The 62,962-nt window shown below is 37.3% G+C and overlaps 1 protein-coding gene and 1 pseudogene across 2 annotated transcripts; one reads left to right on the top strand and one right to left on the bottom strand.

Moving 5' to 3' along the window:
- The first annotated feature begins 2,551 nt into the window (after positions 1-2,551).
- SMC3 (structural maintenance of chromosomes 3) lies at positions 2,552-36,655 on the top strand. 2 transcript variants are annotated; one of them, XM_008569192.1, is made up of 29 exons: positions 2,552-2,687; positions 3,703-3,778; positions 5,823-5,861; positions 7,401-7,468; positions 8,776-8,847; positions 9,394-9,473; positions 9,735-9,813; positions 12,024-12,141; positions 13,145-13,320; positions 13,850-13,930; positions 14,171-14,335; positions 14,638-14,759; positions 16,176-16,389; positions 23,200-23,303; positions 23,473-23,572; positions 24,092-24,252; positions 24,623-24,764; positions 26,322-26,472; positions 27,527-27,679; positions 29,110-29,261; positions 30,039-30,197; positions 32,150-32,257; positions 32,778-32,886; positions 33,422-33,669; positions 33,755-33,967; positions 34,268-34,459; positions 34,619-34,796; positions 35,497-35,603; positions 36,249-36,655. In XM_008569192.1, exons 1-29 carry the CDS (start codon positions 2,673-2,675, stop codon positions 36,318-36,320), a joined length of 3,654 nt encoding a protein of 1,217 aa, XP_008567414.1. In that variant the 5' UTR covers positions 2,552-2,672; the 3' UTR covers positions 36,321-36,655. The 2 variants fall into 2 exon arrangements, with proteins under 2 accessions (XP_008567414.1, XP_008567415.1); XM_008569193.1 differs by lacking the exons at positions 2,552-2,687; positions 3,703-3,778 and adding an exon at positions 4,803-4,823.
- On the bottom strand, positions 30,876-31,686 carry LOC103587672 (annotated as a pseudogene).
- Positions 36,656-62,962: the final 26,307 nt, after the last annotated feature.

Below are 62,962 nucleotides of genomic sequence, written 5' to 3'. Positions count from 1 at the left end.
TTTTTTTTTTTTTTTTTTTTTTTTTTTTTTGTCTTTTGTCTTTTTTCCGTGCCCGGCAACGGATCGCAACCCTCAGTGTTGCCCCCGTACCGGACCAGGGACCGGCAACGGGATCGCAACCCTCGGCGTTGCTCCCGCGCCTCGCTCAGCCAGTGAGCGGGAACCGGTCTGTATGTGGGATCCAAACCCTCGGGCGGGAGCGCTGCCGTGCTTCCCAAGCGGCGCACTTATCCAGTGCGCCACCAGGCCGGCCCACGAGATTCTGTTCTTAAGGAGACTTTTTATTAGTGCCTCTCCCCCTGCCCTCACCGCCAGTGTGTCTGAGGATCATGTTGAATCAACCTGAGGTGGGATTGGGAGAGAAGTAAAAACATTGATGGAGGTGATGCTATGTGTTGTTAATAGGATGTTTTGATGTAAAAGGGCTGCAGCAGTTCTAGTTGGCTCGGCTATGAGCAAGTAAGCATTGTGTGATTGGTCTTCTGCTTTATGGTGGCAATTTCATTTGGGAATGTTATTTTGCCCACATATAGTTCATAGGTTTGATCACTAGTCATCCCTGCTAAAGAAGTTCAATGTGTTCTACCCCTACATGCTTCCCAGAACAGAATGATCCGCCCAAGGGGAATGGAAGGTTGGTGGGATGGAGCCATGGGGAGCCTTTTAATACCAATAGCTAGCACATATGAGCCAGGGACTGTGGTAAATACTTGCTTCCGTCCATTTTTCACTCGTAAGTATTTATTGAGTACTATCTGTAAACTAGTTACTAAGGAAACAGCAAGAACAAAATTAAGTCCCTTCTCTCTTGGATTTATGAGGGTACTTCAAAAAGTTCATGGAAAAATAGAATTAAAAGATAATATGAATCTTTCCTTGAATTTTTGAAGACCCCTCACATATTCTAGCAGACAGACAAACTCATAAGTATAAATAAGACAATCGCAGTAAATTCTCAAAATCTCCTTTTTTTAGGTTTTCACTGATCTTTAGTTTTCCTTCCTATATAAATTATTATTTTTGTCAGTGCCTATATAAATTACATATGCTAATTGTTTATGATTCATTTAATGTGGAAAAAGCTAAGAAAGAAAGTAAAAGTTCAATTACTGTGAAAACCATCACAAAAGTTTTCATGACCATCCTTTCACATACATGTATGTACATAATCGTAGGTAAATAGGATTATCTTATATATCCTGTTTTTAATTTTAAATATTAAGTGCTTTTATCATCCTCATTTTATAGGCTATTAATTGGAGACTTAAAACTTTAAGTATTGGGCCGGCCCGTGGCTCACTCGGGAGAGTGCAGTGCTGATAACACCAAGGCCCCGGGTTCGGATCCCATATAGGGATGGCCGGTTCGCTCACTGGCTGAGCGTGGTGCTGACAACACCCAGTCAAGGGTTAAGATCCCCTTATCGGTCATCTTTAAAAAAACAAAACAAAACAAAACAAAAAAAACCTTTAAGTATTAATAATATGCCTAAAATCCCACAAATTGATAGGATATAGATGCTAATCCCCAAATGAAATGTTAAAGAGTTTTCTTTAAGCCAAAGTCTGGATAGGATTTGATTGAGGTTTCAGACAAAGGACTCCAAGGGAGATAACATACCCTAACAGAAACCGGAATTAGGAGTCTACTAAAAATAGTTCAATCTAGAAATGACTAGGGCGATGGGCGGGCAGCGAGAACCGACTTGGGTAGTTATTTTGTTCTCTTCCCATAAGGTAATTTTAGAGCGGCCCAGGATCCAGTTTCTAAACAAATGTTTTTCTACCAAGACTGATACGGACCAGGTATACCTAGGGTTGCTACTAGAACTTAAAACGCTTCAGGCTGTTAAAAAAGAAAAAGTAGCTTTTAACCTCATCTGCATACCTTTTTGTTGCAATTGTACAGATCTGCCTAGATTTATAGCACATGGCGGAACAGTGACAGCTCCCGGGGTATTAATTATCACTCTATTAAAACAAATTTTCGAGCGTCGACAAGTCCCTTCGGAGATGTCCAGCGGTGGGCGGTTCGGACCCAGTGGGGGGCGTTCAAAGATTGTAAATGTTGCTAGGGAGAGACAAAATATGGAGGAGCAGGGGTTCTAAACACCTAATTCGAACCATACCAGAGTTCCGTGGGTTCGAGGACAGGGTGGTCCGCACAGGGTCCGCTTTTTTAAAACAGCCTCTGACCACGTGGCTGCCGGCCAGCTCGGCTACTGGCTCTCAGACTCTCACGCTTGGCTTTGGCGCCGAACCTTTCCCCCCGTGTGGACGTGACCATTGGCTCTGCGTTCGGAGGGAGTATGGCCAACCTCACGGTCAAGCCTTCTCCGAATGAAGCTTCCTACTAAGTATAAGAAGAGGGTCAACTAAAAACTTTCAGAGTCAAATAAAATCCATTTAAGGACCCCGCAGAAGGCTGGTTTTGCTAAAAAAAAGAAAAAAAGAGCAGGCCTGAAGCTGACTCCCCCTACACTCTGCGAGGGCTGCGAGAGTGGTTGCCTCCAAGGCGCGGACTCCGCCTCCACGGGCGCCGCCATTTTGTTTGGGTGGAGGGGAAAGAGCCGCGCTTTGGGGGAGGCGTCTCGTGGACACCTCACCTGGTCCTGGGGCCGCGCTGTGGGTGCTCCGGGGAGAGGGCTTCTCTCCGGCTAGGGGCGCAGGACCATGTACATAAAACAGGTGAGGCCTGCGCGTCCCTGTCACCCCTCACGGGCAGGTGAGGACCGCTTTTTGAGGCGGGGGTGTCGCGGCGCTCCCCGAGGCCTCACCTCTGCCTGCCCGGACCAAGGCTCGCGGGGACGGGTTGGGGAAGGGCGAGACCCCTGCTCTGCGAGCGCCCGGGCTGCGGGGACCGCCGAGAATTGGGGCGCCCTTCTGTGGCGCGGGTCTCCCCGCGGAGTGCTTGTCTGAGGGAGGCAGGACCTCCGAGAGGTTTGGAGGGGCCGGGCCTTCCCGGGCGGCCGAGAGCTGAATGGGGGCGGCAGCGGGCGGGCCCTTGCGTGAGATGTATGGGAAGGCGGCCTCCCCTGCCCGGGGGTGCCTCTCGGAGCTCAGGCTGGGTTGTCAGCTGCAACCGGGGGCCTTTCCTCTCCCGGGATTACCGGAGAAGTAAAGGGGCTCCTTCTTCTTGCAGGAGGTGTATCGCCTTTTCATTCAGTTGTTTACTTCTCTATATAGTCTTCCCGCGCAAGAGTCCACTATAAAGATGAGCCCATTCACAGTTTTGGAAACATTTTTCTATTGGATACGTCGGACTCTAAGAACTCACTTTCTTGAAACGTTGTGACTTTTTGGCGGGTTTGTCTTACTGAAAGGAGAGCTCCCGGGTCTCGGAATCAGGAAAGCTGAGGCCAGTCTGCTTGCTTGATGTCCTTTTACTATAGGATTGCAGTGCTTAGTGTTCCGGTTAATGTATGCGGTGTTCTTGATTTTGAAAGTCCCATAACAGGTTACTAACTGTAACTCCTAGGGGGAAAAAATTTGCAGTAGCAAAAGTTACTGAAAAAAGGACTGTTTTTAGCAGATTTTTAATCACTTTTCAAAATGAGTTTTTTTTTTTTATATGAAACTGAAAGTTTTCCATCAGGCATTAAATGCTGTAAACAAGAAAGGAAAGAAATGCAAAAGAAAAATGTTAATTTAGAAGTTCTTTCCTTTTGTGTGTGCTCTCAAAAATAATCTTATTTTTTATCAGGTGATTATCCAGGGTTTTCGAAGTTACAGAGATCAAACAATTGTAGATCCCTTCAGTTCCAAACATAATGTTATTGGTAAGTGTTCCTGGTTTACTAGATCATATTTATAATCTATACAGATCTATAAATTCTGTCTGTATATAGGCTTAAGGAATTGTCCTTGAATATTAAGTAAGTTTATGTATATTTTCCTCAATGAAATAACTTCTATATATTTTATTGTACTGATGAATTGCTTATTTTATGAACTTAAAATATTTGTACAAGACAATATTAAGTTACTGATTTTTATTTGGGTGGCCTTATGTGTGTCAAGAGTGTAACTTAATAGGTTTAAGTTTATAGTGAATGACACTAAATTTAATGTTTTAGCGATGCTGTTCTTCATAGATCCTGTTCTAGTTCAAATGCCCACCATTGCCTTGCTTCAAAGATGGTCATTCTTTATTCACAAATTAGATTTTTCTCAGATTTTTTTTTCTTGTCAGTGTCTAAGGATATACCATGTACCTTGGTTGGAAGAACATAAATTTTGGAGCATAATAGAATGGGGTTCAAATCCCAGTTCTGGCACGTATTCTTTTTCTTTGAGAAGCTTCAGTTTTCTAATTTGTAAATTGGAGAGAAGATACCTGTCTCTTAAGGCTGTTGGGAGGATTAAATGAGAAAGCATATGCAAGTGCAGCGATAAAGGGCTAATGGTGATTGCCATTAACAATGTTTAGTCGTGAGAGATTCTTCAGATTATAATGTTTATTTTGTTGATATGGCTAACAAAAATGTTTTCTGACATTCTGCTGAATTTTTAAAGGATAGATGAAACAAGGCCTTGTAGACACCAGAAAAAGACTGTGCTGTTGATACAGTTCTTCTCTACAGTGTCTTCATTACAGGGAATATTAGTTGGCTGGGGCAAGTCATAACAAAATACCATAGACTGAGGGCTTAAACAACAGTGATTTATTTTCTCACAGTTCTGGAAGCTAGAAGTCCATGATCAGGATATCTCATCTAACCCTGATTACCTCTCAGTAGCCCCCGTCTCCAAATACTATCACATTGGGATTTAGGGTGTCAACATGTGAATTTCAGGAGGACACAGTCCGGTTCATAGCACAGGGTAAGATTCATATAGAAAATCAGTAAAGGTGAAACTGAATGCTAATGTTCCTAGAAGACCCTTTTTATTTTGTATAAAATAATAAATGCTTACCTGTTTATTTATCTTTTTATTATTGGTATGGACTCATGGATTATTCCCCTCACCAATAATTCATAATTCATTTGATTTTTTTTGGTGCTCACGTTGCCCTAGATTTAGCCCCCTTCAAGTTGGCTCCTTTGTCTGTTATACTCCTTTTTTTAAAATGCACTTTCTTACTTTCTGGCATAACACAAATGATCTCTTCAGGATTTACTTTGCATTAAAGGTGATAACTTAAGGCTAATTTGCTCAGGATGTTTTTTGGTCAAGATTGTGAGAGATTGGCATAGTTATTCATGGCTCTTAATCCCAAAATTTCACTGAACAAACTCATTAAATCAAAAGCTTTTCATATCCTTTTATGTGTAGAATTGCTTATATCTGAGTTTGGATAGTAAAAAGTGCCTTAAATTGTTTATACTTTTGTGGTTCTGTGAGACTATACATGATATATAGGGTTGATCAGAAACAGTTTAACATGAGAACAGTTTGGGCAATTTTAAATGATTAAGTATTTTAGAATGTTAGCGATATGTGAATCTTTAAATTGTTAAAAATAGTGTATACAATTACAGTAGAATTGTATATCCATTTTAATGGTTATAAATTATGAAAGTCAGGTAGTATATTTTGTTATTTCTATTAATTTTGAACTATTGGGAAACAGCATAAATATCAACAATGAAATATCTTTTTGAAAAGACTATCTGAAGTCTATATAAGAATTGCACTTATTTGGTGATTAAAGCTGTTTTGTTTATTGGTTTCTTTTTGTTCACTTTTCTGTTGTATTTGATTTCAGATATTAAGATGTTATATTAGAAAATTGGATTTAAAAATTTTGAGTACTTTTAGTGAACAGTTTTAATTTTATTGGTTTTTATATAAAATAACATACTTTTAAAAATTTTATAGTTGGCAGAAATGGATCCGGAAAAAGTAACTTTTTTTATGGTAGGTATTGCTTTTTGAGTTCTAAACATTTCAAGACCTAGGTATCTTAATGTAGTTTATTAAAGTCATTGAATATCAGAGATTATGTCTGCATGAAACTCAAGAAATACTTTATATAGGGTTGCAGTTCAGTGTAGAGCGTAAGGATCTGAGTTCTACTCTATATCCAGTGACTAATCAGCTATGTGAGACTGGACAAAACACTTGCTCTCAAATTATTTTCACTTTAAAAATGGAGATGTTTGCTCTATCTACCTTAGATGGGTTGTGAGAATCAAATGAGATAATACATATGAAAGTGCTTTTTAAACTTGAATGTAGTATAGAAACGTTATAAATGCATAAATAAAAAAATATATAAATGCAGTAAAGGATGGAGGGATATAAAAAACTTAAGACTTTACAAAGACTATTGCCAGTTTGAAGATAGTAAATAGAGCTTTGAAAATTCTGTCTAAAGATAAAATGCATTTAAGTATAATAATGTTTCTGTTAACTCCTTTGGGGAGGAAGGAAAAAACATTTTAACAGAATTAGGCTGATAAGGAGTAGGTTGAAAAATTTGAACTCCTTAGTTGGGCAGTGCTTGAGGAAAATGGGGATTTAGAAGACTGATTTAGTAAGAGCAAAGCTTTTGTCCCTTCTGTGTACACAAATCTGAAGGGTACTCTATACTCTGTATACCCTATAGTGATTGTAATTTGGTGGTGGTGAGAGAGTGGACTAGAGTGAAAGTATATATTTCAGAATCTCTGGGGAGCAGGGTGCTGGTGAGGGCAGTTTGAATCTATCCTTTCCCCTCTCTCTTGATTATAACCAGTCTGCACCCCCAGCACGCAGATCATTGTGCTCATGAATGAGCTTTCTGTCTGTCTCTCTCACACAGAATATCAAAGGTCTCTTTTGGGTGGACTGGGACCAGGATAGCTGAGTGTTTCATATCTTGGGCAAGGTGGTACTGTTAGGTACTCTATATGGAAGCAGGAGTTGCTCCTTACAGAAGATAAGGTCAGTATAAGCAGTGCAGTAGAAATTGGGAATCTGAAACATTTTCCTGTATTTCCTTAACTTAATTTCTTTTGACAAAGTATCCAATTAAGCATATTGTCAGAATACATTCTATTTTGTTAAAAATTTTAATTTATATCATTTATGTCTGGTAGAGTAAAAAGCAAATATAGTATTAACCTAACCAGTCAGTGTATATTGTATTTTGGGAGGCAAGAATTCTACCACTGAGCCGTCAGTGCAATACTTTATTTTGATCAGTAGGTAGATTCTGTATGTCTTTTTTCTTGTACCTCAGTGTTTTCTTTTTATTTTCTTGCCTGAAATGTTTTAGTGAAAACTTCTTAATATTTTTCTTATATTATTTCCTACCAAATTAGTCCTGGTATGTAGGCAGATTTTCTGCATTCCTTTTGTCTGTATGAAACAGGTAACTCTATCTGCATTATTACTTGACACGCTATTCTATTAAGGGATAAGTCATAAATCCTTTTTTAGACTATACTAATAGTTGTCTTTTTGTATTTCTAGCAATTCAGTTTGTCCTTAGTGATGAGTTTAGTCATCTTCGTCCAGAACAGCGATTGGCTTTGTTGCATGTGAGTGAAACTGCTTTAAGACATTATTGATATTATATATTTCAAAAAATACATTTGTTCAAGCTTCAGATCCTTTGTGAACATGACACAGGGTATCTCTTAAGTGTGCTATTCTGCTATGAAATTTAGCCTACTATATTAATGCTGGATAAAGACCTAAATTTTACAGTACGTTTAGAAGAAAATTGGAAGATTTGCCTATAGATGGGTATGTCTTTTGTATAAATTTCTGTAAGGATGTGATCTGGTCAGGTTTAAAGTAAGTTTGCTACAGAGAAAGTTTGAGATTGGGGATTAGGAACTTAAAGACGCAGAACCAGAGGTTAATTGGGGGCATAGAGAAATAATCATTGCACACTAAACAACATACAAGTTATCTGTTGTTATTTTTACCATATTTGTACTTAGATAGTAACATCATTTTCCAATATGAAAAACAGTACAGTGTATTTATAGTAATGCAAGTTAGAGTTTTTCATTAATTTTGAATAATTAACTAAAGTAATTTTAGGATAAAAAATTACAAAAGGCTATCATAAAATGATATATTTTATCTTTTTTCTGGTATATCTTAACAGTCTCTCTCACACTTGTATCTTTTTGCTTAATTATTATCTTTTTTCCTTTCTTCTTCAGTTCTAATTTGTAGCCCAGTAATCAGGACTGATTCTTTGTAGAAAAATGTTTTAGGTTTCTCATATTGGTATTAAAAGAATTAATAGCCTCTTTAGGTATTATTCTTCATTGTATTGAACCACTACCTAATAACAGTTTCCTAATAACTAGGTATCTAGGCTTGGTACCTAGTTGTTGTGTCATAGGTTGGTGATATGTCAAAGGTGTGTATTTTCATAACAGATTTAAAACTATATAGAATATCTCAAATGTTTAAAAAAACAGATTTTCAGTAATTAGCACATGATTTCTAGGGTTTCTTTTCAGCATTAAGATAAGAATATGAAAAAAGCCTCAAGGTGTATTAGATATTAGCAAATAGGTAGAATTAGGTGGCTGTGAGGTCTTGTGGTCTAATAAAGGGGTCTGCAGAATAAAACCTAAGTATGTCTAACTTTGACATCTCTTGCACAGTTCTTATTTTTTATTCAGAATCAAGAGCTCTTTGGTTGAGAAGTTTGTTATCCTGTCCAATGTTTCTGCTCTTTTGGCAAGAGAGATACATACTGGTCTGGAAGAAAATTTTCTCCTTTCAATCAGGCTTCTTACTATGCACTAGACTTTAAGAAATGTTTAGACAATATGAAAATACCACTTAAATGGCATATTTCCCCATTTTTCTCATGTTTTAGGAGGGTACTGGTCCTCGTGTTATTTCTGCTTTTGTGGAGATTATTTTTGATAATTCAGATAACCGGTTACCAGTAAGTAACTTTTTTTTTCTTTTTAGTAATAATGTTGAGAATTTTGTTGGTTTAGCTAATATTTTTCATACCTTAAAACATTTATACTTCTATTTAAGCTTTTATAATTTAGCTTATGCTGAAAATAATTATAGTTTATGTGCAGATTTGGTCTTTAAATTATAGTGAACATTCTTTTTTTTTTTAAAGATGACTGGTAAGTGGATCTGGTGTTGTCAGCACCATGCTCACCCATTGAGCTAACCAGCCATCCCTATATGGGATCGAACCCATGGCCTTGGAGTTATCAGCACCACACTCTCCCGAGTGAGCCACTGGCCGGCCCTAAATTATAGTGAACATTCTGATAAGCAACAAATGAATGTGTGCAAGCTGTTGTGGAAAAATGTCTTTGTCATGAGTATTGAGTGTAGCATTGTCTTTAGTGAGATAATTGAAATTTTAAAATAAATAGTTATGGTCAAGGATTTTAAATGACCTTATTTAACTAAGAAGTTTTCTGTTTTACTGTTAAATTAACTTTGGGCTTTTACATTTTTTCTTTAGATTGATAAAGAAGAAGTTTCGCTTCGAAGAGTTATTGGTGCCAAAAAGGATCAGTATTTCTTAGACAAGAAGATGGTCACGTAAGCATTTTTATTTACATGTACAATTTCTTTAAAAACGGTAAAAGTTTTTTTACTAGCCTCATATTCAACAAATCAGTATTTAAAGCATAAACATAAGAATCAGAAGTTTCTCTGAGGCTGGTACAACAAATGGTTTAATGACTGCTCTCTACTCTCTAATGTGAGTTAACCCAGGAACTAGTGTACTCACACTTTTGCTGATTGTTTGGTACTTTAAAATTATTTATCTGAAAAAATAATTTCAGTGTTTATCAACAGGAAAAATGATGTGATGAACCTTCTTGAAAGTGCTGGTTTTTCTCGAAGCAATCCTTATTATATTGTTAAACAAGGAAAGGTAAAAAAAAAAAAGTATATCTTTCTTTTTATTGAATTTGTTTTCTGAGTATATTCTTCACTTGAATGATGATTTTGGTTTGTTCTAGTAGTTAATTTGGAATGAAAATCGACCTTACTGTCTTTTGTTTTCATTGATTTATTTTTTGCTGAAGTTAATGTTATCTTTTACATGCTCAGAAAGTACTAAATCATTGCATATTGGGATAGAAGTATTACAGCAGATTGTGCAAATGGGTCATGTTTTCTTAGTAACTTGAATTACTTTCTGTACTGGAAGATATTATTGGCTTGTGGAAGTTAGTGATCATATTTAAGACTACTGTAGAAATTCTATAAAAATTACATGTGAAAAAATTACTTTCTAAAGTTAATATTTTATATTACTCAGTTTATCATAGAATTAATATACTGAAAAGCTTACATAACCAGAAATTACTATAATGCTACATATTATTTTCCCTTATAGAGATTATATTTTTTGTAATTTTTAGCAGTTAAGCTTTAAACGTTAGCTGATTGTTCTGCTGCCTCCTCATAAAATTTCAACTATATCTAAGATAATTTCTTTTTCTCAGAGCTTAGAGTGCAATGTCCTAATCATTTCATGTAGTATTATTTTGGACTAGGGGAAAATTCTTGAAAAATGTCCACTTCTTATTTCATACTGGAGGCTTTTTTAGATATAGGTTGGAAAGTTAGCATTCAGAAGTGATTAGGAAGAGTGTGGAGTTTCAGTTTTGGGAAATATGGTACTGGAAGGAAAGTTTTTGAAAAGACTGTGTTTACTCTTTATGGGAGAGAAATTTTTTTTAAAAGGAGGATGATAGGCTGATTTGAAAGAGCAATTATTTTAGTCTTCCTCCCCGCCCCAACTCAACATAGGCCCTTTTATGTCATTTCAGTTCTGTCCGTATGTTATATCAGATAAGCCATTCATGAATACCTCATCTAAAAACATTGCCTTCTCCCCAACCTTATATGCTTTATTTCCTTCATCTGTTTTATTTTTCTTCGTAACACTTAAATTATACTCTTATGATATGCTTACTTCCTATTTTTCCACACTAAGCTCCAAGAGGGCAGGACCTTTTCTGCTTTATTCTTTGCTATTTTCCTAGTGTCCAGCAAAGTAACACATATGTTGTAGGCATTTGATAATTTTTAAGTAAGTAAATTGAATGAATAAACATGTTTAATTGGGGCCCCCAATGATGAGGATCTAAAGGATGATTCTTTGGGGGAGCGTGTGTGTGTGTTTTGTTTGTGTGTGTTTGTGTTTTGCAGCTGGTCAGTACAGGGATCGAACTCTGGACCTTGGTGTTGTCAGCACCATGCTCTAACCAATTGAGCTAACTGGCCAGCCCATGATGTATATGTTTTTGATAAACCATTTTTTTTTAGTTCAGAGCTGGGGTTTGTTTTTTTTTTTTTTTCCTTTTGTCTTTTTTACTGACCGGTAACGGGATCGCAACCCTCGGTGTCGCGCCCGTACCGGGGACCAGCAATGGGATCGCAACCCTCGGTGTTGCGCCCGCACCATGCTCAGCCAGTGAGCGGGAACCGGTCTCCACATGGGATCCGAACCCTCGGCGGGAGCGCCGCTGCGCTCCCAAGCGGCGCACTCTCCACTGCGCCACCGGGCCAGCCCAGAGCTGGGGTTTTTTAAATGTAAAAGTGATAGAGTAACTATCACTTAAATTTTTTGGTGCAGTAGTAACATTTTTGACTTTTAGTGATGCTTATTAAAGTTGCTTAGCACTTAGGTTGTACCACTCTTTATGTTTAAAGCATACCATTTTTATTATGCTTTTAATATTATTGTAGCTTTTAAAAAATGTGTGGTTAATATGATGTCCCCTTGTAAAAATACTTCGTTCTTTGAGAATGGAGCTTATCTTTATCGTTATCATATTGACTAAGAAAAAATGATGGTGTGGGATACTCCTTCATTTGTAAGTTAGTCTTATTCATTAAGGAGACCTATGAATGTATCACTTCTATTTGGATTTTATTTGGTAAATTTCATTTAAGTAAAGCAGATATAAATACGTGGGTGTGTGTACTATACAAATTGCTAATTATGATTAGCCAAATTATAATTAAAACTTAGCATGTGAATATATATATTAAAAATCCTTTCAAGGTAGAGTTCTTGTTCTTAAAGAGCAGTCTATAGCTCTGTGATGATTATTTTTCTAAAATTTTTAGATCAACCAGATGGCAACAGCACCAGATTCTCAGAGGCTAAAGCTATTAAGAGAAGTAGCTGGTACTAGAGTATATGATGAACGAAAAGAAGAAAGCATCTCCTTAATGAAAGAAACAGGTAAAATAAATGTAATTCTGCTTATTTCTTTTTGTTGCAAATTACTTTGTCATTGTATTAGAACAGTTAAAAAGTTATGTCTCTTCTCAGGAATATATTTTATGATAATTTGCCTATGTACTAAATGGAGAGAAAATTAGTTTGAGGCAGTTTAGGGTTTGAGATTTCTAATAGTTCATCTTTTTGAATAAAGAGGTGCTACTGTTAGATAATAGGGACTTTGTAGGTGACCTACTTTTGCCTCTAGCTTCTCCATCATTGTTAGTGAGGACAAAAAATGTGGGTGCATTCCTCAAAAAAATACTGTAGTATATGTTAGCACTAGGTTTAAGTCGTTCAGGTACAATTAAATGTAAAACTTTGAACTTAGAATCTTCATTGGTACATTAATTGTGGAAACCCTTCTCTGCTTTTCAAGTGCTATGTCATATCATGGCTTAGAGTTAGATAGTCCTGGGTGTAAAATCTGACTAACAAGTAACTGACATTATGACTTTAGTCTTGATCTTTGGACTAAAGTTTCCCCATCTATAAAGTCATGTTTTGTAGATTGTGGTGGTGAGTAGAGGATCAGAGTAGCACTATGATGGTAATATAGTAGTATTCCAATATATGGCAGCTATAGATTATGCTATTAATAAAAACTGAGAATTGGTAAAACCAATGATGCTAGTAGTTTTGTGGGGTATTTTGTTTTGTTTTGTTTTTTAACGTTGTGGGAAGGCACACTGACTTTTACAAAGAAAGCTTAAACTGAGATCCTTACCACATGTAATATAAGAATCATTGTCACCATGTGTAAATTTGTTCTTTGATGCTTTTCTTAATAAAGCATCTTAATTGCCATTTTAGTATCTTACATTTGATTACTATTTAATATCAAAGAAATAATGCTGTAGTTCTTAAGAGTAAATTTAATTTGTGGTATGTTTTAGAAATGATGTTATAATCATAAACATTTTATTCAACTCCTCCCCCCTCTCCCCATGTTTTTTTTTTTAAGAGGGCAAACGAGAAAAAATCAATGAGTTGTTAAAATACATTGAAGAGAGATTACATACTTTAGAGGAAGAAAAGGAAGAACTAGCTCAGTATCAGAAATGGGATAAAATGAGACGAGCCCTGGAATATACCATTTACAATCAGGAACTTAACGAAACTCGTGCTAAACTTGATGAGGTAAAATATTTACCTTTGACACTTAAAATCAGATTAATTTTATTTTTATGAATATGTTAAACTCATCCTGTATTCACACTTTTCAGTGATTTTAATTAGAAACTTAAAAATTAAAAAACCCCTCCATGAATTCATTAGTCAGCAGATTTTTTTACTTGACGTTTACTGGAAAATGCCTAGACCCATGTGGTTCTTGCTATGGTTGTATCTGAAGTATAATCAGATGATGGTGTCAGGCAGACCAGATGAGAAGAGAATTGCCTTTAGCTTTGTGGATTTTTTTCCCCCTTGGCTTTTAAGAATGAATTTTATAATTAGTATCGCTGACAATTTGTACAAAAATTTGTTTTTGGTAATTCTTGAATTTTCTATTTAAATAAAACTTTAAAAAATTTATTTGTAAATGTCTTTTAAGTGAATGGTTACTTTTAGGTTATTTTAGCAGACATAAAAAGATTTTATTAGGTATTATTAAATATTAAACAAACATAAAACGAGTTAGAAATGGTAGCCTTTTTTTTCCCCCCAGCTTTCTGCTAAGCGAGAGACTAGTGGAGAAAAATCCAGACAATTGAGAGATGCCCAGCAGGATGCAAGAGATAAAATGGAGGTAAGATTATAAACAAAGTTCAGGTTAGTTTATATTTTTTGACCATAGTAAGCCCTTTTGTACCAGAATTATGATAAGGTAACCACAAGGGGGAGTCACATTGATTATTGGAAAGACAGAGTAGTACTGAAAGTGTAAGTGAAAGAAAAAGAAGGGACAAAATTAATGGTGTCTCAATTCTGCTGTTGTTTATCTAATTGCCTGACTTAATTCATTTTCTCTTCAATACTTTTTGAATAGGATATTGAGCGCCAGGTTAGAGAACTGAAAACAAAAATTTCAGCTATGAAAGAAGAAAAAGAACAGCTCAGTGCTGAAAGACAAGAACAAATTAAACAGAGGACTAAGTTGGAGCTCAAAGCCAAGGATTTACAAGATGAGTTGGCAGGCAATAGTGAACAAAGGGTGAGTTAAAATGCTAATAACAAAACATAAATGTTGAGGTGAGTAGGAACTGCAGCAGTCCTCTGTCACAGGGTGCCTGCTTGCATTTTTCTGTAAAAGCTTTGCCACATTAATATAATTTGCACTAAAGTAGCAACTTAGTACTAGCTTCTGTGTTTTACATTTTAAAAAATTAATTTTATTCTGCAGGATCAGTTTTCTCATGAGTTTTTTTATGAGAAAATATTTTATGCTAGATTTATAAATTAAGCAAAAAATTTTAAGCAGATTACATTTTTACTTACCTAATGCTTTATTTACAGAAACGTTTATTAAAAGAGAGGCAGAAGCTGCTTGAAAAAATAGAAGAAAAGCAGAAAGAACTTGCAGAAACAGAACCTAAATTCAACAGTGTAAAAGAAAAAGAAGAGCGAGGAATTGCTAGGTCTGGGAACTTTTACCAACACTTTAACTTTCTATATTGTTCCTTTATAGAACCTACATAGTTATGGTTTAAGAAGGTACAGTCATCCCTTGGTATCCATGCGTGATTAGTTCTAGGATCCCTGTGGATACCAAAATCCACAGATACTCAAGTCCCTTATATAAAATGGTGTAGTATTTGTCTGTAACTTACACATATCTTCCATATACTTTAATGATACCTAGGTTTATAATACCTAATACAATGTAAATGCTGTGTAAATTGTTATACTGTACTGTTTTGGGAACATTGACAAGACAAAAGTTTGTACATGTTCAGTACAGGTGCAACCATTTTTTTTCCCCTGAATATCTTCTATCTACAGTTAGTTGAATCTACAGATGGAGAACCCCAGATATGGAGGGCCAACTGTACTAGCACGGTAATTAAGGGCAAAAGTTAAATGGCCGCTTAGAAATAATAATAGTCAATGTTAAACAACTACCATGGGCCAAGCATTACCATACATATATTGCCTACGTTATTTCTACTCAAAAGTCCTAGGAGATTGACATTATCCCCATGTTATTTTATTTTTTGGCAGCTGGCTGGTATGGGGATCTGAACCCTTGACATTGGTATTATAATACCATGCTCTAACCAACTGAGCTAACTGGCCAGTCCTATCCCCACTTGAGATTTGACAAACTTGAGGTTCTGGGAGGTTGAGTTGCCTGAGATAACATAGTTAAGGGTTGGGCTTTTTAAAACATGCATCATGTTTTTGGGTTTTTTTACCCAAATGGCATCATATTGTATTTTTCATTCTGTAGCTTTTTTCACTCAGTGCTTTAACATCTAGACATTTTAGTACCTGTAGATTGGACTTGCCATTGTTTGTTGATTTCATGTGATTTAATATGTTATGTTTTTATGCCACTTATATTTAGCACCTGTTTATATCCTTTACCCATTTTTTTCCTGAGATATTTTTTCTTACCATTTTATGCAATCTGGATATTAATATTCTATTTGTTACAAATGTTTTCTCTCATCTTTCTCTTGCCTTTTAACCTTTGAATGTCTATATGTAAGGAGTTGAAAATGTTTATGTAGTTAAATATAGTTGGAGCATTTTTTAAAGTTCCTGAGAAGAGGCGCTAGAACTGCCTACATTTACTGCCTAACCCAGACCTGGAGTGAATACAGGGTCTGCCTGAAATAGGGTATGGGCTATTTGTGATTTTGAAGTTTAATATTCTATAAAACTAGCTAATCCAGAAAGCTCTACTGTATAGTGGTTGCTTTTTACACTTAATTCTTTCTTTGTATAATTTTTTTAAGTGGCTTATTATTTCTATGTACATTTGACATTATTGACTGCAATTAAGTTTATTTCCTGTTCTCCTTTTCCACCCATTCTCTTCTCATATGTAGATTGGCTCAAGCTACCCAGGAAAGAACAGATCTTTATGCAAAGCAGGGTCGTGGAAGCCAGTTTACATCAAAAGAAGAAAGAGATAAGTGGATTAAAAAGGAACTCAAGTCTTTAGATCAGGCTATTAATGACAAGAAAAGACAGATTGCTGCTATACATAAGGATTTGGAAGACACTGAGGCAAATAAAGAGAAAAATCTGGAGCAGTATAATGTAAGAACTTTTATACCTGCTTTGTGAAAATCTTTCAGAAGAGATAAACATATACAGTTTTATCTACTTTACATTTTATTTATTTATTTTTTTTTCCTTTTTGTCTTTTTTCGTGACCGGCAACGGATCACAACCCTCAGTGTCGCGCCCGTACCGGACCGGGACCGGCAACGGGATCGCAACCCTCGGTGTTGCGCCCGCACCTCGCTCAGCCAGTGAGCGGCCGGTCTGTATGTGGGATCCGAACCCTCGGCGGGAGCGCCACCACACTCCCAAGCGGCGCACTGTAGCAGTGCGCCACTGGGCCAGCCCTGCTTTACATTTTATTTTTAAACAAGTTTACATTGCTACTCTTAAAATATACAAGACAAGTACTTATTTAGAAAAGGCCAGCACAATGTAATATATGAGGTTAAATAGAATTAAGTAGAATTGTGGAAAAATAGAATTAAAAGGTACTATGAATCTTTCCATGAACTTTTTGAAGAATCCTCATACAAATATAGTTCTCTTTTTCGAAGAATATTTTGTCCATGTTAATGAGTATTCATGGAGATTGTTTTAAAGTTTATTTTTATAAATTAGTGTGTGTACCTGATATACCCTTAATTTTTGACATATTATACAAGCCTAAAACAACTTTATAGTAACTTATTTAATTTTCCATTTTTTTGTATTCTAGCATAATTACTTGTCAATTTATTTTATTATTATTATTTTTTAAAACGATGACCAGTAAGGGGATCTTAACCCTTGACTTAGTGTTGTCAGCACCACGCTCTCCCAAGTGAGCTAACCGGCCATCCCTATATAGGGATCCGAGCCTGTGGCCTTGGTGTTATCAGCACCACACTTTCCCAAGTGAGCCATGGGCCGGCCCTTACCTGTCAATTTAATAACTTATTGCAGGATATATTTTTTGTTAAAATAGTGATTTTTATAAGCATTTTCTAAATGCATTAAACATTTATTATGCATGGTTAGCCAACATTTCCTGAAAAATTGAAGTAGAAGATAAAGTCATCACTTCCAGAGTAAGAAAGATCTCATATTTTTTGAAACGAGAAATGGCGGAAAATGCTTTCTTAAATGATACGCATAGCTATGTATAGGTGAGCAGAAGGTGATGGAATTGATGAGAAGGGGAGTGTGTACGACAGATGCAGGGTGAGGGGGTATATATTTACATACACAAAAGGAATCCTGTTACCCCATGAGATCTATACCAGTTGGTTGGCTTATCAAAAAAAAAAAAAAAGCCACTAAAAGCATAAAATCCTTAAAATATATATATATGTATATGTGTATACACACACACATACCTTAAGTATTTTATTTTGTTTGTTTGTTTGTTTTTTTTTTTGTCTTTTTTCCGTGTCCGGCAACGGATCGCAACCCTCAGTGTTGCCCCCGTACCGGACCGGGGACCGGCAACGGGATCGCAAGCCTCGGCGTTGCTCCCGCGCCTCGCTCAGCCAGTGAGCGGGAGCCGGTCTGTATGTGGGATCCGAACCCTCGGACGGGAGCGCTGCCGCGCTTCCCAAGCGGTGCACTATCCAGTGCGCCACCGGGCCGGCCCCTTAAGTATTTTATTTTAAACAGATAAATATATATTCATGTACCAACCTTTTGATGTAAAGCTCAAGGGTTTTTTTTTTTTTTGATGGCTGGCCAGTATAGGGATCTGAACCTGTGACCTTGGTGTTGTAAAGCTGTGCTGTAACAAACTGAGCTAAGCGGCCAGCCCCCAAGATGTTTTTTTTTTGAGTATGAGTAGTGATTGGAGTTCACAGAAAATTTTCTTATATGACCACACATGTAAATAAATACATTTCTCCTTAAAGTTGGATGAGACGAGGATCCAGGATTTGATCTAGGATTATATGTTATATTTAGTTGTCATGTTTCTTTTATTTGCTTTAATCTGAACCAGTTCCTCATTCTCTCCTTGACTTTTTGTGACTTGACATTTTAAATTATTTTATTATAAAGTACACATATATTTATATATGCTTATATGTATTTATTGTGTATAATTATTTCTCCCTAATCTTTTATAGTTGATTTGCCCATTTAATTCGGGTTTTAGTGAGTCATCTTTCAGCATGTCCAAAATCTCAATCAAGTTTTTAAAGAAACAACTCTTCTTTGTACTTGTATTCTCAGTCTACATAGTACTTTTTTTTTTTTTTTTAAAGATGACCGGTAAGGGGATCTTAACCCTTGACTGGGTGTTGTCAGCACCACGCTCTCCCAAGTGAGCTAACCGGCCATCCCTATATAGGGATCTGAACCCGCGGCCTAGATATTATCAGCACCACACTCTCCCAAGTGAGCCATGGGCTGGCCCTGTACTTAGTATTTAATATAATTACATAGCCAAAACAAAAACATAATGGGAGCAAACACAATTAACTCTGTAAGCATAAACTCAACTGGTAGGTGAAGTGACCAGAAGTAATAGACAGTAGGCTATTGGTCTTGAAAGTCCAGTATGTTGTGGGTCTTAGTCAGGATATTTTGTGCAGGGAGTGGAAAACAAGGGTTAATCTAGCTAGTCAGTTATGTGCAAATTGGTTTGTGTAGTTCCAACTGTGAGCTACACGTTCTTTTCTTTTTTGTGGCTGGCCAGTATGGGGATCAAAACACTTGTCCTTGGTGTTCTTGGTGTTGTTATAACACTGCATTATAACCAACTGAACTAACCGGTCAGCCCTTACATGTCATTTCTTCAAATAAAGAAAATGAGTTTTGTCTTGAGTTCATGAAACCACCAGCTTTAGCGGATAATCTTTTTGGGAAAGTGTGGTGATAAAACAAGATTTTCTGGTGAGAATCTTTATTTATTCTTTCTCAAGCTTGAAATTCATTATTTTTGGATATTTCATCCACACCTTTGGTTATCAAATGACCATTTATGACGATGAAGCCTGTCCTTTATTCTGGATAGAGATGATTTTACAGTGCTGATTATATTATATAAAATAACCTTTTGCTTTTTTGTATACTCCTAAATTAATTATTCCACAGTGTATTTTTAACATCTGCAGTGTGAAAAATGGAATGTCTCTTTTTGTTATGTTTTGTTATGCTTTATTTCATTTATGTAATACAAATGCCACATTCTTATCTAACTAAGTTTAGACTTTTCTAACTGATGTTAAATTAGTATATCTTGACCCCAGCATCTGTTATGGAGAAGGGAAAGAAACTCTTAGATTCTGATGTAAACTATAATATTTCTTTCTCTTTTTTTTTTAGGCTGCAGTGCATAAGTCTGCAAAACACATGATTTCAAGACTTAATATAGATAGCTTACTTTATTACTGGTTCTGAGTATCATATGGTGGTCTCAGAAAGGGAACTTTAGGGCCGGCCTGGTGGCGCACCGCTACAGTGCGCCACTTGGGAGTGTGGCGGCGCTTCTGCTGAGGGTTCGGATCCCACATACAGACCGGTTCCCGCTCACTGGCTGAGCGAGGTGTAGGAGAAACACCGAGGGTTGCGATCCGTTGCCGGACACAAAAAAAGAGACCAAAAAAAAAAAAAAGAAAGGGAACTTTAATTTTCACATATACTTAAAAGAACGTGGGATTTTAGAAATGCTGTATGCTTTAATGCTAGTTACTAACACAATAGTCTTTCAATTGTTTAGACCTATAAAAGATGAAACAATTTAAAAAGCAGACTCTTCAAAGGTCTACACTCTTCTAGCGTATAATCAGATGTCCTGGGTACTAATTAAGTCATTGCTGCTGAAAAGTTTAATTTTACAAAGGGAATTTGTTTACCTTTTATGATAGTTTCAGATACCATTGAGTCCCTAAATTTTTCATGTGCAGAATGAAAGGGTTATGAGTCATTCTGATCATCCAAGATTTTATGAATCAGTTAACAAAAATTTGAGCAAAATATTTTGATTCTATTTCATCTGATGCAAGGGTAGAAATCATGATAGATTTATATACATAATTAGATTTTTTTTGAGTTCATTAATATTTTTTTTTTATATTTTATGATGTGGAGCTGTTGGGCAAGGGGAGAGGGTCAGGGGGAAGGAAATAGGGTGGGAGGAGGAAGGAGGAAGGGTGGGGTTGAGGCCTGTGGCACCCCCCTTCATTCCTGCAGGGGAGACCTTCATTCCTGAGGTGTCTTGGTCATTGCTGGGCTGGGTGCAGATGTCGGGGCTGTGGCTGAAGCCCTCACTCCCCCACTGCCCTAGCTCAGGAGCCTGGGGTGCTTCTTGGTGGCGGCTCGGTCATTGTTGCTGGGCTGGTTGTGGGTGTGGGGGAGGCATGGCCGAGGCCCTTAGTCCCCCACCACCCCAGCTCCAGAGAGCCCAAGGTGCTTCCTGCGGCGGCTTGGTGGTCTCGCAGGGCTGGTTGCCGGGGGTGGGTAGGGCATGGCTGAGGACTTTGGCCCCCACTGCCCGGGCTTGGGAGAGCCCAGGGTGCCACCTGCTGAGGTTTAGTGGTTGTTTCTGGGCTGGTTGTGGGTATTGTGTGGTGTGGCTGAGGCTCCCAGCCCTTCTCTCTGGCTTGGTAGCCTGGGGGAATTCTGGTCCTTCTAGATTTTATAGGTGTTCTTTGGTGATGTGAGACCTTTACTAGTTAATATCAGACTTTGTCTCTGGTCTGTGGGTATTTTGTTTTTTCTTCCAGTTCTGTGTTGGATCATTTGCTGTTCCTGCCATTTAAACTCTGCACTGAAACTAATTTGTTGTCCTTTGCTTACTTCTAAAATGGGGGAACTTCTTGTGGGAACCAGCACTTGAGCTCTGTGGTTGAGCTAAATTGTTGCTTTGCTGCTGATTCCCTGGGGAAGGCTTTTCGTGCAGCTCAGGTTTTAATTGTTGACTTTATAGGTACTTCGGGCTCTCGTGAGATCCAGTACACCTGGGTTGTATAGAAACTCTGGTCTGGGCCTGAGTCTTTCCAGCAAACTGCACCCCCTGCAGTTCTGTATTCCTGACCAGTCTCCACTGAGTGGTTTTACACTGATTGGAGGGCAGATCAGCTGTCCATGCTGTGCCCCAGTGTTCTCCACCTTCTGCACTTCCCCACCACCTGAACTACAAACACTTCCCATGGGGCGAGCTGCATGCAGGTACCTTGCGGTGACTCACTGGCCTCTGAGTGGCTCCTTTTTTTCAATTGTTACGGCTCCTCATTCCTTTGTGGGTCTACAGAGCTTTGCTGGTCTGGGGGGCCACCAAGGCCCTCTTCTCACCTGCCACCTCCAAGCAACTTCATCCAAAGGGCACAGCTGTGGCTTTTGCCAGTTCCTGATCCATGCGCTCACCAGCTCCAGCCTTGAAGCAGCCGGGACTCGAAATGGTTGGGGTGGTTCGTTCTTTCTTTCATTGTGACTTCTCCCACCTTCATTCACTCCGTATGTCTCTCCTCCTTTTCCCCTGATCTCTAGCAGTCCCAGCTTGGCTGTTGTTGCTTTTTAATAGTTGTAAATTGGTTAATTTGTGGAAGAGAGTGACACTGGTGACTGTCTATTCTGCCATCTTGACCGGATCTCTAAATTTTATATGTAATTTTTCTTGTATGTATTTCAGACTCTTTAGATTATTTTAATCTCTCATTCCATTTAATTTTATTGACATTAGAAATCTTCATAAGTAGTTAAGTTGTCTGGCTTGACTCACCCCCACCCCTGCCCTTATTCTACCACCCATCCTTTGGCAATGGTTCTGATTGAACAGAAGATGGTAAGCATAAGATAATTGGTTCACATTGCCTGAGTGAGTTGACAGAAGATAAAAAAGAGTATTATATAGTATTTTTGCTTATGTCATGTTACTACTGAGGACTAATACTTTTTAGTACTCTGTGGGAGTATTTGTAGTTATTTTGATGTTTGCTAATAACTAGTTACAAACAAATGAAAGTGTTACCTCATTATGCACAATTCGAAGTGTCCCCCCGCCAGCCCCCAAAAGGATGGTTGATCTTTAGATTTATCTTGTTTATTTTATTGCTCTTCAAGGATTTTTGGGGTTTTTTGGTCCTTGATTCCCCAGCTCTTAGAACAGTGTCTGGTACATAGTGGGCTTTTGGTAACTATTTACTAAATGGATGGATCTCAGTGTCCTTAAACTTTAGCCAAAGAGAATAAGGGATTTTTTTAAACTCAATATAATTTACTAAATTAACGAATGTAATTCATTAACTATCCTTAAGAAAATAGCACCTTACTTTCTTATAGCTTCTACCTATTAAATGTTTTCTAGCTCATTGTTCTTGATTGTAAAATAGTCAAAAATATCTTTTGTGTTGTAATGTATACGTGTAGAGGGGGCAGTATGATAAGTATACTCTAGTATTTTGAGAATGAATGAACGTATTTTTTCTTTTAAAATTCTGGAGTGTATATTATAGAAGTAATAAGGTGTAGATCACTAATGGACAAGTTAATTTCAGTTTAGCAATATTTTCTAGAGTAATTCATTTTATGGTTTGTGTTTCCTGGTGATGCGCTCTTTTGCCTAAAGACAACTTTTAAAAATTGAGATTGGATTTTTCAGCAGCTTCATTGAGATGTAATTGACATACAATAAGTTGTACATATTTAAAGTGTGTCATTTTTTGAGTTTTGACATATTTACACTTGTAAAACCACCACAACAATTAAGATAATGAACGTGTATCACCCAGAAATGTTTCCTATACCCCTTGGTAATACATCCCTCACCTTTTGCCTACCCCACCCCATTCTTTTGCAACACTGATCTGCCTTCTGTCACTATGGAGTAATTTGATGACATTGAATTTTGAATTTGAATTATTTTTATTCCCATAGAAACTGGATCAGGATCTTAATGAAGTCAAAGCTCGAGTAGAAGAACTGGACAGAAAATATTATGAAGTAAAAAATAAGAAAGATGAATTACAAAGTGAAAGAAAGTTAGTATTGACTAAAATATGCCTTAAAGTAGTTATGCTAGTTACTGGCTTTTACATGGTCTTTAAGTTATAAATTAACTGTTCAGTTTGATTTCAGTATTTTATTCTAAACTGTACCCAATCTTCTTATGTGTTTAAAATTAAAAGCAGTCTAATTTTTATTCATTAGTTACTTATGGAGAGAGGAGAATGCAGAACAGCAGGCACTTGCTGCTAAAAGAGAAGATCTTGAAAAGAAGCAGCAACTTCTTAGAGCGGCAACGGGAAAGGTGGGCAGGTTCTTTTCATTGTCTCTGTTTACAGTAAGTCATTGAGTCACTCATTATTACATAAGAATTTATTTGCTAAGAAGCTGTAGGTCACTGGTTCTGGGGATTATATAGGAGAATAGAATTTCCAAATCTCATATCTATGAAATGATAGTAAGCAGCCTTACTAAGCACTTTCGATTTTTTTTTTTTTTGGTGGTCGGCTGGTATGGGGATCTAAACTTGTGATCTTGGTGTTACAAGGCTGCCCTCTAACCAACTGAGTTAACCAGGCAGCCCAGCAATTTTGATTTTTAGGTGAAGTCTCATTTTTAATGGTAGTGACGTAGAACAGAACCCATAACATAGGTGTTACATGTAGTTGGTATATTTCATGGAGATGATGTGTTTGTTGGGAAGGAGATGTTTAATTTAGTCTTTGGTATATTTTTAAATGTATGGAGGAATTGGCTTATTTTTTTATCAGCAGGGGTGCCATTGGCGACATTATTTTAATGTTTGTCACGTAACAATTTACAGGCCATTCTAAATGGAATAGATAGCATAAACAAAGTGCTAGACCACTTTCGTCGAAAAGGAATAAACCAGCATGTTCAAAATGGCTATCATGGCATTGTGATGAATAACTTTGAATGTGAGCCAGCTTTCTACACGTGTGTGGAGGTCACTGCTGGAAATAGGTGAATTTTTTTGCTTCATATTTAGGGTTCTTACAGGAAAGAGGAAATAAGAATAACACAAGAAACATCTTTTTGTAGTTTTAGTACAATATGTCTTGTCTTTTTGTGTCCTTGGTTCCTTATTTAACTTTCTGATTAAAGAAGCAGATGCTAAGTATTTGTTCCTAATTATAAAAGCTACAGCTTTCTCCTTTTTGGGCTCTCTTTTTCTCTCCCCCCATTGGAATTTTCTAAATAGCCTTTTTTTTTTTTTTTTTTTTTTTTTGCATACAAATTGTATTGCATAGAAAAATGAATTATTTAATGCTTAAATGTTTATAGCACTTTAAAGTCTAACAATAAAGATGTGTCTTATTCTGTTTATATGTAGGTTATTTTATCACATTGTTGATTCAGATGAAGTCAGCACGAAGATTTTAATGGAGTTTAATAAAATGAATCTTCCTGGAGAGGTCACTTTTCTGCCTCTTAATAAGTTAGATGTCAGGGATACTGCCTATCCTGAAACCAATGTGAGTCAATGTGTGCTAAAGTATATCTCTTTTTCATTAAGTTACTTTTTACCATATAGTCTGTTTAACACATGCTAGTGCCCAGGCACTGTACATTGGGATTCACTGGTCTGTGAGATAAACATGACTTTCTTTCCACAGAGCATAGTGCCTGGGTGGTATTGGAGAGGGAGGTGGATGTCACAGCCATGACATGAAACAAGTCATTGCTAATGTGTGAAGTATTAAAATGCATAAGTACAGGATACTTTAAGAGTATGTCTGGGGGTGACAAAATTAAGATTAGGGAGTTGGAGAAGAATTCCCTGAGGAACTCTCATTTTAAGTGAATATTTTTAAATTTTCTGGATGTACTTTTAAAATAGTTTATAAACATAATGAAAAATGGCTATCAATATGATAGACTTTGGAGGCATAGTGTTGCTTTTGTTACTAGCTAAAATACTCTAAATGGATTAAAAATATTCTTTAGACACCATTCTTTAAAAAATGTAATTGCTTTGAGGTATATGATTTCAAAATGTTGATGCTAAATTGCAATGGTTTTTACCATCCTTTAAGGTTAAAGCTGAAACCCTATGAGAATGATCAATTTAAGTGGAACATTGAGAATCTTATAAGCCACTAAAGGATCAAGGTTTTTTTGCTTTCAGATCTATAAATTATCTTTGAAGTTTTCGAGAGGAAAAATTGAGTCTCACTAACATATGTTGTATGAATGAAACAAAAGAATTCTTGTTGTGTGGTTCCATTTACACTACATAAACAGAAGTAAGCTTAGGTATAGAACTAGAAAGAGGTGCAAGGAAGTGATTAGCACAATGTCATGATACTGGATAACTCCAGTAGGTAAAATTATTGTAGGTTACAACTGTGTGAATAGGAAAGGGGTACATTGATGGTTTCTGGGGTGTCAGCAGTGTTCTGTTTCTTGTGCTGCATGGTATATTCGTGTTCTCTTTATAATCATTAATTTAAGCTTAATGTACTTATTGCATTTTTTTTCTGTATATAGGATATATTTTATAATTTAAAAAATTGTAAAAATCCTGTTGTAACAGTTTTAGGAGAGAGGAAAAAATGGCAGTAAATTTTACCTGAAGAAATATAGCCATTCTGTGTGAAAAATACTGTTCTAAATGTTTTGTATATATTAACTCATTTAGTCTTCATAACTTTGTAAGGAAGATACTACTACTATTGCAATTTTGTAGGTAACGTAACTGTTATGTAGAGAAGTTAATCAGCTTGTCCAGAACATACATCTAATGTGTAACAGAACCAGGATTTGAACTTGGACAGTCTGGCTTCAGAGCCGTTAAGCTCATTGTCATTATGTTCTACTATTGAAAACCTTGATAATTATATGAGCAAAATTATCAAGATATTTGACTAGAATGATTCTTGTAACCTCTTCAGTATAAAAACCAGTAGTTTTGAAATATAAGGCATTTGTGTTATTTGTATTTCATAAAGATGTAGTTCATAATTATGCTAACAGTTTTTAACTAACTGTGTTGTGATCTTTTTGCTTGCTGACAAAACATTTATTTTTAGGATGCTATTCCTATGATCAGTAAACTGAGGTACAATCCCAGATTTGACAAAGCTTTCAAACATGTGTTTGGAAAGACACTTATTTGTCGTAGCATGGAAGTTTCAACCCAGCTGGCCCGTGCTTTCACTATGGACTGCATTACTTTGGAAGGTTTGTAATACTAATTCTTAGCTTTGAACATATAAATTCTAATAAATCATTTAACACGTGTAATAATATGTCACTTGAACTGTGTTCATGTCTGATGAGAGTATCTTATATATTCAGAGTTATTTTGGTTTTAATAGTATTTGAAAATTAATGTTCAATTATTTCATCTTTTTAAAATAGTTGGTTTGTTCAAGTGAGAGTCTAAACAGGGTCCATGCTTGTTATTTATTGGATTTCTCTTAGATTTAGTACTTTGGTCTATATTAGGGGTTCTTAAGGTTTTTTGCACTGTGGACTCCTTAGGCTGTTTGGTGAAGCCTATGGACCCTTTCTCAAAATTTTTAAATGCATAAAATAAAATACTTTGGATTACAAAGGAAACCAATTATATTGGCGTGGTTATCACAGTATTTTTTTAACATATGGTATAGTGATTTATTCTTTAATGTATTCAAAAAAATTTAGCAGTGTGTCTAGTAAGTACCAGAATTTTGAAGTACTAAAGCATGTAAACAAGGGGTTTTAGCATCCTTTGTTTACCCTTGCCCAAAACAGTTATTTCAGTAGGGATTTTATAATGGTGAATCTTAAATTCTGTCATTATCTCTATATTTATTAACTGTCACTCTTTTGTGAAGAGGAGCTCTCTCCTTTCTTTTTGTTTTTAAGTAGCACTGTGATTCGTTTTATTCAGTGTGCTACACATTGCCATTATTATTTTTTTTAATGCTGAAATTTTCCCAGATTTGGCAAGTGGGAATTCCAGGCTAGGTCCTGTGTCTATCCTATTGACATGTCCTCATTGGTCTTTAGCACTTCTTTGCTTTCTGGCAGATGTTCAGGCTCACTTAGAAGGTACAGTTTTTAAAGACCTCAAATTTTAACATGGGAAAGCAAAATTTTTTCAGGAAAGCCTTAAATTCTTAACTTTCTTTTTAATTTTCATTATGTAGTTAAAGTCTGTAGATTAGTTTTTTGGTTGTAAATCAGTTTATCATTTGATAAAAAGTCGTTATACAGAATTGCTGCCTTTCTTATGTTTTATATATAATAGGTGATCAAGTCAGTCATCGGGGTGCTCTAACTGGAGGTTATTATGACACAAGGAAGTCTCGACTTGAATTACAAAAAGATGTTAGAAAAGCAGAAGAAGAATTAGGTGAGCTTGAAGCAAAGCTCAATGAAAACCTCCGCAGAAATATTGAAAATATCTTTTTGTTCTGTGCTTAATGATTGATGTTGTGGAGAAAGAACTGCATTTTGGTTGCAATATATAATCCTTTGCATGTTGGCTGTGTTTTTTCGTAGGTATAGTGGGAGGGAATTTCCATGTGTTTCACTTTGACTTTTATTTAAGCAAAGGAGCTTATGTTTGTTTAACTTCTGAAGACTAAGGTAAAAACTAAAGGCTATTTTGATATTAATCCTTTGCCTAACTAAGTAGCTAATACCATTGAGTATACTTTTTGGAGAAAACAACCCGAGGAACACCACAACTTAAGGTTGTCAGGCAAAGAAAGGAAACTGAGAAGGATTGATCAGTGAGTTCTAGAAGGAAAACCTGGATAGTGTTTTAAAGAGGAGGGTGGGAAGCATCAGTAATACCACATACTGCATAGAAGTTAAATATATAAGAATTGAAAAATGTCTATTAGATTTTACTATCTTGAGGTTATTCATTGCAGATTTGGTGTTAGTGGAGGAAATGGCCATCAAATATCCAAGTCTGGGTAATCATAGTTGTTCTTTCAGTTCTTTCAGATAAAAATGGTGGCTACATGACGAACAGCTAGTTCAGCTCACAACTGAAACAGCTGTGCATGTGCATTCTCTTAAAATAACCATGATGCTTTGTATAAGGAGAAGCGCTTTATGTGTACTTCCCATTTTGGCACACAGTATTAAAAATACAATTACTTGAGCATTGAGAATTAAAGTTAGTTTTTTACTGCTTCAAAGACGCTCTTAAATAAAATGCATTTTTTTATAAACTGCGAGTTCATAGCTTCTGTGCCGTCAGTGCAAGCGGTAGTATGGAGAAAAAGACAAGCATCTTAGCTTTGACCTTGCAGGGGTCTGCATTATTACACTTTTGAGAACTGCCTAAATTTGGTGAAATGTTATCACAAAGAAAGTATGGGGAAATATAAGAAAAAGGAAGATGTTCGCAGTATATATATGTATACCAGCCATCTTCCTATATTCCATAATACAGCCAAGTTGAATTATTCTTCCACATTGGGAAAGACCTGTTCTTACCTAACTCCCTAAAGTAGTGCCTTAAGCATAATAACATGATAAATATTTGTTAAATAAAAAGATATTTAAAAATACATAAATGTTAGATATTACTTAGCTTCCTATAGGGTTTTCCAAGAATTTTTTTTGTGTAACTATTAGTAAAATAGTATAAATGTTATTTTGAGAGCGAAATGGCAGGGTGAAACGTTTTAAGCTTTTATGATTGAACATGTTTAGTGTATTATATAGTTCAGCACTGTCATGGTTCATAAATTTGAGGAAATAACTTATTAGGGGTAAAGAAAAGGAGGGGGGGATGCGTAATGTTGTGTTTATAAGAACTGAAGAGAATTTAGGATATACAACCTGGGGAGAATTTTCCTTAGCCTTGTATATGGATTAATAATGAAATAGATCAGTTGATGAACCAAATGCAGCAGATAGAGACTCAGCAAAGGAAATTTAAAGCCTCCAGAGACAGCATATTATCTGAAATGAAGATGCTAAAAGAGAAGAGGCAGCAGTCAGAGAAAACTTTTATGCCTAAGGTTCGTAAGTATGTTTTGTGTTATAGATTTGTATTATATAGAATTAAGATGGATTATGTTATATGGGTTATCCTTGAATTTCATATGTTCCATTTTTGTTTGGACCCATACTTTTGTGTATCTACACCTATCTGTACCATACTTATTCTCATGGGTATCCAACGTCTCCTGTTGTAGGCATCATTCAAACTTCTTATACTATCATTGGACAAATATGCATTTTGAGCTATGGCATAATAGAACTGTCGGATAGTGACTATTTAATACGTCAACCATTTTTGTCTGGAAGCGCAATGGAGTTATTTGAATATTTGATTGCATTTTATCCAGATTGTATTAAAATGAGTAGAAAGCAAACTGTTACAATGATAGTGTATTATTGATCTCATAAACTTAAAGCATTATTGACAAATCTTATTAGTACATCAACAGTACTAGAACAACAAAGAAATTGAAAAAGAAATGCTCACAGTTGTGCTGTCCCAGTATATTCTGGCAACTTTTTTGTTCTTATGAATATTCCTGAAGATTTTTGTATAGTTTAATCATGGTAAATATGATCTGTTCCACACACCCCCATAATATTGCATTGTAAATATTTTTTTTGTTGCTACTGAGTCGATTACCGAATTCAGTAGGCACCTAATGGTTAATTGAGTTAATATGATTATTTACTTAGCTTACTTTAATATCAAATATAGATTTCCAGTTTTTCATTATTATAAGTAATAACAGTAACTAATACCTTTGTTAATAAATGGATAATCTGTTATTTAGCAACGTAGCTTACAAAGTTTGGAGGCAAGTTTGCATGCTATGGAGTCCACCAGGGAGTCATTGAAAGCAGAATTGGGAACTGATTTGCTTTCTCAACTTAGTCTGGAAGATCAGAAGCGAGTAGATGCACTGAATGATGAAATTCGTCAACTTCAACAGGCAAGTACAAGTAACAGGAAAAAAATTTTCATGGATATTTAATTGGCTATTGTGAAAAGTACCTTTCTTGCTAAATAAAGGACTGTGAAAGAAAAGAATACTGAGAAAATAAAAAAGTGAGACTTGGATTTCTAACACCCATAAGAGTAAATAAGGCTTTAATAAGTTTTTCTAAACTATTCCAAATATGTTAGGATTATACAAGAAAATTTCATTTTCTTCCATCTTTTTCTTCTCTGTCCCTTTTTTATTGTAATATTTTATGTGAAGGTACATAACAATTGATTTTACTAGGTGACAAAATATCAATTCTCCTTCCTCCAATAAAGAATCAATAATTTTATAGCATTAAGGCAATTAAAGCTGTTTGTAAAGATAGTATCAGTTGAGACTTTTTTACACTTACAACTAATCCATTATAAACAAATGCCAATCTTAAAAATACCCTTCCAGTATAAGTGCAGTTATACCAAGAACAGATAAGAAAGTACAAGGGACTCACTGGCTGTGCTATGCCAAATGGATGAAAAGCAAAATGATTTTATACTGTAGGTCTGTATAAATAGATAAATCCTATCCTGTTTCCTACATGTAAGCTTAGATTTCTTATACAAATAACAGTGCTGTTTTTCATTTGCTTCAGTAGGATGAACTCCTTAGAAAAAGATTTGATAACTCCTAAATTTTATGCTTATTTTTTCCTACTGGTATCAGTTTCCTGACATTTAATATAAGCAGGAAAATCTTTTCAGTAAATTCAGCACTTGAGTCTATAAATGTCTTGAACTCTGGCAGGTTACTTATATCCTGTGTTACTTTGGTTTCCCATCTCTTCTTTGCTTCAAACGTACACGCGAGTTTCTTTTTTCAAGCAGCCTGTGAATTTTCAACCTCCTTTTTGGCTTTTGCACGGTTGGCAGGCAACTGCTTTGGCCGTTTTTATACCAAGCTCCTGAGTAGCTGGCTGGTTGCTAACCTCCTCAGCCTTCTTAGTATTCTGCTCCTCCACAGACTGATCTATCCTTTTTTCAAGGCCTGATGTCAATTTTTCCCTTTTTAATAGGGGGTTCAAATCTGTCCTTGACTCCAGAATACCAAGTAAGCTCTGTCTACTGGGTTTCCTTTCAGGACTGTTTACTATGAGATTCTTTTTCATTCTTCAGTTTACCTTTTCTGGAGTGTGTTTTTCTTTCCCTCTGAATCTTGAGGCTGAGATTTTCTGTTCAGAATGTTTTTCATATAATTCATAGGAATTTATTCCACATATTTAAGAGAATTCCAGAAGGAAACTCTTTATATGCATTTATATTTGCCTCTGTTTCAGTTTTTGGTCTGTATCTGTTGGGAAATCTGAGATTTCTGTTTTTCTGATGGGCCCATCCTCTTTAACTTTCTGTAAGTTAAGTCCAGAGTTGTCTAATGTGGCATAATCTTCAGAATCCAACTCAATGTCACTTTTGTTTAGGCCAGGAGGTAGCAGCCTGTCCATATCTTTTCTTTGGTCAGGAAATGGCTGCTAGGCACCCATCCTCTTCCATCTTGTTTAATATGCACTTAATATTAAGATTAAGCTTGTTAGCTTTGCTGTATTAATGATGTGACCAATATTGCATATTTAATAATATTGTTTTGATTAAAGATTTTAATAACATTTGATTTTTTTAATGCATAGATGTAAACAACCAATACTGAGTTCAAAAAAATGAAAGCAAAGAAAAGAAATATTTTTGGCAGCATGCCTTATAAAAATTACCAGGCACAAAAATTGAGCATTCTGAATGGGTAAGAGAGAGAAAATGAAGAAAGTAAATAAGGGCTTTTTGGAAGGGTATAAAACTTCATTTCAGCTCAGTTAAGCACAAGTAATGGAGAGGACAGCAGATTAACTATTTCTGTGTGTGGAATGTGCATGCTTATATAGACAACTAACTTTTCTTTTTCCTTAATTATAGGAAAACAGACAGTTACTAAATGAAAGAATTAAATTAGAAGGTATTATTACTCGAGTTGAGACTTATCTCAATGAGAATCTAAGAAAACGCTTGGATCAAGTCGAACAGGTATGTTCTTTTTTGAGGGTTTCTTGGTGACTATAACCAATTGAAAATGGTTATATGAGAGGCTCTGATTGAAGGTAAGGGCTTTGGGTACAGAAAGACAAGCAGCCAGCCTGACTATAGACCCTGGGTTGGAGTTCTAGCACTGCCACCTAGTGTGTGATTGGGGGCAAGTCATTTAATTTTCTAAGCCTCAGTTTCCTTTTATGTAAAAAATGTAATAGTAGTACCTGTTTTGATGATTACTGTCCTGGCACATTCTAAGTGCTCAGTAAATGGTAATTAATAGTATTTTCTCAGTAATTTTCAAATGCTGAGAAATTTTCTAGTAATTATGTATTACTTTTTTTCCCCTTTAATGGATAATTTAAGTGTTTGCTGTTTGAATACATATTTTTTGGTTTTCTTGAGTGTTTATTCAAACATAAAAAGAGCTATAAAAACTGTTGGTAGTTATAACATTTTGAAACAAAGAAAATTTATATTTTCTGGCTTAGTGCTCATAAGTCTTTTCGTGTTGTAGGAACTTAATGAACTGAGAGAAACAGAAGGAGGTACTGTTCTTACTGCCACAACATCAGAACTCGAAGCCATCAATAAAAGAGTAAAAGATACTATGGCACGATCAGAAGGTGAATTTTTATGTAGAAAAATTTTTTTGGTATTTAATTAAACTGAATTTGTTTTATGAAATTGTGTACTACAAAATGAAATATCCAAATAGGCAGACACATGTACTTAGGAATTTTTATTTTCCAACATTTATTTATAGTGAATGGAATTTACTAGGATGATTATAAATAATAACTTATTGAAATGTTTGTGACAATTTTGTGAGATCATAGATTATTCATTTCATTGAAGTATAAAATACCTGAATCAAGTTTTTTATCACTTAGTTGCTGAGAAGAAAATAATTTTTTTTAGGTGTTTATCAACATGAACATTAGATGATGAAAACTATATACTTGAGCCACTCATATACACTCCTAATTTTGTCCTGACTTGAGTAATTGTTGAATTTTAACAGTAAAATTTAAGCAGTGAAAAAACCTAAAACCTATTTATTTTAGGAGACTTAACTATTAAAATAAAATCTTTGATCAGATAACATTCTGGCTTTAAAATAGGTATCATAACCTAATTTTTGTTTTTTTCCCATCTTAGATTTGGACAATTCCATTGATAAAACAGAAGCTGGAATTAAAGAACTTCAGAAGAGTATGGAACGCTGGAAAAATATGGAAAAAGAACACATGGATGCTATAAATCATGATACTAAAGAACTGGAGAAGATGACAAATCGACAAGGCATGCTATTGAAGAAGAAAGAAGAGTGTATGAAGAAAATTCGAGAACTTGGATCACTTCCCCAGGAAGCCTTTGAAAAGTACCAGACACTGAGCCTCAAACAGGTAAATCTTGTTGGTTTTAAATTTGAAGTCTCATTGCAAATTTTCCTGTATGTGAATTTATTTATACATTTTTTCCTCTTTATAGTTGTTTCGAAAACTCGAACAGTGCAACACAGAATTAAAGAAGTACAGCCATGTGAACAAAAAAGCTTTAGATCAGTTTGTTAATTTTTCTGAGCAGAAAGAAAAGTTAATAAAGCGACAGGAAGAGTTGGATAGGGGCTACAAGTCAATCATGGAACTGATGAATGTACTTGAACTTAGAAAATATGAAGCTATTCAGTTAACTTTCAAACAGGTATGTTTCTATTTATAGTTAAAACACAAAGGGCAAAAGTTCGAGTTCTTACTCAGTTTGTGAAGATTTTAAAGCTTTTTTCTCATTGACGGGGATCATCAATATACGTGAACAAATCCAGCATATACGTTGCTAACATATAGTAACTTGAATGTTTTACACACCTTTTAAAAGGATCCAATCTGTCTGTTCTTAAGATTAAAAAATACTTCTGATTGCTTTTCGATTTTTGTTTTAAGCAGTAATATGTATGATTCCACCTGAGCGAAATTTATATTTGAATCAACATTTTTTTTTAAGGTATCCAAGAACTTCAGCGAAGTATTCCAGAAGTTAGTACCTGGTGGCAAAGCTACTTTGGTGATGAAGAAAGGAGATGTGGAAGGCAGTCAGTCTCAGGATGAAGGAGAAGGCAGTGGTGAAAGTGAGAGGGGTTCTGGGTCACAGAGTAGCGTTCCATCAGTTGACCAGTTCACCGGAGTTGGAATTAGGGTAAAATATCTTTATATTCAGTTTTCCTCAGAGTATTACTGAAATAGAATTTGTAGACTCTTTTCCCAATCTAAATTGATGTGTTATATGTAACTCAATTTAAAGAGGTGATAGTGATTTTACCCCCTTAGGATATTAACTCATAATATGTTTTCTTAGGTGTCATTTACAGGAAAACAGGGTGAAATGAGAGAAATGCAACAGCTTTCAGGTGGACAGAAGTCTTTGGTAGCCCTCGCTCTGATTTTTGCCATTCAGAAATGTGATCCAGCTCCTTTTTACTTGTTTGATGAGATTGACCAGGCTCTGGATGCTCAGCACAGAAAGGCCGTGTCAGGTACGGGTTTGGTTTTGTACTTAACAATGAGAGCTTGCTTAAAGATGATAGTGTACCTCTTTTATAGTGGTTTCTTATTGCCTGATATATTTGACAGGACTAAACAGGGTGTATATTCATTAAGTAAAATAATTTCTCTTAATAGGTTATTTAAAATATAGGTTTAGACTACAAGGTTTAGTTCTGTAAGAAATAGATGTAATCCTTTGAGTCAATTAAATCCTACTTCAATTAATTTTTTACACAGAAGTCTCATTTTAAAACTTGTTTTTCTCAATGTTAGACTGACTAGTCTGTGCCATGAACAATGTTTATTCTGTATTCAAAGAATCTGCTTCTGGTCTCAAATAAGTTCAAAAGATTTTGGTGGGGGGGGAATAGGTAGCAGAGGCAAGGTTGTTTTTGTTTTTTGTTTGAGAAAACTTATTTTGCTCTGACATTATTTCTAATGCTGTGTTAGAAGATGCTTTTTTATATTAAATAAAAACTTTATATTCTGTAACTTTATGATATGAAGTTAAAGGTTTATACCTAGTTTAAGAAGTTAGGTTTGTAATTTTTGCAGATGTCTGTATGAAAAATAAAAGTCACGGGCTATTTCGACAGTTTTGAGTTTTAGATAAGAGTAAAGATAGTTTCTTTTTATATTTTCAGATCTGCTGAGAAAAGGATTTTATTAAATAACTATTTCTTCTCACAGATATGATTATGGAACTTGCTGTACATGCTCAGTTTATTACAACTACTTTTAGGCCTGAACTGCTTGAGTCAGCTGACAAATTCTATGGTGTAAAGTTTAGAAATAAGGTAATTTTATTTCACATGAAGTTTAAGTTTTTTAATAGTTAATCCATTATAATTGCTGAGGTCTGGTTTTATGTTACCTAAAAGCGAAAGAAAACTTAGAAAGCCATTGCTTATCTGATGAAGATGTCTTTGTAAAGAAAAAACTTTTCCTGCAATACCTATGAAGTTTGCCAATTTTTTGTAACATTTATTGTGTTGATTTTCTTTATTTTCATTGGCATTGAGACAATATCTTCCTGTCCAGTTTATTCAGTGCTGCTTTAATGCAATCTTTACCAGTTACATACATTCATTTATATTTGGCTAGACTGCACAGCTCCTTCTGGTGTTTTCCAGCCTTAAGATTCTTTGATTAAACAGCAAAGACATAAAGTAGCAAAAAAATAATCTGAACAAAAAGGTAATTCAAATGTTGAGGTGTTAAATACTTATATATGTCTTCAGAGCATTAAAAGACAATATTTTTAAACCCATGCATTGAACAAACACAGTTGTAAATAGAAGTTTTATTAGTGCTTCAGAATCATTTGGCTTGATATGTATAATTGATAGGTGATAGACTGTGTATTTTAAATATTACCATATGCAGTGCCAACACTGACATATTTAAGATGGATCAGATTTTGTTCTTTTATTGTTCTTCAGGTTAGTCATATTGATGTGATCACAGCAGAAATGGCGAAAGACTTTGTAGAAGATGACACCACACATGGTTAATTGGAAAGTATTGCCCACTGGTTTGTATAGTAGTATGATCCTCATAACCAGGATCTGTAAATTTAAAACTGAATATTTGGTCATTATTAATAGTTTTCAGACTTAGACCATATGTTGTCCTTTTATATTTCTGTCTTTGTATTTTATAAGATACTCTGTAATGTTACATTTCTACTTCTAGTTTAAGAATTTTATTTCCCACACAACTTTTTGTAAAGTGTCCTGCTCCTATTTTAAATCTTTTGAAACATGCTAAATATTCTTCCCAAATTATTTTATCAGCTATACTGCCTCTTTTTTTATAGCTTCAATTAAATAATTGGTTTTCTGATTAAGTTAGTGTTTTATGTGGCTTTTCATTTGTCATTATGCTGATTAGAAACAAATTTTTCTTAAATATCTACTTCTTATTTTTTATAATAAAGGGTCCCTTTCATCTAAAAAAAGATTTAAAAATATGGTTCCATGTTCTGTTTATTACATCAGTGATTCTCAGTCTAGCTGCACGCTTGAATCTATGGGGATCTTTTAAAAAGGCAACAGTGGGGCAGGCAGTTATTAGCAGTTATTAATGAGACATTAATCCATTCGTGAGAGATCCACTCCCATGACTAGCTCCCAACACTGCCACACTAGGGATCAGATTTCCACGTGAGTTTTGAGGGGACAACACATCCACACTCTGTCAGTGACCCTGCTGAGGTTCTTCCCCTAGGACAGTTGAATCAAAATCTTAAAAGAGTGGGATTCCAGTCATTGCTGTTTCTAAAGTTCACCCCCAGGTGATTCGCATCTTCAGTGAGGATTAAAACCCATGCTTTAACTTAATACAGTAGTCCTTTAAAAATAATTTTTAATTCGGGATGGCAGTGTATTTAATAGAATTTCTGTGTTTGAGAAGGTAATTTTAGTGTAACTGAGAATACTAAGGCCAAAAAATTGAGCCATATGATTTCCTTGTTTTTCTGGATAAGTAAATAGTTTTAGAAGACTATTGTTACTGGAACATTGTCTTCATCCTGCTCCCCCTCCTCCCTCCCCAGATGAGGTCTTTGGGATTTTTTTGTTTGTTTTAAAAATGGCTTTATCTCTCTCCAATGTCTCTGCTTCCACCATCTTGCAATGTGAGACCCCTGGATCACTGTTGCCACCACCAGGTGGACTTTGGACTTAGCCTCAGAAACGAGCACAGCTAAAAGGTGCCATCTTTGAAGCAGAGAGTGAGCCCTCACCAGACACGAAATATGCCTTGATCTTGGACTTCACAGTTTTCAGAACTATTTTCCCTCCATGTTGGAAGAACCACCAGATATTTAAAGAACCAGCATCTTTCACTGCAGTCCTCCCACCTCAAGCCAGGCACTTTGAAGTTCCAAGTGTTGTGATTTTCTAGAATCTTTTAGTGCACCGAGATATTGTGGCTGCCTCTCTGACAAATTGATTTAAACTACTGGAGCTGCTAAGTGCATTCAGTATGTTGGCTGTGATCTAGTCAGCTTCATTTTGTCCATCATCTTTGGCACCATCTTTCTAGACCTTTCCTATCAGTCATTAAGCAGGTGAGGGAAAGAGGACTAATGATGGTGGGTAACAGTACCCTTTAGAATTTACCCTAAAGAGAGAGACCTGAGAGCAGCTGGGCCCACACACCCCAAGCCACCTGCACTGGAGCAGGTAGGCGCTACTGCAGGACTCCCAGGCCAGTGCGTGGCTGCCCAGAGAGGCCCTAAAGCTGCCAGGCCCTCAAGGGCCCCAAGCCACCCGTGCCGGAACAGGTATTTGCTACCACGGGACTCCCAGCCCAGGCCAGTCCCTGCAGCCCAGAGAGGCCTGAGCCTCCTGCCCACAGGCACTGATGCAGCCTTGCCAAATTGGCAGTGCCTGAAGGATCCCAGCCAGACATTAGGGTTGAATAAGTGGACCATGAAATCCCCTGCCACAATGACTAAACACCAAAGGAAAGATACCAAAAATATGAAAAATCAAGAAAGTACACCACCACCAAAGGGTAATAACTCTCAAGCTCTAGATCCTATAAAACAGGAAATCCTTGAAATGACTGACAAGGAATTTCAAGCAGCAATTCTAAGGAAACCAAATAAGATACAAGAAAACTGAGACAACACAAAAGTATACAGGACCTGAAAGAAGAAATGTCCAAAGAAATCAATGCCCTGAAAAAGAATATAACAGAGCTTCTGAAGCTGAAAAATTCATTCAACAAAATAAAAAACAACAGAGTTTAACCGGCAGGCTAGAACAAGCAGAGGAGAGAATTTCTGACCTTGAAGATGGGCTGTTTGAAATAACACAGGTGGACAAAAAATTAATTAATTAATTAAAAACATAACAGACAACCTTACACGCTCAAATATCTGAATCATGGGTGTTCCAGAAGGGGAGGAAAAAGGAAATGGCATTGAAAAAATATTCAGCAAAGGGCCGGCCCGGTGGCGCACTGGATAGTGCGCCGCTTGGGAAGCGTGGCGGCGCTCCCGCCCGAGGGTTCGGATCCCACATACAGACCGGTTCCCGCTCACTGGCTGAGCGAGGCATGGGGGCGACGCTGAGGGTTGCAATCCCGTTGCCGGTCCCCGGCCCGGTACGGGGGCAACACTGCTTCAGATTCAGGAGGCTCAAAGATCCCCAAACATATTCAACCCAAAAAGATCCTCTCCAAGACATGTTATAGTCACATTGACAAAACTCAAAGACAAAGAATCTTAAAAGCTGCAAGAAAGAAGCATCAAGTCACTTATAAGGGAGCCCCATCAGATGACTAACCTGACTTTTCATCAGAAACCCTAAAAGCCAGAAAATAATGGGGTGATGTATTCAAAATACTAAAAGACAAAGATTGCCAGCCAAGAATCTTTGCCCAGCAAGACTATCCTTCCAAAATGAAGGACAAAGAGTATATTTCTCAGACAAATAGAAACTGAGGGAGTGCAGTATGACATGACCAGCCTTACAAGAAATTCTCAAAGCAGTACTGGGTTTGGTACCTGAAAAACAACCACCACTGCCACGAATACTGAAGGAAAAACAAAACCCACTAGTAAAATAAAAATGCTAACAATAAAGAGAAAAAAAAGTTTTATCTACCACCCAAACAAACACAGAAGACAAACAGTAAATTAGAAAGAAAGGAACAAAAGATACTTAAGACATCCAAACAAAAATCAATACCTTTCAATAACAACTCAATGTAAAAGGATTAAATTCCCCACTCAAAAGACACAGACTGACTGGATTAAAAAGGTGGACCCAACTATATGCTACCTTCAAGAGACTTACCTCACCTGTAAAGACACACACAGACTTAAGAGTGAAAGGATGGAAAAAGATATACCGTGCAAATAGAAATGAAAAAATGAGCTGGAGTAGCTATTCTTATATCAGATAAAATAGACTTTAAACCAAAAACTATAAAATGAGATAGAAGGCCACTATATAATGATAAAAGGATTTATCCATCAAGGAAACATAACATTCATCAATATATATGCACCCAATGTCAGAGCACCCAGACTTATAAAGCAAACACTATAAGACCTAAAGAATGAGATAGACACTAAATGCCATAATAGCAGGGGACCTGAACACCTGTCTCTTAATATTGGAGAGATCATCTAGGCAAAGAATCAGCAGAGAAACAAAAGATCTAAACAGCACTTTAGGCTAATTGGACTGAGCAGATATCTACAGAACATTCCATCCAACAGTCTCAGAATATTCATTCTCCTCAGCACACAGAACATTCTCCAGGATAGATCACATGTTAGGTCATAAATCAATCTCAACAAACTCTAAAAAGTTGGAATTATTCCATGTAGTTTTTCAGATCACAATGGATTGAAATTAGAAATCAATAATGAAACTCTGTAAACTATACAAACACATGGGAATTAAACAGCATTCTACTTAATGACATGAGTCCAAGAAGACATTAAACAGGAAATCAAAAAATTTATTGAAACTAATGAAAATAATGATACATCATACTAAAACCTGTGGGACACTGCAAAAGCAGTACTAAGGGGGAAATGCTTACTTCAGAAGAATGGAAAGATGGCAAGTAAACAACCTAACACTTCACCTTAAATAGAAAAACAAGAACAATCCAAACCCAAAGTTAGCAGACAGAAAGAAATAATTAAGATTGGAGCAGAACTTAATGAAATAGAAACCCAAAAAATGATACAAAAGATCAATGAATCAAAAAGTTGGTTTTTTGGGCTGGCCCGGTGGTGCACTCAGTAGAGTGCGGTGCTCCCACCAAGGGTTTGGATCCCATATACAGACCGGTCCGCTCACCAGTTGAGCGCAGTGCGGGTGCGACACCGAGGGTTGCAATACCGTTGCCGGTTGCGGTACGGGCGCAACACTGAGGGTTGCAATCCTGTTACTGGTCACGAAAAAAAAAGTTGGTTTTTTGAAAAGATGAATAAAATTGATAAACCATTAGCAAGGCAACTAAGAAAAGAAGAAAGAAGATCCAAATAACAAAAATTAGAAATGAAAAAGGTGATATTAAAACTGATACCTCAGAAATACAAGAAATCATTAGAGACTGCTATAAACAACTATATGTCAACAAATTTGAAAATCTGGAGGAAATGGATAAGTTTCTGGCACACGCAAACTACCAAAACTGAGTCAAGAAGATGTAGAAAATCTGAACAGACCAACAACAATAAAAGAGACTGAAGCTGTTATCAGAAGGCTCTCAACAAAGAAAAGCCCAGGACCAGATGGGTTCACTGCGAAATTCTACCAAATCTTCAAAGAGGAATTGATACCAATTCTCTACCAACTTCCAAAAGATTGAAACAGAGGCCTTTCTCCCAAACTCATTCTATGAAGCAAACATCACGCTGATACCAAAACCAGATAAAGACACAACTAAAAAAGAAAACTACAGGCCAATATCCTTGATGAATAAAGATGCAAAAAATCCTCAATAAAATACTAGCTAACAATACAGCAACACATACACAAAATTGTACACCATGATGAAGTGGAATTCATCCCAGGGGTGCAAGGTTGGTTCAGCATATGCACATCAATAAATGTGATACACCACATCAATAAAATCAGAGACAAAGACCATATGATCATCTCTATAGATAATGAAAAAGCATTTGACAAAAATCAATATTTCATTCATGATAAAGACTCTCTACAAGTCAGGTGTAGATGGAAAGTATCTCAACATAATTAAAGCCATATATGATAAGCCCACTGCCAATATCACCCTGAATGGGGTGTTAAGAACAGGAGCTAGACAAGGATGCTGACTCTCACCACTCCTATTCAACAGTGTTGGAAGTACTAGCCAGAGCAATCAGAGAAGGAGATAAAGGGCATCCCGATTGGAAAAGATGAAGTCAAACCTGTTTACAGATGACATGATCCTATATATCAAATGGCCTAAAACCTCTACAAAAATACCTTAGAGCTGATAAATGATTTCAGCAAAGTGGAAGGATACAAAATCAACACAAAAATCAGTAGCATTTCTATACTCCAGCAGTGAACATGCAGAAAAAGAAATCGAGAAAGCTAGCCCATTTACAATAGCCATCAAAAAAATAAAACACTTGGGAATAAAGTTAACCAAGGATGTGAAAAGTCTCTGCAATGAGAACTACAAACCACTATTGAGAGAAATTAAAGAGGACACAAGAAGATGGGAAGATATCCCACGTTCTTAGATTGGAAGAATTAACATTGTGAAAATGTCCATACTACCTAAAGTGATCTACAAATTTAATGCCATCTCCATCAAAATTCCGATGACATTTTTCTCTGAAATGGAAAAAATTATCCTAACATTTATATGGAATAATAAAAGACCACAAATAGCCAAAGCAATTCTGAGCAAAAAAAATAAAGCTGGAAGCATAACACTACATGACTTTAAACTGTACTACAAAGCTATAATAACCAAAACAGCATGATATCAGCATAAAAACACACACGGATCAATGGAATACAATAGAGAATCCAGAGTTCAATCCATACACCTACAGCCATCTGATCTTTGACAAAGGCACCAAGTGTCCACACTTGGAAAGTGACTGCCTCTTCAACAAATGGTGCTGGGAAAACTGGATATTCATATGTAGGAGAATGAAACGACTCATACCTCTCACCATATACCAAAATCAACTCAAAATGGATTAAAGAATTAAATATACACCCTGAAACAATAAAACCCTTTAAAGAAAACAGGGGAAACACTTCAGGAGGTAGGATTGGGTACAGACTTCATGAATATGACTCCAAAAGCACAAGCAACCAAAGGAAAAATAAACAAATGGGACTATATCAAACTAAAAAGCTTCTGCCACAGAAAAAGAAACAGAGCAAAAAGACAGCCAACAGAGTGGGAGAAAATATTTGCAAAATAAACATCTGACAAAGTATTAATAACCAGAATATACAAGGAATCAAACAACAGCAAAAAAACAACCCAATTAAAAAATGGGCAAAGGAGCTGAATAGGCATTTCTCAAAGGAAGATATGTAAAAGGCCAACAGACTCATGAAGAAATGCTCAACATCACTCAGCATTTAGGAAATGCAAATCAAAACCACTTTGAGATACCGTCTCACTCGTTAGGACGGCTAATATCCAAAAGACTGAGAATGACAAATGCTGGTGAGGATGAGGAGAAAAAGCCCTCCTACACTGTTGATGGGACTGCAAAATGGTGTAGCCTTTATGGAAAATGATATGAAGGTTCCTCAACCAATTACAGATAGATCTACCATATAACCCAGCTATTCCACTGCTGGGAATACACCCAGAGGAATGGAAATCATCATGTTGAAGGGATACCTGTACTCCAGTGTTTGTTGCAGCACTATTTACAATAGCCCAGCACTATTTACAATAGCCAAGAGTTGGAAGTAGCCTATATGTCCATCATCAGATGAGTGGATAAGGAAACTGGTATACCTACACAATGGAATTCTACTCTGCTATGAAAAAGAATGAAATACTACCATTAGCAGCAACATGGATGGACTTAGAAAAAATATTAAGTGAAATTAGCCGGGCACAGAAAGAGAAATGCCACATGTTCTCACCTATTTGTGGGAGCTAAAAACAAATAAATATACAAACAAATTGGGGGCGGGGGGAAGAAGACACAACAATCACAATTCCTTGGACTTGTTAAGACAAGTGAACAGATTATGACGTTAATGGGAGGAAGGGAGGAAAGGGAGGGGGAAAGGATTGGTAAAGGGATATGAAAATCAACTACATTGTATATTGATTTAAAAAAAAAAAGAATTTACCCTAAAAAAAATAAATAAATAAAAATGGCTTTGTTGAGATATAATTTACACAACATAAAATTCACCTATATGCATCCATGTGCAATTCAGTGTTTTTTAGTATATTCTCAGAATTGTGCAGCCGTTTCTACAATCTAATTTTAGAATACTTTTATAACCCCCAAAAGAAACCCTGTACCTGTTAGCAGTCACTCCATATTTTTCCCTCCTCTACCATCTGCTTTCTGTTTCATACTACAGATGTGCCTGTTCTGAATGTTTCATATAAATAGAATCATACAGTATGTGGCCCTTTGAGAGTGACCGCTTTCACTTCTCAGTGTTTTCAAAGTTCACCCATGTTGTAGCATGTGTTAGTACTTCATTTCTTTTCATTGCTGAGTAATATCTCATTGTATGAATATATACATCATGGTTTGTTTATTCATCATTTGGACATCTGTGTTATTCCCACCTTTTTGCTATTATCAATAATGCTTTTATGCATGTTCATGAACAAATTTTCATGTGGACATATGTTTTCATATCTCTTGAGTATATACCTAGGAATGGAATTGTTGGGTCATTTGGTAACTCTGTTTAACATTTTGAGGAACTGTCAGACTTCCAAAGAAGCTGCAACATTTTACATTCCCACCAGTAATATATGAGAGTTATGATTTTTCCGCTTACCTACCAACACTTGTTATTCTTTTTTTTTTTTAGTATAGCCATTCTTATGAGTGTGGAGTGGTATCTCATTGTGGTTCTAATTTACATTTGCCTCATGTCTAATAATGTTAAGTATCTTTTCATGTGCTTCTCACTTGTATATCTTCTTTGGAAAAATGTCTATTCATCTCTTTTGCCCATTTTTAAATTCTGTTATTTGTATTCTTATAGAGTTGTAAGAGTTCTTTATATATTCTGCATACACATTTCTTATCCAGGTATATGTTCTGCAGGTACTTTATCCGAGCTTTGGTTTGTCTTTTTACTTTCTTAATGGTGTCTTTTGAAGCACAACATTTAAAAAGAATAAACTTATGTGTCTAAATTTTCTCTTCCCGTGAGTGTACTGGTCAAGTTAGATTTAAGGGCTCATTTTAACTTAGTCAACTCTTTAAATACCCTATCTCCAAACATATTCACATTTTAAGTATTGGGGGTTAGGGCTTCAACATGTGAATTTGGGGAGGGGACACAATTCAGCCCTTAATGATTAATTACCATAGAACATTTATCACCTAACATTGGTATATTAATTACTATCAACTACAGATTTTATTCAGATTTCATTAGTTTTTCTACTAATACCCTCTTTATCTTCTAGAATCCCACAAAGGGTACTACATTACATTTAGTTGTCATGTCTCCTCTGCTCTGGGACAGTTTCTTATTCTGTCTTTGTTTTTCATACCCTGACAATTTTGAGGACTACCGTTCAGATATTTTGTAGAATGTCCATCAATTTGGGTTTGTCTGATACTTTTTTTCCTCATGGTTAGACTGGGGTTAAATAATACCGCAGAAGTGAAGTAGCCTCCTCACATCCTATCAGCAGTACATATTATTAACATTTATTATAACTGATGATGTTTACCTTAATCGTCTGCCCAAGATTGTGTTTGCCACTTTCTTCATTGTAACATTACATTTTCCCCACTTGCCATACATACTCTCTTCTTTGGAAGCAAGTTACTAAGTATAGCCCACACTTGAGATTTCTTATGCCCTTGTAAAACTCCCTTATTCTAGTAGCTTTTTTGTAGAGCCTTTGAGATTTTTCTCTATAGACAATCATGTCATCCGCAAATAGAGGCAGTTTTATTTCTTCCTTTCCAACATATTTACCTTTAATTTCTTTTGTTGATTCTTCTCTCCAGAGTTTATAGTTGTTACCTACAGGAACGTTTGTTTGTTAGCAGCTACTCTTCTATTAGTGGAAGCCAGAAATTCCTAAAGAGGCACTTTTAAAATAAGCAGTAATGAAACTTTAAGTTGAATTAAAAATGTGTGTTCACTTTGTTTTCATTTTGACTAGCTGAATCTATAGAGTTTAAATGTTTGATGTATTTATACTCTATAGCTTTGCTGTAATATAACTGATCTTCTATAAAAGAGAATTTAGTGTGAGATATGTTCTAAGACTTCATTCAAAGGGTAGTACGTAACCATAATTTTCTAATATTCTTGATATGTTTCTTTTCTTTTCTTTGTTTTTTTGTCCTTTTTGAGACTGGCCACACCACGCTCAGCCAGTGAGCACTGTGAGCGCACTGGCCATCCCTATATAGGATCCGAACCTGTGGCGGGAGCGCTATTCATCATGAGTCACTAAATACCTATGGAAGTTGAAATGGTTGGTATATAGTTTATAATCTGTAGCTTTGTTGTGATATTACCAACTCTCTGTAATACAGAATTTGGTGTAAGTTCCATCTAAGACTCAAGGGATATTATAGGCATAGCATTATTCTAGAACTTCTTAATATTGTTTTTAAATATCTCCCCAAGGATATCAGTATAATGAAACCCCAGTGAATTTGTAACAATGAAGCACCCAAATAATAAAAAATATATAAATGGTTTAAAAAATCCACATTCTTTGCTATATCTTAGTCGTGAATTATTCTAATGAAATTGAATTGAAAAATGTAAATCCTGGGCATATTTAGTAAACCCAGAAACTTAGAGGAAGGACAGAAATTCACCCAAGGAATTAGCCATTGATTCATAAGGAAATATAAATATAAGTCCTGCTCTGTGGCTGGATAGTTCTTTCTTCAGAGTAATACTGATTCTTCCATTTGGTGATTTTGTTAATACTGTTATAAATTGACTATATTCACCACAGTAGAAATGAAGAATATATATATGTTTTAATTGCCTTACCAGCCAGACTGTCACTATTAAAATTTTGGGTCATTTCCTTCAAATATTTATAGAAAGTGTTTTGGTTGTTTATTTTTATGTTTATATGAGGTATGTACTTTTATATGCTAGATTTTTCATTTAGTAATACAATGTAAAGTATTTATCTGTTTTAATTCTTCAGAAACATTTTAATAGTTTGTTCTAGTAAATGTTGCAAATAGAAGTAGCATCATTTACTTAAATATCCTGTTGGAGGCTTAGATTGTTTCCTTTTGGCCATAGCATGAAAACTCAAAAGCCAATGAACATTTTTACACAGAACTTTGGAAATATAGGATTATTTTCCCAAGATAGGTTCCCAGAAATCATAGTATGAATATTTATAAAGCTTTTTGTATAATTTTTATATCTTTTTTTAAAAAAATGTGAAATATGGAATGATTAACCCATAAGTGGGTTAAGGATTTGTCTACTTAAAATAAGTGAAAATATAGTTTTCTTAGAAAATGATGAATTTATAGAAACTAATTTTACTATGAATAGTATAAATAGTCATATAGTAGAAATGTAGAAAAAGGTGAAAGTTGACTTATGGAAAATTTCTTTTCTTTTTTAAAGTACTTAAGCAATAGTAAACCTGTTCTTGAAAATATTTGGTTAATTCTTAAAAGGAGTTTCTCTCTTAACTCTCTCGGTAGAGGACTAGTACTTTCAGCTGCCCAAAGAAGAATTCCAGTGCTCAGGAAAAGAGAACAGTATTCAGATTTCACTGTAATCCAGCAAGTGGTCTCCTTACAAGGGTGCAGCATCCAGTTGTTTGGATGCTTGCCGCAGAAGTAAGGAGTGTTCTGTCTTAAGGATTTGTTATAGTAGAAATAATGTTTATTGTTTATCTTTCTTCACGTTTTACTCAGGCATATCTTCTTATCCTGGAACACAAATAATCCAGGTTTGCATATTAATGCTGAGTCAGATGTGTTAAGCAGGGGAAGAGTAAATGGAAACCAGTTGCAAATTAATGCAGTTAAAAATGGTGACAACAAAGTGTTAACCTGTTACCTAGAAATTAGGAGCATCTTTCCTTCCCTACTTGAGGATTTTTTCCTTTTTTATATTTAAGTTATATGTAATTAGGTGGAAATTATCCTCTACTTTTGTGTGAAGATTAAACAGTAGTGATGCCCTTTTTCCTTTAATTTCGTATTTCTCTTGGGAGAAACAGGTAGCTCTTTTTTTAATCTGGGAAAAGTAATAACAGAATCTGATCTATTTCAATTGCCTATGACCTAGAAGTGTGTTATGGCTTTTATTTTGGTCACATGAAGTAATTCTTAATAAAGTGGGTTGATTGTTTTAACATTTCTAGAAGGAACATTATTTTGGCAAGAACTCAGGTTTTTTTTTTTTTTTTTTAAAAGATGACTGGTAAGGGGATATTAATCCTTGGATTGGTGTTGTCAGCACCATGCTCTCCCAAGTGAACTAACTAGACATCCCTATATAGGGAGTCGAACCTGCGGCCTTCGTGTCATCAGCACCACACTCTCCCGAGTGAGCCATGGGCTGGCCCTAAGAGCTCAGGTTTTGCAAAGCATGTTATCTTTAATATGGCTTTCTTGTCTACACTTTGTTTAAGCTAAAAATATCAGGACCTCACAGTTAGGATATATTTAGATCCAGAGATACAACATTTTTTAGTTTAATACTTTAATTTTACAGATATGGAGTTCGAAGCCCAGATTAGGTAAGTGTATTAGGTCTGTTCTGTCGTTAATAACAAAATATCTGGAACTGGGTGATTTATGAAGAAAATGAAATTTATTGCGTACAGTTTTGGAGGCTGGAAGTCCAAAGTACAGGGAACACATTTGGTGAAGGCCTTGGTGGTGGTGACAGTGACAGCAGGGTATCACATTGTGAAATGGTGGAGCAGAGAGAGGGACATACTCTTCATGCTCCCCTTTTAAAGCTCTAAGAACCATACCCCTGACGACCATTTTTAATCCATTCACTAGGGCATGGTCCTACAACCTAATCACCTCCTCAAGGCCCCACCTTTCAATTACCATAATGGGATTTTCCACCCTCAACAGTTAACTGTGGGGATTAAGCTTCAATGAGGTTGTGGGGGCATCCAGTCTACAGCAGTAAGTGACCCAGTGCATAAGTGAGCACACATAGCTTAGTAACTTACAGAGCCAGAACTAAATTCAGGCTTTCCTGCCTCAGTAGAGCATACTTTCTAATATATTAGCTCTTTGTTTCTCCCAAGGTAACTCTGAGAATGGGGAAGATGTATCACATCTGTTGACTTGTCCTCCACGTTACACAGAGAAACAGATTTTAAGGGTGCAAATCACCACCATCTGTAGTTTTCTTTGCCATTTCCTTCCCCACTATCCTTGCATTTTCTTTAGACCTCACCTATTTAGGTACACTCTGATCACTTGTCTTACTTTATGTCGTAGGGGGACTGGATTACTCCTGGCTGCCAGTCTTCTGCACTGAAGATGCCAGTGTTGCTCCATAAATCTGCCACCATGTGGCACTCGGTCTCCCCCTCCTAGAGACAGAGAGTCTCCTGGGTGTAAGAGCCCTTGTGGCAGCCAGTAGTTGCACAGGGTTATGAGGCAGCATAGAGATTAGGTTTACAAGAAGGACATGAATATGTTTACCCTTTCAAGTCATCACATTGGAGGTATAAGTCTATTGCAAAGAGACATTAACATTTGAATGTTATCTTTTATGGATTCTGTGTGGTTCAGATCAGTGCCTGGCAAGTTCATTATCAAACACAAACATTAAAGTGTACAGTGATACCAAGTCCTGCTTTAGCCTCATAAACTAAGCCTAAAATTATTCAGCCATTAAAAATGATGGTCATAGGCTGGCTGATTAGCTCAGTTGGTTAGAGTATGGTGTTGTAACACCAAGGTCAAGGGTTTGGATCCCCAAACTGGCTAGCCGCCAAATTAAAAAAAATATATATGATGGTCATAAAGACTGGAAATGTGGATGTACATGTAGGTGAGAAGAAAAAAACACCACCATAGGAAATTGAACTTGAAGGAAATGGGTTTAAGGCCAAATCATTTGGGGCCAAGGTTTCAAAGGTAGTTAATGTGTAATGTAGTTAGAAATCCATGCCACTTTTAAAGCAGAGGCCTTTGCTAGGAGAGGTTTTCAAACAGGAATCCATCATACCACCTCAGAACTAAAAATAATGGCTGGAAAGGTTGGTAAGGCTGAGGCTTTCTTCAGCTTTGTGCTGCTACATTTTTCTCCCAGTATCCTGAATCTGAAGTTACTTCATTTTTTTCCATGACCGCTAGAGGGGACCCTTGACATGTGCCATCCCCTCCTCCATTTTTTTCAGTCTAGTTTTTCAAACTCTAATTCCTTATTAGTAGAGTTCCAGGAGCAATGAGAAGGTCAAGGTGTGATATTCTTCAGATTTCTCTGTTGCAGGAGTTTATGTGCTAAGTGTTAACTGCTTGCAGCTCGGTCAGAAATTGGATGCTTTTAGCCAATGTACCTAGTCTTGCAACAGGTTGTATTGCTGTTTAGAAAGCTATGCAGCAGCTGTTGAATAGGATCTTGTTAACAAAATGGCAACCCTTTCTTGCAACAGCCCGACTTTTATCTCCTTGGAGCAGTAGCTTTTTCTGCGTATGCCTTCTCAATCCTTATAAAGACCCAGAAGAGACTGTCCTAGTTTTCATAGTTTACTATTTCTGTCTAACCTGGCACCTCTTAACTGAAACAGTTTTGCCTGTCATGTTCCTTTTCACTTTACCACTTCTTTTTTTTTTTTTTTTTTTTAAAGATGACCGGTAAGGGGATCTTAACCCTTGACTTGGTGTTGTCAGCACCACGCTCAGCCAGTGAGCGAACCGACCATCCCTATATGGGATCCGAACCCGCGGCCTTGGTGTTATCAGCACCACACTCTCCCGAGTGAGCCACGGGCCGGCCCCTCACTTTACCACTTCTAAGTCATCTCTGCAACAAGACCCTGAGTATGAATCACGATCTTTTATGTTCTCTCATAGAGTGATGGGAATACTTGCTGATTTATTTTCTTACTAGAAACCTTATTAGAATCCCTCTAGCCTTGGAGAAAGCACTACTATCCTCTTTAGGATTGTTCCACAAGTCCAGTTTCTATACTGTGTAAGAATAAAGGGTTCATCCCCATGGTGAGCAGGTGCGTAGGAGTACATGTTCATGCCTGTGCCCACAAACGGCCCTGCCTCTGTACCTCAGCTGGGGTCACACAGTGGGCTGACTCTTGTCCTCCATAATGCTACATCTACTGTGACACTAATGTGAAAACTAGCATTGAGCATGGCCTTGTGATGAATTGGAGTTTAAGGTACAAGTAGATAAATAAGCAACATGCAGTTTCCGTTCTGAGATGAGAGTATTTGTTTTTCATCTCAATCGTGAGATTAAAGCTCTGAGGAGCCACCAAGAAAGGGAGTCCCTGAAGCTGGGTGCCAACAAGGTCTTTCTGTGACCCTTACCCTTTGCTTTGTTTTGTTTTTACTTGTGGATATGCTTTTTAGATGTCTGTCCACCTAACCTCTGCCCTTGGCTGGGTAGAAGAAAAAGAGAAGTTTGATTTCAAATGGTTTCTTAATCCCTTGGTGCAGAAGCAAGAGATAGCCTCTTTGCTGTTTATTGATATATACAGGCTAATCTTGTGCCAGCGACTTAATTACCTACAGAGAGACCCTTTTATCATCTCATTTAGGGCAGCATCTGTGGTGTTAACCCCCATCTGCAGAAGAAGAAACTAAGGTTCCTTGAGGGTGAAGTAACTTGCCTAAAAATTGCTTTTGGAAAGTGCCAGAGCTGAGAGTAGAGCTCTGGTTTATCCTCCTCCACTAGACCTCTCTGGTGCCATTTTCTAACTCAAAACGAAGTCAGTACAACACTTGCAGACAGACCAGACACAAGGAAGGGTGAAAGGCACCTCTGAACCAGTTGGTTCCAAAGTTGTCTACAAATCTGGGGCATGTTTGTTCTTCCCTGCTGCCTCCCTCCCCCTGCCCCTAGGGATGTCATGCCACGAAAGTGGAAGGCTTTGTTTTAACATGACCCTGTGTTGTGGAGGCCCTTTCAGGTGGTATCTGAGAAGGAGCTGCACATTCAAAACTAGGAGCCCTTTCTTCCCTGCACTCTGACCCACATGCATCTTTGCAGAGTAGGTTATTGCCTCTGCCTTTCAATCAAACCTGTGTTTTCCCGAGAGTTCTTTTCCTCTGTCACTTTAAAAACAAAACCCTTTCCTTTTATTACTTTAGAGTAAAATGTCCCTTTAAGACACTATCCTGTAAGCTCTGAGTTTGGGGATCATATCTGTCCTTTTTTTTTTTTTTTTAAACCATCTTTATCAGTGAGTGTTTGCTGAGTACCTAATGAGCACTACTGTGTGACAGGCTCTGTGTGGAGGGATTTATATTGTTTATGGCAGACAAGCCTCACAGCAACCTTAAAAGAGGAACTGTTGTTCTCCCCATTTTCCAAAGAAAGGAACTGAGTGGTAGAAGCCAGACTCCAACACAGGCCTTGTTCTCCTCAAGGGTCCTCAGTGACATGGTGCCTCTGTATTAATAAGTGACCCTTCCATCTGCTGGTGGGCTACCTCCTGGAATCCACCAGGCTGCTCAGTGACTTCTTCCACAGACTTGTTTCTGTCTTGGCCATGGTTCTCTTTAGTAGGTTCTACCCATAGAGGAATGGGGAGTGGCTGCTAGAGAGAAGCTGCACTCTGTAGGTCCCATTTCACCCCACCCTAGGGATTAACCTGGTGGCTAGGTTAGATTCTAGAGTAACTCAGCCAGAACTTTGTCTAGAAATGTATGCAGGATATACTACCATATACTACCTTTTTATCAAACTGGAAGAGGTTTTAATCTAAACCCATTACCCAGTCCTTGCCTCATCATCAAATTCACTTGGAGTGGTTGTTGAGCATAGAGTTTCTGCAGTGTTTGCCCTTGGAGATTCTAATCAGCAGGTCTAGGGCAGAGCCCAGGAGGGCCACTTGTTAATGGAGAAATTTGTTGGCTTCAAAGAGTGGGGTCAGGCCTGCTGAAACCTTTGGCCTTTGGAACAAAGGTTCATCTGTTAAACAGGGAGGAATATTTTCTGAGGCATCTATGCAAAGTAAAGCACCAGAGTTTTTGGTTGTGTTTTTATCCAATGAGGAAAGTGCAACTTTGATCTTAACTAAGGTCAACAGTGGGGCAGCAGCTGGGTGCAGAAGAGAAGTCCCCACAACTGGCAGAACTTTAGAAAGAAAGACCCCAAAGCTAGAAGGCTGAGGTTGCAGAGATGAGTAAGCCAAGGCCTCCTTCATCCTGGCCAGCCATAGTAGTATGCTACCTCCCCCATTTGACTCGGGGCCTTTTAAGCTAATACCTGTCTTGATGGGAGAGTATTTTTATACTAACCAGCTTGACTCATAGGCTTCCTCATTAGAAGGGACTTGAAGGCTCACAGCAGAGGAGCTCGTGTCTGTCTCAGCTCTGAGAGTGGGATTTGGGGGATAATCACAGCCCTGGTGGTAATGTGTATGCAGCTAGAAGACCTTATGGCTACTCCCTGCCACTCTGATGCCTTCCATGTACACCGGTGGTTTATAGGGAGCTTTTGTTGAAAGCCAGCATAAGCTTGACCACCTCAGTGGTTGTCTCCTCTAGACCAGCCAGTGTGAGTCCTGCCACCAAGAAAAACCCCATTGGCCCTTGTCCAGTGACCAGAATCCAGATCTGAAGTGTCCCTGACCTCTGAATCCACACCAGGCCCTGTTCTGGTAGGAAGCCCCAGGCCTCATTATGACTCAGCTTCCCCTCCACATGCTGTCCCACCCTCTTGTTACCTTCATTCCTGGACCTGAAGAGCAGGTCCTTGCAGTCTGCCATCTTCCGTGTTTGCTCTATCTCCCCAAACTCATATCACTAAGCCTTCTGCTAATTTCAGCTTCAACCCCTGAAACCTTCCTTTAACATTCTGAGGATTTTTTCTGAGGTCTCTCATCAGAAAACCCTCTTTGATGGAGACTGGATTTTCTCATCCACCTCCTCTCTCGGGTTTATGAAAAGGGACCAGTGAGCTCCTGGCTTGGTTGCCACTTTGCTTCGCCATAATTTTTCAGCAGTCCCTCGTTTGTAGTTCTATCTGCCTCGCTCCCCTCGCTCTCTCTTTCTCTCTCTCTCTGTCACACACACAGAGTCCCCTACACATTACCACCAGCATCCTGAGCAGCATCTTCTCAGGACACAGGTGCACTTCCCTGCCTTAAATTCAGCCTTCTCCATCCACAGCTTGTCGTTGTCCACAGTCGCTTCAACTGTCTTCTTCCCAGTTTCCCTCAGGGGCCCTCCCAACCCATCTCTGGCTCCTCAACAACTTGAGATCTGTATTGCAGCATAATTTTTGAAAAGTTGAAAACGTGAATTTCATACAAATTATAGTGAGGATGTGTCTGAGACTTATTTATCTCATTAATGAGGGAAGCAGAAGGACCAAATAGTTGTACTGTGCAACCATTGGGGTTATCTTTTCTAGCTGACAAGATCACTTCCACTTCTCTGTTTCTCTATAAGTTGAGTCTGGGCCCTAATCAGTAGAAAATCCTGGGTCAAACACAGTTACCTTCCCCTAGAGAGTCAGATGACCTGTGGGGGCCTCTGGGACCATGCGTTAGTGGAAGTGCATCCAGTAAGCTTATCCCCTTATTTCCAAGTATTGGATACATTTTTCAAACATGTGAGCCTTCGCTGGCTACATGTTTCAGCCCTCACAAGGATGACCGTGAGGAAGGTATCACATGGACTCTCGGTGTTGGAAGGGAGGAGGCCTGATAAGAGCAACCTAGCTCAAGCCCTGCTGGGGAGGTGGAGAAAGGGTGAAAGGGGAAGGTGGAGACTGGGGAGGGATTTACTTACAGAGAATGAATGGGTAGATTTCGGGAACAACTCTTTGGTTTTATTCAAAACCATTTGGTGAAGACCTGGGATATAAAAACCTATGAGTTATGTGCCTAAGAATTATTAGAAAAATTTTGGGATGAGGAAACTGAAACTTAGATTAGGAACAGGCCAAGGGTCACCAAAGTAAGTGGTGAAGCCCAGGGTTAATTCAGGCCTGTGTCTGCTGAGACAGTTATGTGTGGGAGGCCATTGAGTGGGAGGTGGAGGTGACACTGTGTGTGTGTGTGAGCATACACTGGGTCGGAGGTGGAAGTGATACTGGGTGTGTGTATGTGTGTGTGAATGAGCATACACAGAGTAGGAAGTGGAGGTAACACTGGTGTGTGTGTGTGTGTGTGTGTGTGAGCATACACTGGGTCGGAGGTGGAAGTGATACTGGGTGTGTGTATGTGTGTGTGAATGAGCATACACAGAGTAGGAAGTGGAGGTAACACTGGTGTGTGTGTGTGTGTGTGTGTGTGAGTGAGTATACACTGGGTGGGAGATGGAGGTGACTTCCTCCAGCAGCAGGTGCAGAGCCCAGGCCTGGTGTGGATTACATGTCTAAACAAAGGCAACTGCAGGATTCCACACATCCCCACTGCAGGGCCCTCATTCCTGTCTCTCTACAGCACCAATCTCCTTAGACCCCAGGGAATGAGCTCAGAGGGTGGGGGCCACAGCGATGATGGCAGCTGGCAGTGCCTGTGACACATTCAAGCTCCAGCTTCCACATTATTCCCGGGGAGGGTGGGTCTGTGCCCTCCTGTGGACTGGAAGGGAAGAAGGCGGCAGCCAGGGGATCTGGGGCCTGTAATTTTATTAGAGGCTGTGACGGAGACAGCTGGGGCAGAGGCCTGAGGAAGGGGCTTGGACAGATGGAGAAAGGCTGGGCCTGGGGTTTATACTCTCTCATCATCCTGGAGGCAGCTCCCCTGGGGCGCTGGGACCCTCACTCCAGCATCTACCCCATAGTCCCTAGTGCTACCAACACAGCCTATTCAGGTGCATTGTCTCATAGGTGGGGAGGGCCCCAGGAAGCTCCCACCCATCCAGGGAGACAGTACACATAGACCCTAGGAAAAAGCATGGGTTTATAATCCCAGCTTTCCACTTATTGTGTGGTCTTGGGCAAATGTGTTAATTTTGTCTCCATTTCCTCTCTGGTAAAATAGAGACACTACATGTAACCATCTTAAGAAGTGGTTCAAGAATTAAATGAGAACAGAGTGCCTTGCACACTGTGCTTGCTCCATAAGAATTAGGTTTAATTTTTTTGTATCAGTTGGCACCCAAGTTACACTTGTAATACTTTGGGCTAGGAACAGCTTGAAAAAAAGCTTTAAAGAAATCCATGCTGACAAAGTGTATAAGATACAGGGGTGTATGTACTCACTCTAGAAAGGACTCCAAAAAGGACTCACACAGTTATCTATTATTGTGTAACAAATGACAACAAAACTCAGATTAAAACAACCACCACTTTATTATGTCTTATTGTTTTGTGGATCAGGAATTCAGGTGGGGCTCAGTTAGGTGATTCTTTGTTCTGTGTAGCATCAACGGTGGTCACCTAAATGTGACTGACCTGGCAGATGGACTGGAAGGTCTGAGATGGCTTCCCTCCTGTGTCTGGTGCATTGTTAGGGTTGGCTAGAAGGCTGGACTCGGCTGGCACTGTCAACCAGAAGCCTGCAAGTGATTTCTCTGGCATGGAGGTCTCAGAGTGGCTGGACTTCTTACATGGAAGCAGGGTTGCAAGAGAGTATGAAATGGCTAAGGTGGAAACTGCTATGCTTCTTATGACTTAGCTTTGGAAGTCCTAGACATCACTTCCACATCATTCAATTTGTCAAGCAAGTTACTAAGCCCAGCCTGATTCCAAGGGGATGGGAATTGGACCCCACCTCTTCATGCAGGAATCGCTAAGATGCTGCAGCCATCTTTAATCTACCATGGTTACCCTCAAAAAAGATCTTACAAAGTATTTGTGTAGAACTTTCCAGTGGCATCTTGGGAGAGTAGAAAGAGTCCTGGATTGGCCCCAGGAAACCATCACTTTGAACTCCCATTCCACTAAAGGCCCTCTATCTGATGCTGAGAACAGGAGGGAGGCAGAAGAGTGCTCTCGTGTTCTAGATCTCGGCCTGGGCCTTCTTCTAATGTGGTGACCTCAGGAAAGCCATACCCCTTCTCAGTGCCCACTCTGCTGGGAGAAGAATGAGAAAGAGGTTGGATTTGCTGCCTGTGAGTTTTTTCCCAGCACCAGCCTCCTGGTAAGCTGACTGGCACTATTGGGGGAACTGAGAGAGACCTGCCTGGCTTCATGCCAACTTTCCAATTAGTTGCAGAGGTGTCTGTGTGCTTCTCACCTTTAGCAAAGTCACAGAAAAACAGCTTTATAAAGCTCAATAGGAAAGAGGTAGCTGGTCTGTTTAGAAATACATTCACAGCAGGACTCCTTTCAATTGCCAGCTTTCCCAGAGCTCAAGAACAGGCATGCGTATACAAAAATGGGAATTCCTGGCCCTTTTTCAGAAACACTGATGCATAAAGTCCCACATGCTCTGTGATCTCCAGTGTGTGAGGGACGTGGGATATGCACCCCTGGCTGAACCAAGGTATCAGGGGAGAGGCCCACGCCATGCATCCCTCTTTACTGCTTCTAGACTTATCTCCTTACCTGGAGAGGTCCGCAGAGCAGGCAAGTTGTCCAGATAGGGTCTTCAGAAAGCCCAGCAGACCACCAAGGTCCTGGCCTCTGTCCTTCAAGACCACCCAGAAGTCTCTGATCCTCTGGGCATCTATGGGCCAGGCCATCCTGGGGAGAGAACAAGGCAGCCAGGCTCTGGCTAGCAATGGAGGAGGTGGGGGAGGGTAGGCAAGGAGCTTTTTGGCCTGGAGCCAGGGCTGAGGGATTTATAATCACCGTGGGGCCTGTAAATACTTGGTGCAGCTTTTTTATGTTGAGACCATGCATAATTGAGCCAACTGTGGGCTGTATCCTGCCTCCTCCCACTCACAAGCACACACACATTTATTTACACCTGTTACACACACACACACACCCCTGCACACGTCATTTAGAGAGAGGAGAAAGGCACCTTGTATGAGGATTTATACTCAGTGCTAGGCATGTGCACTACAGACACTATCTCATTTAATTCTGACAACAACTCTTTAAGATGGGTCCTGTTATCCCCATTTTGTGGATAAGGAAATAGATTGAGCCAAGGGGAGTTAAAGTAACTTTCTTAAAGATCCGCAGCTAATAAGTAGTAGGAAAAGGACTTGAGCTCTTGGACTCTTCCGCACCAGTGTAGGCCCTTCCACAGCCTCAGTTCAACACTGCTAGACCTTGCCTGACATCATCTCTTTTTGGTATCTAATGGGGAAATCAGGCTTAAAAATTACTATATATCATAAAATAAAAGATTCATAAAGTCAACTGCATAAAAAAAACCCTGCATGGCCAAAAAATATACCATAAGTAAAGTCAAAAGACTCGGGGAAACATTGCTACTGATATTAAGGCAAAGGCTAAGCTTCGTAATATATAAAAAGCTCTCATTCATTTATAAGAAAAAGACCAAAACCCTAATTTAAAAAATGGGCAAAAGATTAAGATTGTTCTTAGGAAAAGAAACAAATAGGTCTTAGGCAAATGAAAAGATACTCAACCTCACTTATTACTTAAAAAGAATTGTATTACTGAAAAAGAATGATACAAATTTAAGCTATATTGACATTTTTATCGGACGAATGACTCAATTCCACATTACACAAAGAAATACTACAATATAATCAGAAAAATACAGACAACCAAATTTTAATTTTAAAAATGGGCAAAATGTTTCAACAGGCACTTCGCAAAATCCAACATACATTGAAAAGTCTCCAGAGAATATAAATTAAAATCATTAGTTACTGTTACACATTCACCAATGTGGCTAAAACTAAAAAGGCTCACAATATCAAATGTTGATGACAATGTAGAACAACTGAGATTCTCATATTGCTGGTGGAAATGTAAATTGGTATAACCACTTTGGGAAAAGGTCTGATGGTCTCAGAAAACTAAAACATACAACCATCCTATAATTAGCAATTCTAGTCATACTAACATGCCTCAGAGAAATTAATTCATTTTTATGATCCCTCAACAGTTCTCTAATGCCCCTTTTGCAGTCAGTTTCCTTGATTCCAGGAAACCACTGATTTGCTTTTTGTTAGTATAAATTAGATTTTCCTTTTCTAGAAATTCCAATAAATGGAATCAGACATTATGTGTTCTTCTGTGTTCTGCTTCTTTTGCTCAACATAAAGTTTCTGAGATTCATCTATGCTCTTATATTCCTTTTTATTGCTGAGTAGTATTCCATCATATAAATATACCACAATTTTGTTTATCCATTTACTATTGATGGATGTTTGGGTTGTTTCCATTTTTTTGTTATCATGAATAAAGCTGTTATGAGCATTTATGTATTGGTCTTTGTGTGGATATATGTTAAATTGTTCTGGAGAAATATAATTTCTCTAGGTGAGCAATTGCTGGATTGTACAGGTTATATAGTAAGAGTATCTTAACTTTATAAGAAACTGCTAAACTGCTTTCAAGTGGTCGCATCATTCTACATTCCCACGGCAGTATATGAGAGTTCTAGTTCCTCTGTATCCTCACCAACATTTGATATCATGTCTTAACTTAAGCCATTCTAGTGGGTGTGTAATGCTATATCATTGTGGTTTTATTTTGCATTTTGCTGGTAACTAATAATATTTAGCTTTTTTTCATTACTTATTGTCTATTTGCTTGTCTTCTTTTGTATTTAAATCTTTCGTCCATCAAAAAAATTAGGTGGTCTGCCTTCTTTTTACAGAATTGTAGGAGTTCTTGATATATTCTGGATGCAAGTCATTTGTTAGATATATGTGCTATGAATATTTTCTTCCAGCCTATGTCTTGTCTTTTTATTTTCTTAATGGCAACTTTTGGAGAGAATTTTAGTTTTGATGAAACCTGATTTATCAATTTTTAAAGTTTGTGCAAATATTTTTTCTGTGCTTTATATTTGAAGGTTTATAATCAGCATTTACATTTAGTTCTGTGATTCACTTTGAGTTAATTTTTGTGTATGGTATGAGATGAGTATCAAGGTTTATTTATTTTTTATGCAGCTACCCATTGGATCCAGCATCATTTGTTGAAAAGATATTTTCTCCCATTGAATTATCTTGGCATCATTGAAAATCAGTTGACCATATATGTATGGGCCTATTTCTCACTATTTTTGATCCTTGATCTATGTACCTGTCTTTACACTGATACCACACTATCTTGATTACTGAAAGCTGAACTTTTTTTTTTTTTTTTTTAAAGATGACCGGTGAGGGGATCTTAACCCTTGACTTGGTGTTGTCAGCACCACACTCACCCAGTGAGCCATCCAGCCATCCCAATATAGGATCCGAACCCATGGCCTTGGTGTTATCAGCACCACGCTCTTCCGAGTGAGCCACAGGCTGGCCCTGAAAGCTGAACTCTTAAATATAGTAATATAGGTCCTCGAGATTTCTTCCTTTGTCAAAATTGCTTTTGACTATTCTAAGTTCTTTTACTTTCCATATACATTTTAAAATCAGAATGTCAGTTTCTGCCAAAAAAAAATTTTGCTAGACTTTTCATTGGAATTGCTTGAATTGATCTAATTGAATCTGTAGATCAATTTGGGGATAATTGGTATCTTTAGAATATTGAGACTTCTGATCCATGAGTCTTGTCTGTCTCTCCATTTATTAAGATATTCTTTCATTTATTTCAGCAATGTTTTATAGTTTTCAGTGTACCCATTTTGCACATATTTTGTTAAAATTAATCACTAGGTATTTTATGTTTTGAGTAATATTGTAAATGTTATTTTGTTTGTTTTGTTTCAAGGTACATCTTTTAATATTGTCCTTCTCTTGCACAGTTGTATATGTTGGTGTCTTGTTTGGTTTATCTTTTAGTCATTATATGAAGGATGTTAGTGGTTTATTCACCACCCTTACAACATCAGAGTATCCTGAGGCTGTCTATGGACTTACTTTACTGATGAGTTATGCACCTTCAAATGTTTTTTTGCTGCTCCTTAGCGTCAGTTTCTTTCAGATTGAAGAGCTCCCGTTAGCATTTCTCGTAAAGCAGGACTAGTATTGATAAATTCCCTTGGTGGTTGTCTGGGAAAGACCATTTCTCCTTCATGTTTGAAGGTTAGTTTTGCCAGATACAGAATTCTTGGCTGACAGTATTTTTCCTTCAGGACTCTGAATATATCATCCCATTCTCTTCTGGCCTGCAGGGTTTCTACTGAGAAATCCACTAAGAGATTTATTGGGGCTCCATTGAATGTTATCTTTTTATTTTCTCTTGATGCTTTCAGTATTCTCTCTTTTCTTTGGTTTTTTGGTTTTTTTTTTTTTTCTTTTTGTTTTTGTTTTTCTTAGCTCCCACTTATGAGTGAGGACATGCAGTGTTTCTCTTTCTTTGCCTAGCTTATTTCATTTAACATAATTTTCTCTACGTTCATCCATGTTGCTGTGTATGGCAGAATTTCATTCCTTTTTATGGCAGAGTAGTATATACCACATTTTCCTTATCCAGTTGTCTGTCAATGGACATTTAGGCTGGTTCCAACTCTTGGCTACTGTAAATGGAGCTGTGATAAATATGGGAGAACAGTTATCCCTTTGACATGCTGATTTCCATTCCTTTGGGCATATATCCAGCAGTGGGATTGCTGGATCATATGGCAGTTCTATCTGTAGCTGTTTGAGAAAACTGCCTACTGTTTTCCATAACAGCTGCACTAATTTATGGTCCCACCAACAGTGGAGGAGGGTTCCCCTTTCTCCACAACCTTGCCAGCATTTGTTATTCTCTTTGTTATTGGTTTTGATAATAGCCAGTCTAATTGGGGTGAGATCATATTTCAATGTGGTTTTGATTTGTATTTCCCTGATGCTTAGTGATGTTGAGCATTTTTTCATGTGTTTGTTGGCCATTTGCATATCTTCCTTTGAGAAATGCCTATTCAGCTACTTTGCTCATTTGTTAATTGGATTACTTGTTTTTAACTGTTAAGTTGTTTGAGTTCCTTGTATATTCTGGATATTAATTCCTTATTGGATGCATGGTTTGCAAATATTTTCTCCCATTCTGTACGTTGTTTTTTTGCTCTGTTAAGTTTTTCTTTTGCTGTACAGAAGCTTTTTGGCTTGATATAATCCTATTTGTTTATTCTGTTCTTTGGTGCCTGTGCTTTTCGGATCTTATTCATAAAGTTTTTTGCCCAGTCCTACTTCCTGAATTGTTTCTACTATGTTTTCTCTTAGTAGTTTTATAGTTTCAGGTCTTATATATGTCTTTTAGCAATTTGAATTGATTTTGGTATATGGTGAGAGGTACAGGTGTAGTTTTATTCTACTTATGGATGTCCAGTTTTCCCAGCACCATTTATTGAAGAGGCAGTCTTTTCCCCAATGTATGTTCTTGGTGCCTTTGTTGAAGATCAGTTGTCTGTAAGTAATTGGGTTGATATCTGGGTTTTCTATTCTGTTCCATTGGTTCAAGTGTCTGTTTTTATGCCAGTACCATGCTGTTTTGGTTACTATAGCTTTGTTGTATAATTTGAGGTCAGGTAGTGTTATGCCACTGGTTTCATTTTTTTTTTTTTTTTGCTCAGGATTGCTTTGGCTATTTGGGGTCTTTTGTTGTTCCATACTAATGTTAGGATTGTTTTTTCTATTTCTGTTAAGAATGTCATTGGTATTTTGATGGGGATTGCATTAAATCTGTAGATTGCTTTGAGTAATGTGGACATTTTCACAGTGTTTATTCTTCCGATCTAAGAGCATGGAATGTCTTTCCATCTTTTTGTGTCTTCTTTAATTTCCTTCAGCAGTGATTTATATTCTCATTGTAGAGATCTTTCACCTCCTTGGTTAGATTTATTCCTAGGTTTTTTATTTTTATTTTTTGGTGACTATGATAGATGGGCTTGCTTTCTTGATTTCTTTTTCTATTAGTTTGTTGTTGGAGTGTTAAAAAGCTATTGATTTATGCATGTTGATTTTGTATCCTGCAACTTTACTGAAATCATTTATCAGCTCCTAAGAGTTTTCTGGAAGAGCCTTTGGGCCATTCTATATATAGGATCATGTCATCTGCAAACAGGGATAATTTTTTTTTCCTTTTTTGTCTTTTTTTTCATGACCGGTAACGGGATCGCAACCCTCGGTGTTGCACCCACACCGCGCTCAACCAGTGAGCAGACCAGTCTCTATATGGGATCTGAACCCTCGGCGGGAGCGCCACCACGCTCCCAGGCACCGCACTCTACTGAGTGTGCCACCGGGCTGGCCCAAACAGGGATAATTTAACTTCATCTTTTCTAATCTGAATGCCCTTTATTTCTTTCTTTTGCCTGATTGCTCTGGCTAGCATTTCCA

Source organism: Galeopterus variegatus, unplaced genomic scaffold (assembly GCF_000696425.1).
Source record: "Galeopterus variegatus unplaced genomic scaffold, G_variegatus-3.0.2 Scaffold474, whole genome shotgun sequence".
Lineage (NCBI taxonomy): Eukaryota > Metazoa > Chordata > Mammalia > Dermoptera > Cynocephalidae > Galeopterus > Galeopterus variegatus.
Note: the sequence above shows the minus strand (reverse complement) of the source record. Positions and strands in the feature narration are given on the sequence as shown.

Excerpts from the sequence above, each read along its gene's own strand:
- SMC3 (XM_008569192.1), top strand. Across the intron at positions 13,931-14,170 it reads ATGCAAGAGATAAAATGGAG|GATATTGAGCGCCAGGTTAG; the intron begins GTAAGATTATAA and ends CTTTTTGAATAG. Across the intron at positions 16,390-23,199 it reads AAAATCTGGAGCAGTATAAT|AAACTGGATCAGGATCTTAA; the intron begins GTAAGAACTTTT and ends TTATTCCCATAG.